Source organism: Tetrao urogallus (assembly GCF_951394365.1).
Source record: "Tetrao urogallus genome assembly, chromosome: 4".
Classification (NCBI taxonomy): Eukaryota; Metazoa; Chordata; class Aves; order Galliformes; family Phasianidae; genus Tetrao; species Tetrao urogallus.
In genome coordinates, this window is record NC_136817.1 from 48,122,111 (window position 1) to 48,194,199 (window position 72,089).

Below are 72,089 nucleotides of genomic sequence, written 5' to 3' on the forward strand. Positions count from 1 at the left end.
TTTCTGAGCGGTTTATCTTTAACAGAAGATCCCAAGATCTGTTTCATCTGTGAGACAGTAGGCAGTTGCCTGGACCAGGAGGTTACTGGAAGGGTCACTTCAGTCCTTGCCTATGCTGTGTGTGCCTTCCATTTCGATTCTGGTAGGCTGCTGCCCCAAGAGCATCAAGGAAGCTCAGAGGTAGCCTAGAGCTATAGAAAAAAATGTGACATCGACACAAAGTCAAAATAAACAACACAGACACAAAATAGGAAAGACAGATGTTTGTACAGCTTCTGAGCAATATACTCTCTAAACAATATCTCTTGAGGCTCCCAAAGCACATCCCTAACTGAGGGTCATGAAGGGTTTTGTTCCATCCAGTGATGCATCTATGAACTCACAGAGGCTTGTATTAAACAGATTCTGCACGTAGAAGGTCATCTTACTAACTGCTGCTGTACTTAACCAGGCCTCTGATTATCATCATTTCTGCTCAGCTTCTCTTCTGTTAGCTCTGAGGTCTTTGTCCCTCAAGGAGTAATGAGGAGTCTTTTCCATACTTGATATGCTCAATCAATTCCAAATTCTCAGTTTCTGAGACAAGCAAAAAAAAAAATATAGATATATATGATACAGATATTGGGGGGGGGAGGGGAGGAGGAATGGAAATAATGTGTTGAAGTGTGTTGTAGTGAAATGTTTGTTGTCCTAGTAAGGTAACATGTAGGATAAACTTTTCACAGATACTGACTTCACCATCTCTGGGAACACATGTATACTTGTCACATCCCAGCTGTTAATCTGGTGGAAAATCTAGGGCATTCAATTACACAGTTACTTAGCATATTTTACACAGCCATTGTGCTAATTCTGAGACAAAGTTGGCAGCATCTGAGGCTGTAGTAAAGCTTCTCAGTAACCTCTGGGTGTTTCCTTTCATGAATATTTTCTCTTTAAGGTAGAGCCCAATTCTGCACAGCACGAGAGACAGCCTCTCCTGAAAACCAAATACAGAACCTTCAGGCTGCAGTAGAGGGAAAGGAACAGTAAGACAAGGAAGTGAAAAGAATTGAGAAAAAAAAACAAAAGTATTGATCATGTATCAGAAAAAAAAAAAATACAGCATAGTAGGTGTTTTAAATACTCTTTACAACTATTGGCTTCTAAGGTTCATATAGGGTGTTCAAATTTGGTCCTGTGTTCCACAGCTGCAGAGCTGACAGACATACTGCAGGACTAATAGACTGATTTCACCAGAGGAACAGGTTCTGTGCTTCAAGGTGTTTAAAGAAAACAATGAACTGGTAATTAGCTATAGACTGCAGGGATCACATTATCACATTCATCCCACAGCACAGGAGGGGTGGGAAAGCAATTTTGTTCTGCACCACATATAAAAAGAAACACGTGGGTTTAGCAGCTCTTAGCAGTCCAGCCCTTTTCTTGGGGAATGACCTCTCTTCACCAGGTTGTATGTACCTACTGAGAAAAGCCAGTACTTAGGCTCAACGATATCCCAGCTGGAAAGTAACTAGCTAGAGTTGAATGTATTTAAGTGTAAAGCTTTGAAACCTTAAAAAAAAAAAAAAAAAAAAAAAAAAAAAAAAAAAAAAAAGCCTAAGGTACAAGCTTTGAGAAAGGAGAGGATTTAGAGCATTATGTTTGATCTGTTAAGGTAGAGGAACAGTTTATTATGTTTTTGTCTCTGTGAAGGTTTGTTTGCAAATCTGTTAATGCTATGTGTAGGTTGCTGTTATGAGTTTATTTTCATTGGTGAAGAAGAGCAATCTGTTAGGTGAAAAATATCTATTCAAGTAAAGTTATTTAGCTGTTTATTCTGCATTTTACCTTGACTTTCTCTTATGTTTCTCTGTTGTTAGTGGGGAAATATTGTTGGTAGATGAGCAGTTGGACTAGATGATCTTGGAGGTTTCTTCCAACTTTGGTGATTCTGTGACTGTCTGTCTTTATATTGTAGGCCTTACCAGACACCTGTGTAGCCTTTACATTCTTGAGGGTTCTCATGCAATCAGTAGAACTGCAGTAATTGCATCTTAAGTTCTAAGACAGGCAGGAACAAACTGGTGTGTTTCTGTCTCCCCAAATTGATGGTAGATCAGACTATTAAAAAAAAAAAAAAAAAAGTAAAAAAGCAGAAGGGGGAAATAAACATAGAATCAATGTAGCTTACAAGCAGTTGATTTGCTGTGTGTAAATAATCGGTGCTAAGGGTTCTAGTTTAAAAATAAATAAATAAATCTATCCCTAAGATGGATATGGGATATAAATGCAGTTCAAAATTAGGCTAAAAATAACAACTATGTTAAAAAAAGAAATTTTGAAACTTACAGGGAAAAATACAATGCAGCTAATCAGAATGTAGAAGCTACAGTACGAGCTGTATCAGGCATGGTTTAAGGAAAAATGGAGATATCAAAGGAGAAAGATACGGGTGGATTTCTGGGTGGTTCCGTGTAGAGCCAGGAGTTGGATGCAATGATCCTTATGGGTCCCTTCTAACTTGAAATACTCTATGATTCTAAGGAAAGTGCAAAGGTGCTAACAGACAATATGTTTTTGTCTTTAATGTTATTTATTTTATGCTTGTACTCCGAAATTCAGAGTGCTTTTACTGATTAGCAGTCAAAGTGTTCGAAATAAGCCTTTATGAGTAGAATACATATTTAAAACTGTGTAGGTGACAGGGACAATGGCAAAAAAGCTGAATAAATTACTAGCATGAGTGGACCAGATAGATATGAGTAAACATTTAAATAAAATATCTAAATAATGTTGCATTGCAGATTTCAAAGGAATAAACTACTTGATATTGTGTTCTTAATAAAATCCCATTAGATCCTATATGATATAGCAGCAAAAAGGGTTAATGGTCATATGATACTTAAATTAGTAATAAAGGTATGGGAAAAGAAACTGATTTCTTTTTAACTGTGCTGAGACTTCCACTTATACTGTGGAAATGTGTACAGTTTAAGAGTCCACACAGTAAAAACACCTTTTGAAAATTCTCTGATGAAAGACAAATGCTCTAAATGCCAGAGAAATTGTGTTTTAGTAAGGGTTTGAAAGCCCAATCTGTTCAGTCCAAACAGAGGGACTTGAGAGGTGACTCTATTACTGCTTGTAAGTACCTCCACAGAAATAAATTCTGTATTAAGAGGATGTTTAATATAGTAGAGATATAATAAGAACATATGGCTAGACCATAACATCATGCCAGAAAAATCTGGCATTTTTCCAGTAACGAAGATGATCGGTCATTACAGGGAACATCTGAGAGAAGTGATGGGTTTGTAACTGTTTCATGCCTTTGTATCAAGATTAAATGTCTCTGCTGGATGTATAAATTTGTGAAATGCAACCCATTTGGCTTTAACTAAGTGAAACAAGATGATTCAAGATCATTTGACATTTATAAACGCTGTGGATATGTACACCCGGACAAGAGCTGTGCTTTGTCTGTGAGGCCCTGTGGGAATACAGGGAAGAGTCCTTTATGCATTGAAAGAGTCATTTCTTTTTTCTTCTGCATGGAAGAAAATCTATGCCTATGTTCCCAACTATTTGGGGATATCTGAAAACACCTGTCTATGTAATCATTTTGTATAACTAGACAAAAGCAACATGCGATTTTATGTAACAATATAGTCCATTTTTCACCTTTACATCACCAACTCTCACTGACTTCCTAAATAGAGTAGTTTCTGTATGTAAATATAAAATAGATTTTTAGTTTGGAGCTTTAATAAGATTTGATCCTTGACAAATAGTGATGGATCATCAAAAATAAAATGTTTTCCTTACTGGTTATGCTAGTTTTATGGGAAGGTAGCAAATTTGACTCAAATTTCCCTTTCATTTTTTTGTGTATGCGCTTTTTGTTTGTGCGTGAACTTCTGTTTCGTAGTGGAGCCTTGCTCTTGCTTTGCTGGAAGACCAGCAGCCATTCTGCTCCCCTGATAACTCTGGCTTCTGTAGATCAAGAAACAGGTGTTGTGCCTATGCATTTTCAAGTCATCCACAGCTCTGGCACAGAATCTTGTTTTTGACAGTGTATTGATTAGTAATCACTCTGCAAATGCTGATATTCATGTCTTGTTAATGCAAAATGTGAGTTATTAAATTCTTTTCCAGTATGGGACTTGTCTTATTGGAGAACATGTTCTGGAGCATTCCAGTCACTCAGCCCATCTTGGAAAAGTATCTTTGTCGTATTTGTGGCAATACATAAGGTTTATGCTGAAAAGAAAAGAAATGATGTCTCATTTAAAGATAATGTAGCTGATACAATTAAATAAAATTAGAATAACCCTCTTTCTTCAGACCACTATCAGCATGAAGTTCAGCTGCACAGCTTGCCTTAGAGAATGGTTAGAAAATACTAGGAGACTATTCTCTGGCAATAAGAAAGAATCTAACTTTTATTTCCTGCCAGCCTAGGCCTTTAAAAGGTACAGTGTTCATCACATTTCTATCCATGTGAAAGCGGTGGGGTTATACAGATAAGCTTGTGTAGGACAGAGAATCTGTGGTCCCTTCACTACAATCTTTAGAGAGCTGAAAGTGTGCTGTGTGTTTGGAGATAGCTGTAGTACAGCTGGTTTTGGTAGATATGAGGTTAGTACAGGAATCCTGGGAAGAAAAGGGAGCAGAAGCACTTAATAAGAGGTCTGAAGTCTTGAAAAGCATGGTCATAAAGCTGTACAGGGTAAGAAGGAATATATTTTGAAAATGGCTTGGGGGTTTTAGGGAAAGTCAGATAAAGCAATGAAATTACATTCTGCCTGGCAGAAGATATTTGAAATCATATATGTGTCCTTTTGAAAGGAAATCATTAAACTGCATAGGGTTATATAAGGGAAACATATATGTGAATATATAGAATAGCTTTTTCTTAAAGCCTTGCTGATATAAAGTGCTGTGTTCCAGTTCTGTTAACTTGGGAGAAAAAGTAAAACTTTGAAAAGTAAACCCAGTTTTCTGGGTGTAGAGAAAAATAAAAGGAAGCAGTAGCCGAAGGGAAAGCCAGTGCATTCCTGGTTCTGCTTGCTGCAAGCAAAGCTGAGTTTGTTAATTGGGCTTTCAAGGATGTGAAAAACACCAGCAGGAAATTACATGGTGACAATCATGTTGTGGGAATGCAGCCAGCCCTGCAACATCTGTCTTTTCCCAAGTTTTGTTGAAGCCAATTAAATTTCCTTATAGCCAGCTGATCTCAATGTGACCATACACTGACTCAGCCAATGCAAGCTGAGCTTTCAGTATGGGGCAAGGAAGTGTTCATTTCTGCCTCCGCTGCCCAGCTTGGGCACAGCAGCATCAATCTTGCTCTGGTGGTCTTCCTTCACTGGACTGCCATTATCTTTAGGGTGAAGCCAAGGCCTTTCTCAAAGTACCTTCAATCTACCTTTGTCTTTTACCCCATGATCCAGGCAACGTAACGTAAACAGACAAAAATACCTAGCTATTATTCTGTAGTAATTGTGGCTGTCATATTGATCTCAGGCTGCCCCAGTAAATGGAAGGTTTTAAGTACTTTCCCAGTGCCAAGAAAACTGCAAAGCTTTATTTTCTAAAGCAGTTCCTAGTATTTGAATGATCCTACCCATGATGGCAAAGGCCAGGCAAGATGTTTGACCCCAGACCAAGCAATCTGTTTTGCTTCAGGTGCCTCTCTGAGACAGCTTCATTTCTCCTGGTTAAATTCACTTGCCCTTTGACTTGCTGTCTTCAGAAAAAAAAGAAAAAAAAGAAAAATATGTGAAATCATTTGTACAAGTTCTACCTCATTTTCTCTCCTAGCAGACTTAATTATTCAGAATAGAGGGCAAAATAATACAGAATCCTGGTTCTATTGTCTTTCTGTTCCTGTGCATCAAGCAATTAAAATTTCATTGAAAAGAAAGGTTTATAGTATGGTAATTTTCATGGAATTCATAGGCATACACTGATGAGGATGTTGACAGAAATGTAAGTGAATAACAACCTGGCAAGGGATGAAGCTATTAGAAGCAAAGTGTCCTCCAAGTCATTCTATAAAGATCAGTGGGTTTTATATCTGGTAGCTTTTCTTTACATAGTGATGTTTCAGTGGGAATTACAGGAGCACAGTTTACCTTATGTTTTTTATTTCACGTGTGAAGACTGTGCATGGTCAGTGCTTGGTAACAAAATAAAAGATGGAAAGTAAAGGAACATGAACAACATGGTTTTGAAATTCAGGATTGATACAGGTTTTATTTCTGTATATAACCCAGCCATATATCTCTACATGCCCTCAGCTGAGTAATTGTTATAAAGTTATTTATCTGATATCAATTTATCATCGCTGCCAAGTAAAAAGATTAGTAGTAGATTTGTTGTTGTAGGAGAAAAGTATAAATTATTGTAAAATATATTTTGCTTCTCTACAGGCATATTGTATTTTACCTTTTCATCTGCAGTTCATAACATTATCAGTGCTCAGTATATTTTCTTGCTTTCTCTTTATGGCTAGAATTATCTTCTACATAGAGACAGTTCAGTCTTGAAAACTTCCTGCATGATCATCATTATATATATTATATTGATTAAATGGATTGATTATATATATAACATTTATATATATGGATTTATCAATATATATAAATGTTATATTATCATTATATTATCATTATAATCCACCACCTCTTCCCAGAATGCAGACAATATCAAGACAACGTTCTAGTTTGTTTCTCTTCCAGACCAAGTCTGGAGATCAAACAATCTGTCTTACAAATCGCGATCAGTCAGTAGGTGCTGGAAGACCTCAGTGAAAAGTGACACCCTTATATGAAAATAATGTTAGTAAATATTTTTATTATATTTTGCAGAAAACATAAGGGATGATTCCAAAGAAACCTAAGAAATGTACACTCTAAATAAAAACATGATGAACAGCCAATGATACAAATCAAAGAATAAAAGGGAAGACTGTAAGCAAGCTCACGCGCTTGTTCATGGTCTGAACATAATTGTTTATATACACATACACATATATACACCATAGCAATAGTATGTACATAGTATTTCTGCATATGTGTGTATGTAATTAACATCTGCAACCTGTTTAAGATATTCTGAGACACAGTTTCATCTCAGAATATCTTATCTGCCTATAATTGCTGTTGTAGACAATAGTATGTTTCTGCTCTTACTTTCCCAAACCTGTTTATATCATTCAAATTATTATGGGAATTTTAAAAATGTATTTTGCAACTCAAAAGCAGTAGTATTTGCATGAATGAGAAGAGGACACACCACAGTGACAATCTGTTCCAGCTGCTGTGGGCTGGAAAAGACTAACTTGCTGAAGATTATTTCTTTGAAGAAAATTCTTTCATGTCCTGTTCTAGAGATACTAGAAAACATAAGTAGCTCCCTTTTGTGTTCACTCACTGCTTGTCCCTTTAATCTCAGCCTGGGTTTTGTGAGTGGCATTGCTCAGATGGCCTCTCATTGTGAGTAAAGGACCTCTGCTTATGCTGGTGTTCACCAGACATCTCCTTGTCCAAAACAGGAACATCATCTCTGTGCTAGGTGAAAGCAACAGCCCTTTTCAATGGGCAACAGAAAATTCTTGTGACAATGCCAATGTGCTCTTCCAGAGCTGGCTGCTGTGCCCTTCCCTTTTAACCTCACCCTGTTCTGAAGGCTTCAAGAGCTCCAATGATTCTGTTTCTTCTTCAAATAGAAATTACTTCTCTCTATGCTTTGTTCTTAGTGATTCATTTGCGATCAAAGTGACACAAACTTCCTGAGCAACAGGAAAAGGAAACAGGGAATTCTGCCTATGGAAAAGCAGCTCTGTCCCTCCTGCATTGCAGTTTATGTTAGAGGGCATTAGTGTTGAGTCCTTAAGAAGCAAGGTCATCCCAGTGGCTCTTTTGCAACTGGGATAAAAGACAGCTGCAGGCTGAGTCTGCCTGCAGAGCTGCATTGCCTGTGATAGAAACAATTACTGAAAATATTTCCAACCAATCTCCAAGTTTAGGCAGCTTCTGGGTGTTTTTGTTTCTTTTGTCAGGAAAGGCAATAATATGGCAATAAACTATTACGATGCCATATAGTGACGTGTCCACTGTATCACTGGTCTCAGTGTGCCTACAAATTTTGCCCAGCCTGCGAACAATGCAGTCATTAAGGAGCTTCCTAGCCATTTTGAATTACTCCTGGTATCCTGTAAAACTGCTGACCATAAAATGCTTTCAGGACAGAATTTCACTGATAATATATTGCATATCCCATGTGGATTTCTACCTACTCTGCTGGGTTCTCATTTACAATGAAAGTAAGAACACTTTTATTTGCTGTGCTCCAGATGCTGGTTCTGTTGTTTTCATCAACACTGTGCTATCACTGTTTCCTAGTATATTGTTCTCTTTGGTGAGATTTCTTCTAATCCCTGCAGCTCATTGGTGGTATTACGAATACCATATATCGCACTTCCAGAAATAGCTGTCACTGTGATGTGACAGTTCAAAACACAAACAAAACACAGCAGCTTTTGGCTGTAATTCTCCCTACCACATTACCATGTGCTTTCCTGATCAGAAATAACTAAGCATTCAGTACTTAGAAGGAGCAGCACAGATACAAAGGAGACATTCGTTTCCATTCTTTCAAAGGCAAGTTCTTTTCCATTTTAATCATAATTCAGAGCAGTTGTAGGAAAACACTTCAGCTATCTTACTCCCTCACTTAGGACCTCTTCTGTGAGTTCCTGACCCCTTTGGGGATTTCAAAAGGCCCTAAAGGCACTCAGTAGGTCTATCCTGGATTTGTCAAGCAAGGCTAAAGAACTGAGAAGGAAATAGAAGCCTGAGCTATGAGGTCTAGAGTTTCTTAGGTAGTTTTTTCTTTCTGCAAGCCTTTCAGCTTACATAATCTATTCCAAATTACAAAAATCTGATTTTATGGAATTTGTGATGGAATACCTACACTGCCTTTTTTTTCTTCTGAACAACCTTCATCTTATAAAAGAGGAAAGGGGAATCCTCATTTTCAGCTAGATTGCCAGTGCTGTGAAAGAACATCATTTTGTATGATGCTGGGCTAACATGACAAGATTCAAAGTTCATAACACCTTTGGCACAAATTCAAAGGTTTTTTGCTTTTTCCTGTGAGATGCAAATTGTTTTCTAAAGATTATCTGAATTCCAAAATCAGTAACACCCACTGAATAAAAGAATAAATAAAAATATAGAAGTTGCTTTCTCTATTTGATCCAAGATTATAGGATGTCATTGGTGAAATGATCTACTATATTTTGTATGCCCCTATTTATTCCACCCATTTATATTATTCCTCGTATCTACAGGGGAAGAAGTAAGTAGACTTTGCTTCAAAAATTGTTGATTGGTATACCAAGTTATTTCTGAGGATTGAAAACAACCAAATTTCCATTACATTCTAAATTGCCCTTGTTCACATCCAGCAATATAATGTGTCAAAGTTGCTGAGATACCAGTATCAGCATTTATTTTTTTGACAGCCATTATTTTATTTGCTTTCCACAGAGATCATGAGTTGCTGATGTGGGAGTTCCAATGTGTGTTGTATTACAGAGACTGCATAGTTCCCTTGTGTCAAATTTCAGATTGATATACTGGGTAACATAATAGGCCAGGGCCTGTTGTCAGTGTAGATGTTATGGCTGCATGTGATATTAGGTGTGAAAGATCTAGGCAGGAAATATTTTCATCCAATAAAAATATATGGATTTAGGTCCAAATGATGTTAATAAATATTTGTGCAGTTTGGGAATCTGAGTTATGGCCTTAGGTCAGGAGGAATTCTCGCAACAAGGATTTCCTCCACCAAATCATTAAAATTCAGTCAACACATCTAATTGATCTCTTATGATATGTGATATGCACTTAAGACATGAGCTCATAGCAGCTTAAACTGGAGAGAGAAATCTCCTTGGAGTAAGAGATGTTCACTAAAAACAGCAACAAATTTTCAACAGGAACATTAAAATCTACAGGAAAACATCATTGTCAAAGCAAGAATGGTTTCTCTACCTGTTTAGACCTGCTCACTATACTTCTCATTCACAACAATCTCTGTATTATTTACATCATTTATATAGATGTATCGTTAAGTGACACTTCACAGCTCTTGGCTGTTTTTTGTTTCTCAAAGGTATTTCTACTCTCCTTAAACTAAATAACACTTCCGTCCCTCTGCTTCTGTTATTGGTTCCTTTGGGGCAGCTCTAAAAGTCCTTCAGTGTCCATTTTGCTGTGCCACGTTTTCTGTTGCATTCAATCAGAAGGACATGTATCCTTAGCATGATTACTATGGGCAGCCTGCCATTTTTCAGCAATATTTTTCAGGATTTCATGACCTTTTCCAATGAATTAAAAATAGAGCCTGAAATGACTATCTCCAGATCAGGTAACTTTGAATACATCTTGGTAATATTTCTGTCTGGTCTTCTGTCTTATCTACAGCTATTAAAGTGGCAAACCTTTTATTTTTTTCTTATAAGTGATCTGTGCTACAAAAAAGTATATGCTAAAAATGCATTAATGAGTTAATTGCTGTAGAGAATCTCATTCAGTGATAAGCAGCAGTGTTTGCAACTTGAAGCATAGTGATGATAACCCTAAACTTCCTATACAAGCTCCCTGAAAAGCCATAATCACTGTTTTTCTCCTAAGGGGCTCTCAGTCTCACTAATGGATTAGGGCTACTTCTCTGTTTGGCCCTTTCGCTCCCTCCCAGAAAACTGATGTCTAAATTATGTTGTATTAAGAAGAAAATTTTTTCTGTAGCTACTAATTTCTTTACATATGGATGTTCCCAGCATTACAAGACAGGGAAAAAAAAATTATAATTTTTCAGCGAGGACCTTCATAGTGCTAGAGTGCAAGGCAGCACATTCTTTCTTTTTTATACAAAACATGAGACAACATCGTCATCCTCGATCTGAATTTCTTAGTGAAATTAAATACAACGCAACTTAAATACAATTTTTAGGGTTTGTATTAGTTTCAATGTACATTTAATATTCTCATTTGATTTTTACTGAGAGGAACTTTTATTTATTAAAATTTGACTGAGAGGAACTTTTATTTATTAGAATTTCCTGCTTTGAAATAAAAAATCAGTTCTAAAGGATAGAAAAAATCTGTTCCTTAATTTCACTAGAAGGTAGCGATTCTAGTAATGTGATGAATTAACATACATTTTTTTGCTATTCTAAATATTAGGAATATAACTATTATATAATGTAATTGCTATGTAGGACAGATTCTTTTTTCTTATTTAATTGTCTTAGCTGGGTTACTGGCACAGTAGAAGCTGGAGATGAATTTAATATACAGAAAAGGGTCTGGTGAACAAGTGAAGAGCTACAATTTAATTCAAGTTGTGTACTTCAAAGGGAAAGTGTTCAGTGTTGCACGATGAGTATTTGCCTGCAGGAATGTGAAAATGTCCAGCAAAAATCAAATTAGACATGATCTCTACATGTGATAAAATTTCTTTTTCATTGAGTAATGAATCTGCACAATTTGGGCTTGAACCACATAGATAGTCATTCCTTTTTATTTAATTTGATAAGGGAAAATTCAGATCTCTTTGAACATCTGAAGGTTCTTCGTTAGAAAGGGAAGAAAATTACTGATATAATGAGTAGTTAAGTTTACATTATGAATAGCAGTAGCATTACCTAAGATCTGTGTGTTTTCCTAGTTGTGTGCACAGTTTTGGCCTGTGCATGGAGGGACACCAGCAGTGATAGCAGTAGGTGCTACTGAGTCCAATATGCTACCATAGCATGACATCCTGCTAGTTCAGGAATGTGGCATAAGGGAACATCCAGAGCCTTTGCTGAAGTGCTGCAGACTTTCACTGTGCCTCATGCAGGACTGAAGGTATTAATGACGAATTTTAACTGGCCTTGTCCAGCAAAGGTCAGGGAAAATCCTAAATCTTGTGCAAAGAATGTCTCTACTGAATGCAGCTCCAGGTCCACCTAAGAGAATTCTGTAACTGAAAAGACAAATGCCACATGGCACCAAGTGACTAGGAAAGCAAATTCATGAGGACAATGGGACAAGAGTTTGTATTATTTTCTTCAGAAACAAAGGAAGGAAAATGGGACTGTAGCTTTGTGTTTAGCTCTGTGGTTTTCTTTCAGCCAACAAGTTATATCACTTCTGGTAAATATTACCTCAGCTTTTCATTATCTCCTTTCAACTGCATTCTGAACAGATTACACATATATAAAGAAGAAAAGTATGTAAGAATAAGAAGTCATTTTTAGCTAATAATCTCAATTTGGTAGATTCATTTAGTAGCAAAATACATGAACTACTTCTTCCAGGAAGGGTGTTGTTTTTACTTCAATTAGATGAAGTACTGAAATTATTTTTGTGTCATCATTGGCTCTTTCTCTTGCAATTAAGGTAGTAGTTGTCCTTTGCGGAGAAGACATTTTCCAATATTATGTCAATAGAGAACAGTGCCTAACAATTCTTATATCTCTGTGCAAAATGGCAAGATAAAATATTTGTGGCCCATTTTGCAGGAGAAAAATCATCACCAAGCAAAATAAGGTTCAGAACTGACAAATTTTTCCAAAAACTTGTGGTGACCTCTCAGTATGAAGCATGAATTCTTACTTCGGTAGATGTGATATGATATTTATGCACTATTGTGTAAAAAAACAAAAACAAACAAACAAACAAAACAAAACCCAAACAAACAAACCTCAATGTCATGAGCATTGAAAACGTTAGAAGCGATAATAAGAATCAAATACCTCTAAAAACAAGAAAATGTGACCAATCTTTCTTCTATCAAGCAGACGTATGTTTCTAATGAGAGTTTCTAATGAGTTTATCTGCTTCTCAGTGTTAACTGGAACTTAAGTGGAACTTAAAGCTTGAATTTTCAATTTACTTTTTAACATATATGATTTTTGCACACAGACAGACTTTAGAAGCTAAATCAGCCATGCTATGAGTATTCTTAACAATTTAATTGTTTCCAGGCATCTTAGCAGTATGAAACGAAGAAGAAAATAAGGAAAGTAAAAAAGTCATAGTTTTTCCAATATGAAGCTTTTGGAAAATAAAATTTTATTCACTTTATAAAAGAAAAAGGAAGAAGGAAGAATGTTCTTCAGAGCATATGTTAGGGTGCATAAAGCTTTTAGTAAATTCCAATTTCTGCCCAGAATTATCTATGTGAACCTACACATCAGCAAAGATTGCTTTTTTGTGGAAATTCAGATCAATTTTATCTGCTTCACTGCTGCTGAGGCAAGCTGGGATGTTAAAATGGGGCTGCTAAATTTGACTCACCATTCAGAACTGCTGTGATGACCTTCAAGGTTTATGAAATTCTTTAAGATCTACTAACAAGAATTCCTTTATTACAAATATTATCTATGTGGAATTCCACGTTGGGGGGGGAAGTCATTTTGAAAGAGTTTTCTAAAACTCTTGAAAAGAAAGCTCACTGTGAAGTTAAGGGGAAAAAAAATAATCACTATCAATAGGCTGTTGCTCTGCAAGTGCACGCTAAATTAATACAAAGCCTGACAGCAGCTGAAAATTTAGTAGGAAAGAGTAGAATAGACTATTTCTACTAAATAGGATGGACAAACTGTCTGAAGGAGAAAAGATGAACTGTGTGAATTCAGGGTCAAACATTAAAAACAAGTTAGGGTATAGCAAAGTATTCTAGACCACAGCAAAGACAGGTAGTAGAAAATCTCCTAGGTAGGGCAACAGGACTTATGGCTAAATCCCAAGTCTATAAATAACATAGTAAGTAGCTGTACTGAGGTATTGAAGGGAACTGTAAAGTGCAGTATGACATATTTGGCACTGAACATCCTATAATCTGCAAGAAGCATAGGCTGAAATAGGACATGCTTATTACTGTAATAGATCAGTTAAAGGTCTGGAAAATAAATGCAGAAGAATATTAAAGAGTTCTTCAAACCGTACTGCTTATGAAAAATGTGCTGTAAGATTGGCTATAAAAACAGGAAAGAATTCTGTTTTTAACTTTTATTTGACACAGAATGTGAACTTTTAGTAGAGAATGTAAGACTGGCAAATTTGGGCTCACTGTGTCCCAGGCTGCTAAAAGAATATGGGACACGGAGAAAGGAGATAGTACATCACTTGTCTGGCTGCAATGTATGCAGTGCCAGCTGATATTACGAGAGGACTCCCTGAATAGCAAAGGTGTCCCAGAACACTAAGCAAGAACGATTACAGCCTGAACTTTCTGTTGTATCTGTACCAATCTTCTCAAGATTTTAATTGATGGATAGAATAACAGCAGGTACATCCTACTTCCGTTTAAAAGTACATTTCTATTGCTAGATGGTATCCACATAATTTTTTTTCCTATCATCATGATGATAGATAAAACTTATCAAATATCAGCCTGCAATTAACATCAGTTTGCATGTAATGTTAAAAGCAATAATTACAGTACCTCAAATACGTGAGTATTTACAATGACTGTTTATTGTTTTTTGTGCTTGTATTTAACACACACATATAAAAAAAGACTTTTACTGAGACCTTTGACATTACAGACTAAGGCACTGATTTTATGCCCTGTCTGCTGACTAGACTCCTGAGGCAGTAAAAAGCACTGGTTGCCAGTGCAGCTCTATTGATGCAAAGGATTTAGCATAAACTTATCATCCCACAGGTTTGGCTGATTTTTTTGAAGTATAACATCTGTTTCCTATGGTGCACTATTCCCAGGTGTCACAGAAGGGAAAATTAATGCACAAATGACCATTGTGACACTCTGTCTTAAAGAAGAAATTCCTCCCGTATCTAACAGACAAGAGATTCATCTACCAGATGTAATACTATAAATTTAATGAGTAAATTCTAAGTGGTAATCTTAGCAATTAAATGGTGGTTTTTTTAAGATTTTTTACTGATCCTCATTTGTTAATTTGAACAGATCATGATCTATAATAAAAATAACAACTGTAGTCAGCTCTTCTATGGGGTCATATATCCCTGTGTGTTATGAGAAATAAAATAAGATTTCATTTTTCTCCACATCAGAATATAGCCCTTTTTTGGCTACTAGAGGATATCATCTTGAAAAATATTTGTATATTTTCAAATTTCAGGACAGTAATCCATAACGTCTTGTGCTTGATGTCAAATTGTTCTCAAAAAAAGAGAATCCTCCTATCAGTGGAAAAAATGAGGCCTCAAAGAGAGACACAAGGAAGGTAGTATATGTCTTATTGCATTGTGGCTCCTCATGAACAGTGAACTTACTGGATTTCATAAATCTTTTGAGCTTATTTTAAAGCCATTTTTCAGAGCAAAGTAGATAAATTAGAAGAAGCTTAAGCTGCAAGGTTTTTTTTTATTTTTTGGGGGGTTTTTTTGTTTGTTTTTTTTTACAGCTCTTTCCTTCTAATGCAATTATTTCCTAATTCATCTCCCCTTAGCAAATTAACACTAGAAGGAAGAGAAACAGGATTAAATATAATAATTTATTTCTAATAACTTCTACTTTTCAAATCATTGTTGGCTTACAATGACCATTACAATAATCTCTAAATTTTTTAAAGTAAGATATGCAGACTAAATTCTTCTCCTTCCTAAATTATTTAGGGCATAAATGTTTCCTGTCAAATGCTTTTGTGGTCAAATAATGTATCTAAGACTAAGTGAAGTGTATAAAATTAAATGTAATACAACACAAAGGCAGTAGATAGAAAAAATAACTAGAGTCCACCATTATAAATATTCTCATGAAAATTGTAAAACACAGCTCAGTAAAATTATTTCCCTGTTTTCATGAATAAAAACCAAAATGTCTCAGGAATTTAATTACTTTTTCATATGACACTGAGGTCAAAACTAGTGTTCCATTGAAATATGAGTTTACTTGTAACAGAACAAATTTCTCGTGTTTCAAGACCTGTCACGTTGTTTTCAATCATAACTATGAGTTCCTGCAAATTAACTCAGAGTGAAAATCTCAAGGCACATTCATTATTTTAAAAGATACAAATATGCTATGCACTATAATAAAGTTAATTTGGTGAGTCAGATATGCACAGTGCTTCATTAGTAAAGACAACATGGGGTAGACCCAATCAAACAAGTGTTTAAGTCAATACAATCATTCTCCTAAATTTGAGAGGAATGTATTTGGAATTAGTAAATGTTAGAAATAGGAAAGAATGTTAGCTCCATGTCTAATACTCTTTTAGATAGGAATTAAAAGCACAATCATGTCCATGCAACGTTGCCACAGAAAATCTTCTAATTGAGAATAAATATAAAATAAGTTGTTAGAGTAGATGGCTGGCAGGTAGAAGTCTATGTATCTTCAGAAATGGTGCATCAAGGAAATAACCAGTGATTGAATGTAAATCGACTCTCAGTAACAGTATTTCTTATCTTAAAATGGATGGATTTTTTCCACAGCAAAAAAATGCTCATTGTGATTTTATTTAAATAGAGAAAAAAGTTTCTCTGCAACATAGTAAAAATACAAATATGTATTAAATATGATATATTAAATAAAATTGGGAATTCCTAGTGCAAGTGTAGTGCAAGTGAGAAATGATCGCTATGAAGCATGTCAACATAAAGAAAATGAAGTGAGGAGATTTTAAATTCTGCTTAAGTGATCCTATCACTTAGAGTGACTAATTTACTTACGCATTACTGTAATTAAATCCATCCTGAGTCTACATAGGATGACATTACATAGAGGTTTGTTCAACGTGCAGTCATCTGTTGAAATTTAAAATATGAATTTCTTCCTCAGTGTGACACGGCCAATGCTTAAAGAACATTCATTCCACTCTTAAAAATTATCAGATCGTTATGATTAATGAGTAAGATAGTAGGTCAAAGCCTGTGGGTGAAAATCTGCGGTTGCAGCCTTGAAGCCCAACGTCAGGCAAATAAGGAGAAAAGTTGAAAGAAGTTCCAAATCACTGTCTGGTCACCAAATTATCACGTAAATTCTCAGACTAATTGTTCACCTCAGACAAGTCAGAATGCTCATGAGTGAATGTGTGTCAACACTGAATAGGCATTGGCAGAGACCTTATGTCACATATGGCTTCAGTTCCTAGTCCCTACCACATCAGCATTAGGTTTTGTTGTAAAAAGTAGTCCAGATATTTCTTTCTTTGATGTCCAATGGACAATTGTTCCCTTTCCACAAATTAGCCAGGTAATGTCATCTATAGCATTCAGTACTTTTTATTTTGTTTGCTCTGTTTTGTTTTCCCTCTCTTTGAAACACCTTTTTTATTTCTTTCTAAGTTTCCTCAGTTTGACTCCGTTTGTTCAAAACTTTGGATGTAACAAAGCTATGCATATTTAAATCAGAACAGAAATGCACTCCTTCTCCAATCTCATACTAGCTTAGAAGTCATGTTTCTGGATGCCAGATGCCTTACAACAGGAAGTGCTATTCCCTTAACTTTTGCTATCAATATTGTTTCTGGCTCCTGGGTTTGCTTTGGTCGTCTTGTTATTCCATTGTATCATGTTCTTCCAGGCTAATTGAAGAAGCCAGACTCAAAACTCTAGGAAAGACAGCAAACCATGAAGTAAAAACATCTTCCTGCAACATTTTTTTTTTTTTTCCCCAGAGTGTTATAATGAAAACACAGCTGAAGAGAAAAGGCCAGTAAAAATTTGTCGTTGGTTTCTTGAAAGATAAAGTGCCTGGGAATTCTCTATTTTTGAACATAATTTGCTCTGTGTTTTTATTATGTTATCTTCTAATTTTCCTTAAAAGTTCTCTGGAGAAAAAAAAATATATATGTGCTTGAACTCTTGATTTTATAGTTTCTTCTTCAAAATAGAAAAATGAGGAGGTTTCACCATAGTAGGAACTTATAGGAGTGAAATATCTCTTCTAGAAGGGCCGTGTCAAGGCTAGGGTAGTTTCTCTATGTTTCTCGCCTGGCCCTTAGCAGTAATTCATGGAATGAACTAGATTTAGTGTATTCATCTAATTCTTAAGAAGATGATTTTTCTTATCACTTAGAACATTGGGAAAACATCTTCAAACCCTTATACCAGATTAATTAAGAACTTGGTTTCACTGAAAATATTTGATATGCTCTGACCAGTTACAGTAATGTTTCCTTGTAATGCTTCAGTGGAAGAACAGTGATATGAGCTATCTCATCATGCAATACGTCTTTTCTGGGGTGGAAACTGGAATTATAGAATTACAAATGCACTGTTATTTTCTTGAAAATTAATTTCAAAAACATGTTTGCTTATGCCACATGAAGTGTAGTATTCACTGCTGAGAATACACTTAGCCATCACAGCCATAGTATATTACTAGCTTAAGAAATAGCTTTCGTGTAACAGAAATGATGATTCTAGACATCACTATTCTGCTTTATGCTACATTTCATTCCTTAGTCACACCATTTTGGGCTGCAATATTAGCCAGAAATTGAAGTTACAGATTGATATTAGAAGGGAATCATATTTTCTGGTTTTTTATTCCTTTCCCATACACTTATAATTTAAACACATCTGCAATTCAGTTTTATCGCTGAGGTGCTTCTAAGATTCGTGGATGTCGTCCATAGAAAATATAATCTCTCTCATGTTATGTAAAAAACCAAGACATTCATTCTGATCCTCACAGTAGAAGCTGTAGGACCAGTAGGATCTTACAGCATTTTCAAGCCTGCACAATTAGTAGCTCATAGAATACATGTTAGTCCTTTATATTCAAATTTTCAAAAACATATGTTAGTCCAACTCTTAGCACCAACAACCACATCTGGTTATAGCAAGTGGTATGAAGGTGGATTTGGAGGGGTCCAGAGCAGCATAAGGAGCTGTTGAGGAAACTGGGATTATTCAGTCTGGACAAGAGGAGGTTCAGGGTAGACCTTATTACTCCCTACAACTACCTGAAGAAAGGTTGGGGCGAGATGGGGATCATCCTCTTCTCCCATGTAACTGGCAAAGGTCAAGAGAAAATGACCTCAAGTTGTGCTGGGGAGGTTGAACATTAGGAAAACTTCCCTGATCTGGTGCTGGAACAGGCTTTCTGGGGGGGTGGTATAGTCACTATCTCTGGAAGTGTTCAAGAAATGTTTAGATGTTGTATTGAGGGACATGTTTTAGTGGGAAATATTCGTCATATGAGGACTGGATGCTCTTGGAGGTCTTTTCCAACCTTGGTGATTCTATGACTCTATGAAAAGTGGAGAAAATTGTTTCGTTCTGCTTTGTTCCTAATTTGTTCCTAATTCTTTTGTGTTCCTGTTGGGGATATCATCCAAAAATGATGAAGTTCTATGCAGTGATAGAGTTGTCTGACCACAGACCCTGTTGGAAAGAACAAGTGCTCTAAAACAGTTGCACTAGACCAGACCTTGATCCATAACTGTTGCTAAGTTGAGTATCAGAAATTTCCATGTGATATATAATGCTATGTTATCTTCTCATTTGTTTGGTGTAGCTGATGATTATCCACAGAAGAAGGGAATACTTCATACTCAAATGTAAGCACAGTAAGTTTGGTAGACAACAAATGTATCTATCAATGTAGAAACAAACACCACAGAGTTCATTATATAGTCAGGCACAGGTTGAAAGTGTTCCAATGACCAAACCAGCAGAAGCATACTATAAATTGGTTTTTATTGACTGAATTAGATAAACAGATAAATTCTTTTTTTAAAAAAAAATCATATTACAAACTGCTGCAGTACAATAAAATTGAGTTGCACATGTGGAGATGCCCTTTTTAACCTGCACAGCTTCTGCAGCGCTGTAGCCCATTCTCATTGCAAGCTGTGCACTTGAGGGCTTTGAATGAGTCCGTAAAGCAGTTTCGAAACACAGACATCTTGCTCCCATGGCACACTGAGCACGGAAGGAAACCGAAGCCCCCACATGAGAGGCACTCGTGAGGATGGACTCTCTGCTCAAGGAAGAAAGTGAGAAAGATCAAAATGTTACTTTGTCAACCATCATAAGCTCTTGGAAAAAGAGGCCTTGGGACAGCTTCTCAGAAACACATTTTTGTTCCCATCTTGAGAAACTTCCATTTCCCCATCCTAAGTTATGCCACCACAGAAGAACAGTATGTCTGCCTTTTCCTTTGTAGAAACATGCATGCAGTAGCTAGAGAGGCTCACTGCAGATCTGTCAGTCACATTATACCTCAGTAACTCATGTTCATAGTTGCCAAAATAGCTAGCAAAATGAAAGAACACATACATTGCTCTCTTGCAGTCATCAATTCTACTAGGTACTGGAATTGATTGGTTTTTATATCAATGTATGTTAACATATTATGACTTTCATCGCCTGTATTCTTATGCTGAGTATGCTCCTATTAAAGTTAGAGCTGATCATACAATAAATAAATAAATAAATAAAAATTAAAAAAAAAATCCTAGCTTTTGACAAGCAGTGCTTTAGGAAATAAGTGGTGTCTTCATGTTTATAGGTTTAGAACACTGAAGCTTTATGTGGAAAAGAGAAAGATCATCATTACTCATGTTATACTTGGAGAAAATTGTTGCACGCAAGTCTTAGGTTTGCTCAGGTGTCCTAATTCATGAGTAAAACAATGTTTTTTCTCATTTCACTTATTTATTTATTTGGCAGAGAACACAGAAAGAGATTTTGAAGGCATGTTTAAGCTATACTTGATGAAAGTATTGCTAATTTAAGTGATTGCTTAGTGGTGGTATATTATTCTGCTCCAAACTCATACTGCAATGTAGAAGTACGTTCCTACTTCACCTGGCAATACTATTGATACAACAGTTCTTTGGCTCATACTCAGCAGCTATTGTGCAAATTTATCTAAAGCAGCGTATTTTGGTCTTACTAGATATGCAAAATACTTACATCATTCTTTCTTGCCATATGTTTTATTGGTCTGTTAGATTATTGTTATAGATAAGGAGAAGTCATAGGAAGACTAATAGATTATGCAATATATACGTCTATTAAGCAAAAATCAGTTATATGGGAATTTTTTTATGGGGGACAAATCAACTAGAAATGCAGTAGCATGGAGTATTGGAAGGGGTTTTTCAGTTAGTTTGTTTGTTTTTTCCTCCATTCTTCTTTACTGGACAAATGACTTGTTTTACTCTAGAAGCAATGCTTAGAAAAATTTAGTGCAAATCTATCAATTACTTTTATCTCAGGTGTGCCCTTGTCTTTCATCATTGCAATTAATTTTAAAATTTTAATACAATATTAGTATTTCAATAATTAAATTCATTATTACTTGTTATGTTTGTAAGTAACAATCTTTCCATGCAGAAAGCTGAATTTGAGAGCTAAGAAAGAAACATTTTATCCTAGTGGCTAAAAAAATCACTATTTCTCTCTGGAACACATTGTTTCTATAACCACTCTCTGTTCTTTCAGTAATGAAGAAACATGACTGTCCCTTGTAACTGTAGCAAAACCATTTTTTGTTATAAAACCCAGCAGGTAACTATGTATTCAACGTAGTTACTGTATTCAGTAAGCAGTTATCATAGCCTGCTGTAGCCTGGCATCTTTTGTCTTTTAATTGTATTCGCTGTGTGAATATTAGGACCTACACTGAGTTTGGAACTAATGTCATAGGGCCTCCCTGTAGACAGCATACAGGGACAATTATTCCAAACTAACAAAAAATGCTGGGGAGAAGTACTAGCTATCCTCTCAGACAACAATAATTCCACATGTATTAATTGTGTGTACACATTTGTTTGAGAGTTTCTGGTTAGCTAATCAATTTCAATTTGGAATCATCAGTTTGTAACAGAAGAAAAGTAATCAGCTGAGAAAAGCATTTTCAATTGTAAATATTCAGTGTATGTTCCCTATGATTAATTGCAGAAATACAATTACCTCAATTTTGGTTAAGAGATCCTGCAGTTCCCCAGATTCATTCATTAGCATAATTTTCTCAGCACCCTATTAGTAAGAAGAAGAAAAAGGTCAGCACGAAAAGCCTGAGATGATTAGAATATTTGGTCTTGAAGATATAAGGAAGTTGAGTACAAATTTGATTCACATTAAGTATATTGTAACTAGGTCAACCTCAGGAAAGCTAGAAGGAGAGAACAACCTAATGGCAGCTGTGGTAGAACTGTCTGAGGTTAGTTACCAAGTGTTGTATTGCATTTCCCCGTCATAAAAAGTGACATAGCTTGGAAATTCTGGTTGTGTTCACTTTACTTTACAGAGTATGCCTCCTGACAGAGTAAAAAATATGTCTAGTTACTACATCAGAAATTACAGTTACTCAAATATACAACATATCAGAGAATACAGATAAATGAGAGGAGAAAATTTTATTTCAAGTATTCTAGCAGCTGAGTATTGAATTAAGATATAATATGTTGAATGCATAACAGGAGAAAAAGTGTAATGAAAATACTGTAGCGACATTAAAGTCAGACACAACAATGAATAATGAATAATAATAATTCAATATGAATACACTCGGCCTCTGAGGGCTCTGTGAGCTGAGCAAAGGCAGTGCTGAGGTAGTTCTTATTTCCTTCTGAAAGTAAATTACGATAAATTTTTAGAGAAAAAAAAATGAAGGTGTTAAAGATGATATAAAACTTTTTTTTCCCCTTTTTTCTTTAATTAATTTAATTTATTTCCCATCTGTAACTAGAGGGCTGTATTTGACTGTTTACACATTAGTTATACAACTAAATACACTGAATTCTGACTACTACCAGTGCTTTCAGATGCTTTCAATCAGTGATTCAGAAGAGAGTGAGAAAAGGTGAGGAAATCTAGTCATGGACAAAAGGAATGGCACAGTCATGAAGCCAGCTAGTAGCAGAGCATAGACGAGGCGAGGCATAGGTTTCCATCTCTTCAGTGTGAATAAGCACAAGTGCTTATTCACAGCTGAGGACAATTGGCCATAAGTGACGTGTTCATGCCATTGCATTTCTTCTCTTTCCTTGTCCCTGAATTTAGCCCAGACTGCTAAAATTCACCTTTGGTGAATCAGTGAGCAGAGAGGTGCAAGGGGATTCTGGGGCAGGCTGCATATGACAGATCAGTCTAGCCATTACTTTGAGTCAACCACAGTCACATCTTCCAAGGAACAGAGCAGGCAGGAAAGAGGCCAGCAGTTCTGCCTGTGGCTGAGAACTATGCACAGCTCAGGCTCAAACATGCTGCACTGGCTTGGAAGAGTTTGCACTGCCTGCACAAGGAAGAAACATTAAAGATTTGCAGCTTTGCAGATATAATTGCAGCACTGCAAATTCTCTAAGCAGGTCAAGCCCTGATTTGCCCTCATGCAGGTGGAGATCATTTCTTGTGAAACCATTCTTGTGACTTCTGCTTAGTGATTCAATGGTACTGCACAGTGACACTGACTGGGTTTGGGAAGCCTGTAATTAAAAGTCTGACAGGTTTCTTATAATAGATTGATATTTCAAAGGATTTATATTTCAGATGACATTCAGTCAGCCAGCTGTGTTATTCCCAAAGTGGAAAGTCTCATTAGTATGTCTTTAAAATTAAAAACCATACTTCCAAATGACTATCAGCATTTTCAAGTGCTTAAGTATGTCCTCTTGATTAATGTCTGCCTCAAGTGAAATTTGAATAAAAGATACTTTGCAGAGGTTAATCTACCCTTTGAATCTGTGAAGCCTAATGTGCAGTGTCTGTAATTAATGGATTAATTAAAGCAGCTGTTAAATAAGTCCAACAGCTGCTTTCTGATCACAGAGTGATGCCTCTTTTTATCAGATTGTGGTCAGTCTGCAATTGACCACAAAGGGATGTGTCACAGTTAAGAGCCTTTCATCTAAAGATGGACATCAAGAACACAAATTAGAAGGGCCACAACATTTAGCCAAGGGAGGAGAGCTTTCAGTTTTGTGAACCAGGGAATTATTCCAAGCTCCAGCCTGCTAATGCCCCATCTCTTAGTTTAAATACCTATCTGCGTGGTCCAGCCCAGGGGCTGCAGTGAGATGATTGCTTTCTTTTTGATAGATAAATGCTATGTGCAGACTTTGCTAAATCGTTCAAATGGTTTTCTATGCCATTTTTATTCTTCAAACTATTTTCTCTGTTTTCCTTCGAGATTATCCAGTATTTAGCATCATATTTCAGGTATGGTCCCACTAATTGCAGAACTAGGACAAGCCCAGTAAATTACCTACTACACCAGATCTGTCTTGTCGTTAAACTAGCCTGACGCTCATCCATCATGAATGTAACCTGTTACCATTGCCATGATGTAATTCTGATATAATTCCTCATCGTGGGATGCATCTTTATTTGTGTATGGGTTTGGCAGAACTAGAATGCCTTCTGACATGGGGAAGTAGACTCTCTTCTGCATCATTCCTTACATACAGGGAAAAATTAGCACAGCACAGAAATAGTAAATGAGGATGGGCATGAAGCCAATCTTGGTCGCTTTGTGGTTTGTAGGGAACAGCTGAATCCAAGTATCTCTTGTGAACATGTATGGAATGAGATTAAACACCTGGAAATCTGCCAATAAACTGAGAAAAGTGTAACTGCAGTGTGATATAAGCACCAGAAATGTTATACTTGAAATGCAAAGAGCTAACAGATTTCTTATTAAGAGGACATACAATTAAATCCCACAGTTCCTGAAATTTCAAAGCAGGAGAAACATGTGAGTGAATGCAACAATCATATCATAGCTTTACTGCCACAGAGCCGTTCACATCTACCCCTCCAAGGAAAAGCCAGGAAATATGTTTACTATAGTAAAACATGAATGCAGTTGAGAGCTACTAATCATAAATAGGCACTGGAAAGAAGCAAAAAGGAAAGTGTTATTATCTGAATAACAAATTATAGTTTACACAGGTATTTTCTAAAAACAATTACAAAAATGGCTTCATCAGTCTTACAAAATAGTAATAAATAATGAAAATATTTTTACTGAAAATCTCACACCATAGTAGATTGATTTCAGCTGAGGAAACTAAGTAGGAAGTTATTTCTTTGCAAAAATAATTATCATAAGTGTACATATTTGAAAACATTTAGAGTAGTTTCAAATGATAGCTAAGTATTGGCATTTAGTCATATATTTAAAGAGAAAAATAAATGAATTAATTATGTTTTAAAATTATGAAGCAGTGAGCAAATATGTTTATTAGGACTGACTCTATTTTCTTTATTTTTGTCCCTTTTCCAGTGGGGGGGGGGGGGGGGGGGGGAGCTTTACATAACATAAATGTTTAGCAATCTTGGGTGCCTTTGTGAAAGAGTAAATGAATGCTCCAGTGGTTTTTTTTTCCGTGTTGCTTTCTGCTTTCTGGAAATCATTTTTCACTCTGCTTTGATATCCCAGCAGATGGCATAATTCCATTTCAGATGGAGACAGACCCTGGTGAAGGGTGTGGGGGGAATTGGATCAGATGGTAAAGAGCGTGCTGCAGAAAGAAAGACCCTGCATTTTGCTGAAACACTGATCTTTAGAGAGCATGTATCAACATATACAATGATTCGATCTTGAGAAAAAAAAAAAAGATTAATAAACCTGCAGTACTGCAGCAAACAGGACTTCCCTTGCTAGGGACTAAATACAGTTTTTATTTTTTTCTACCCAAGAAGCTGGTTTGTTTCATTCTCCTTGTGCAGGCATGATAAATTCCACAGCCCTGTGACGATTTATCCGCACAGCTTGCATTACATCACAGCCCCATCAAGCTTTCTGAGCAACTCAAATACCGTGTTCTTTGTCACATGCTCATAAGCTTTGTTCCAGTGCTTTTGTTACATTTATCTCATTAAAAATAATCTTGTTGCCTTTCAAAACTGTTCATACTTTAATGAGGATGCTTTTTACCCTTATGATTCATTGAAAGGTGCCTAGTTCAATATAGATCCTCTTTTGTATTACTACATACAATCTCCTTCAGGAAAGGATTTATTAGGAAATAAATATTCAAAATTAAAGAGAGAGAGGGTAAAAAAAAAAAAAAAAAAAAAGATTAATTTACAAACACACCAGGCTTCTGGATTTCTGTGTACATTTGTACTGCAGAAGATAATTGTCACAAAAAGGTGTTACAGGAATATCCACAGTCACCAACAAGACTAAATTATGTACTGAGCTCTCAATTACACTTTACTGAAACACAAGGACAGCACAGTGCTGCCCTGCGAATACCCACCCCGCCTACAAGGCAGCAGACAGAATCATGGAATCAAAATCTTTTTGGAAGGGATCCTTAAAGGCCATTTAGTCAAACTCCCCTGGGACAATTGAGGATAGCTAGTGCTAGATCAGGATACCCAGAGCCATGTCCAGCCTGGCCTAGCTGGAGTGACTGCTTCCACATCCTGGAAGAATGGCTAAATAACCGTAACCCTCCCAGCATGCAAACTGGACTGCAAATTATATCTCTTCCTCATTGATTTGATTTTGTCCTCTTTTCTTTTTTATTAGATTAACAGATATTTTTTCTTTCCTTAAACAATATGAATAGAATTTGCATATCCTAATGGATGTTTTCTAAGCCAGAATTCTTTCTTCATTTTTTACTTGCTGGTGCCAGCAGGTAGTTTGACAGCCAGATACATCTCTCGCTTATACAACTGGTTCCCTCATTTACTTTCCTTCATTTCTCATTTCTACACCTATGTAAGATATTCCACAAAATACTTAGTTTGAAAAAAATTATATTGCTTGCTATACTGTTGCTTCTCCATTAAAAACAATTTTCCCTTGCTATTCTAAAAAAAAAAAAAAAAAAAGTGAATTAATGGGCCATCCATCATACAAAAATGACTGTAATCAGGCTGAGCAAATAATTTATTCAGTACATTTCAGTATTTTAAATTATATCTTCTGATGAACGGACCGGAGCAAGATATTCTTGAACTTCGTCATAGCTCATGTGGATTAATTTATTTATATATTTAACATGCCAATTAGATGTGCAAAGCTTAGTCCAAATCCTGATGAATTTTAAGCTCCTCTTGAAAGTAGCAGTGCCATGGAGAGCTGTCTGTCTCAGAACTTGGATAAAAGCAGTCACTACTGTGAACTGAAATTCTCTGTCTGCTGGTGCCCACTTGCACGTTGCCCATTCTGCAGGTTCTGCAGCTGTCTGGAGAAGTGAGCTGCTCATGGAAAGGTAGAGCACTGAGAGTTTGGCGGAAACCCAGTGTCCCAGAAAAAGGAATAAAGGGTGCCTGAGTGTTTTTTGCGTCCTCAACATCAATTATGTGCTGTTTGTTGATTGCATTTTATTTCATTACTTAAATCTTTTATAATACCAACAAACCAGCCTTGCTGTGTTTAAATACAGTTTGCCTCTGCAAATCATAGACTCACTGTTGGTGCTAATTGCTACTTCTTTACCACTTGAGACAAATACCTTTTCTAAGCTCCCGGGCTATTTTTCTTTTTTTGTGTGTGTCACTTTACAGAGTGTTTTTTTGTGTTTTTCTTTTTGCTTTAAAACTCTGATTCTTCTCAGTTTCTGGAAAACATTTCTAAAGAACAGGTCTGAACAAAATGGTGGTTTCCTTGCCACAAAGTACAAATTTTAATTATAGTTTTCTACTCCTGCAACAGAGCAGCCTTGGGCAGTTTTTTTCTCTTTTTAGAGCTAGATTTTAGGTATTAATCAATTCTGTATTTAAAACAATGTTTGGCTGATTATAGTTTCTTGATACACCACATAGTGCATGCTTAAGCTCTTAAGCCCTAAGCCTCTAGACAGGCTCATATTCATTGCAGATATTACTAAATGAAATAATCATGCAATGTGTATTAATTTTCTTGGGTCAGCCATCTTTCTCATGAAGAAAAAAAGTCAATTTCTATAGATTTTCATGGTTTCAATTACAAAATAAGTTTTTTTGTTTTTTTTTAAGAAACACAGGATAGCTCAGATGAAATTACTAGATCTTACTCCCCTCCCTTCCTCTCACCAGCTGTCCTGTCTTTGCATGGAACCTACTAGTGTATACCAGAGTTCCTAACACTCCAACACTGCAAACAATGTCACTAATAACGTAACAATTTACATTTGTTCTTATAGACTTCATTGATTCATGCTTTACTTACCCCAAGGTAATGGCCATCGATAAACACAACTGGGAGGGATGGGGCTTCACACACCCTCCTGCATCTCTCATCAAGTTCTTTTCCATAATCGCTGTTCAGAGCAATATTTTTTTCTTCAAATTTAACTCTGTGGTTTTGAAATATCTTTCTAACCAGTTCGCATCTTTCAAAAGTGGTCCTCACCACACGAAGGCTGGTGGTATAAATTACTATGCGGCCAAATTCTGGCACTGTAGACACCTGGAAAGAAATAAAATTAGTTCCCATTGCAGTTCATGAAACATTAACAGTCTATTTCCCTGACTGCTGTAATAGCATGCGAATATTGAGGAATATCATTACAAATATTATTTAAGCACAAAAAAAATTAAACTGTTTATCAACATGAGGTTGTCAATATTGTCAATAAATAGACATATTTTAGATCCTGATGAGATTCCAGATGTTAATAAGTAATAGCCCTTTTGCTGTTGTGGCATGCACAGATTCACTCACATTCCCCAACCTGAAAGATGCTTTGAGTTAGTTTATTTTCATTTGCAAAAGCACAAATTCTTCAAAGATGCAACAGAAACACTGTTTTTAGAACTGTCTGATTCTGTTAAAACTGTGAGTCCTGTTTGTTTGTACAAACTGATCTGCTAATGCCATGCTAAATCTGAGCTGCTAGTTCAGGTATTAACAGTCTCCTTTAGGCAAGGAAAAGAGCTTGAAGGAGCTAGAAACTTCGTAACAAACTTGAGTCAACACTGACCTATTTTAGGTCTCTCTATGCTGAACTAAATCATAATTGCAGAAGTGACAGATATATCCCTAATTTTTAGTGAGGTATCCAGTCAAAACACTATAAAATCCAACCAGCACTAAAGAAAGTGCTTCTTATGCATATTCAGTGTTCAATTCCATTGGGCATAGTAAGTTACAATGCAGGCTTGACATTTTTCCACAGTTACTTAAAATAATTTTTATAGTTCATTGTTCCTTTCATCAATGAAGATATTTGACGAATGTAAATGCTGCAGGGATATGAATTTTCCAGATCACTTATAGATCACTAGAATTATAACTGCCACCATATGCAATTTAGTGGGCAATTTTGGGAATAGGTGGACAGTTGTACTAGATGATCTTAGAGGTCTTTTCCAACTTTAATAATTCTATGACTCTGTCTGTAGTTTACCTATTTCCCATCTCCCATCTCAAAAAAGAGGCTTGTTATGATAGGTCAGCATTAATTTCCTTTAGGAAAGAAATTTATAAATAGAAAACTACTTTTCACTATCCTATTTTCTAGCTAAAATCTGTTATATCTCTCCTGCAGAACTGACTCTTCTTCAACATATTATTCACACATTCCAAGTGAGAGAATTAGCTTTTCCTCTGCTTAAAGGACAAGTACTCCACATAGAACATCAAAAATTAGTCAGTAGGTCACAGGAATGCACAGTTCATCCTTTTCAGAAGTAACCAAAAGGAGGTCTTACAGTATTCTTTCAAAAGGTATTTTCATATGCTCTCACTCTTTTGAGTAAAAATTCATTTTGGAGTGCAAAGCTATTCAAAGGGTTGGAAATTCATGCTCCTCCATAGCGGTAATCTCTAGTGCTGTTTGTTCCCAGACAGCAGGGCTGACAGGGTAGCTACAGACTGTCATTATCTAGCAAACCATCGGGGCTGTGGTGTCCCTGCAGAATACAAATAAGCAGTTGAAGACATGGAAAAAATGGAAAGTTGTAAAGTGATCTGGAAAGATATCAAGTGGAAGGTGTGTACACAGAGTCACTTTTATGCTTATCCCTTTATTTTTCCCCAGTGTGGAACAGTGAAGAAAAACCCTAGTTTTCACTGCAAAGAAATACAAGGGCATTAAATAAATAATCATTTAGGAAAATTTTAATAAACATCTTGTTTTCTGTGCTATAAACATGCAAAACTTTTCCTAGGCAGGACTTTATCATATCAGGAAAACTCATTCCTGTCACCTTTCCTGAACCACGCTGTAAAAAGAGAGGCAAAGAAAATTAGAGAGATTTACGAGTTACTTTCTTAATGATAATCTATGTTCATTTGTATTTTGTTACCCATTTCAGTAGTTGCAGCCTGTAATATTTATTTGATAGAATATGCTCTTGAAAGTAAATCAGCAGAATGATATTATAACACTCTGCTTTTCATTCCTAGGCTGGAACTGAAGCAAAAATAAACTAAAAAAATGAATGGCATGAATATTTACAATTTATTGTAAAGAATCCAAGTTAAAATAATCCTATATGACTCATACTTGCACAGAAAATTTTAGCTGTATTTAAAAAGAAGATAATTCTCTGGTTAATGACCAGGATAAAACTTTCTTTAGGCTGTGGGAGTTGGACAGATGCATAAACCAAAAGGTTTGGAGTGACATACATACACTGACTGTTTTCTCACACCTGTGAGATTCTCACTGAAACCTGAAGGCTGTGAAAATCCTCTGGTCAGAGGGGGCAACTTTTGTGTCAAATTCAGAAATTTCCAAACACACAAGCCAAAGAACATATTCCAAAGAAGGTATCCATGTAGAAATACTATCAAGGGATTGAAGGCTTCAGAGGGAAAAAAAAATGTTTTATCAACAGTATTCTACATCATTTACAGCTCACAGGTTATCAGCACAGTGCTATCAACTTCCACACAAGCATTCAAAGTCACTGTCTGTTTTATTGTATCAGTATGAACAGCTTGTATTTTGCTTGGGACCATCCAGCAGAAAGCAACAACAGCATTCTTGGCACAGATGCTATTCTCAGTGACTCAGGAAGAGCTGCCCTTTTTCATTAAGAGAGAAAGAGAGAGAGAGAAAGGAAAGAAAGGAAAGAAAGGAAAGAAAGGAAGGAAAGGAAGGAAAGGAAGGGAAGGAAGGGAAGGAAGGGAAGGAAGGGAAGGAAGGAAGGAAGGAACGGAGGGAGGGAGGAAGGAAGGAAGGAAGGAAGGAAGGAAGGAAGGAAGGAAGGAAGGAAGGAAGGAAGGAAGGAAGGAAGGAAGGAAGGAAGGAAGGAAGGAAGGAAGGAAGGAAGGAAGGAAGGAAGGAAGGAAGGAAGGAAGGAAGGAAGGAAGGAAGGAAGGAAGGAAGGAAGGAAGGAAGGAAGGAAGGAAGGAAGGAAGGAAGGAAGGAAGGAAGGAAGGAAGGAAGGAAGGAAGGAAGGAAGGAAGGAAGGAAGGAAGGAAGGAAGGAAGGAAGGAGGGAAGGAAGGAGGGAAGGAAGGAAGGAGGGAAGGAAATTAAAAAACAAAAACAAAAAAAAAACAAAGAAAAGCACAAATTGTCATAATGGGAAAGTAAGAATCATACAACTAAATGTATAAATAATAATATTAAAAATATGACATAAAAGAAAACAGTGAAAAGAAATGTAGTAAATAATAAACCTTTCTAATTCTCCCTCTGGACAGTTCTGAATGCATGTTTTACTCTCATTGGTGTGAAAAGAATATCTATTTACATTCATGCTCATAAAGAATTAATTTCAATGCTGGTGTCACCTGATTTGCACTTTTAATGTACTTGCTTCCAATAACATATGAAAAACAAACTAGCAAACAAACAAGCAAACAACAACAAAAAAAAATTGTGTTTTGCATTATAGGAGCAACTGTATTCTAGCAAAAACAGAATGTTTTTCTGTTAGGATTAATGGACTACAGTAATATTCTGGCAAAAGCTAAATTTCAATGCTAACCTTTATTATATATGAGATTTTTAAAGGCTTTTACTATATTCAAATATAACATTCAACTAACATTATTCATGCTGCAGTGAATTGTTTCTTTGACCTAAATCAATGGCTGATATGCCCTTCTCTGTCTCAGAATATCATCTTTCAACATCTCAGAGTGTTCTACTGAAATATGCACCTCTTGGCTTTGTAATTAGATACTATCAGACTGGCAAAGTATCTCCTATCCATTAAGGTAGTTGAGGAAGAAACCTAGAGTGCATTCTAAACCCTGCTCCAGAGATGTGTCAGTGAATAAATGTAGTATTCAAAGTCTAAAGAAAACACTGTGCAACCAAAAAAGATGTATGCATAAAATTTTGTATGTATGTATGTATGTGCCTACTTATATATTCTGAACATATGCTTGCATATTTACAAGTTTTAAATTAAGTTGCTCAATTCATATTTGGTATTGCGTAATTTATAGCTTGAATTAGAATCACTATCCAACTGGCAAGAAGAATTACAATCTAACAAATTTTCTGATCATTATTTGAACATTTTGTTTTCTCTTTACACTCAGAAATAGAAGGGACTAAATCAGCTATGACTTCATTGTTGATGAAATTCTGAAAAAAAAAAAAAAAAATCATTCTGAGCATTTAATTCCTGCAGGATTGAAAAGCTCTTACTATTGGCTGTTGAAACTATGTATACTGGAAATATGATTTTAAATTCTAAAAATCATCAAAATGTTTCTGTTTTTTATTATACTTCGTTAGAACATCATATCTCGAAATGCATAGTGTTTAATGAAAAGCACACATTTCAGTATGACGTGGTCTAGGTGAATATGTATAACAGTCTTTGAATGAGGTGGCTGGAGACTTAAAGTCAATGTTGCAGAGAAAACTATCCAACGTCACGCTATGCTAATGGAGTGGCGAAGTAGCCTCTTTGGTCTGCTCTTTTTGATTGCCTATTTTGAATACAGGATTTAATGGCATTTTTCAGAAAGAATTGGTTCCCAGACCAGAAGGCCTCTCACAATGAACAAATCTCATGTTCCAAAGTAACATAACTTTCCTTGACAGGTAAGGTTTGTTTACAAATACAGAAAGAATTGCAAACTGCCACAGTGTGCACTACAAAATCACATTCTGTTCCTTTTCATTGTTTGTAGTTCAAGCCCTCCAAAGGCTCTCACATTCCAAAGCACAGAATGCACTTAATTTTAAATTCAAGCACTCTCTAAAGTACTTTATTACATTAAAGCTGTTAGTTCTGTTTGCATTGTCTCCAAGGACCTGGCTCTATATCAACAATTGGGAAAATTCAGAAGCTGAACTTCATTAAGTATAGAAATCTATGCATTTTTGTAGGTCACAATAAAGACTAGTTTTCTGCAGCAGTGCTAAAATCAAACACTCGAGGTCAAAGCATATACTGATCTTTTTTTCAATGCACCACTTTAATAGTGCACTTTTCTTATCTAATTTGATACTTTCATGGACCATAAATGTAGGACTTGGAGTCTGTGAACCTTTTCCATTATGACAATAAAAAAGTTTCTCTCCAGTTACCATCCATAACCGTCAGCAAGATGGTCTGTCAATACAAATTTACAAAATTGTTGAGTGCAACACACCCCTAAACTAGATATATGTAACAGTCCCAGGTTGAGACAGTAGTTTTGTTGTCTCCATGAAAGTTGTCAAATCACAGGTTTTCTCAGCTTTTAAGGTAGCAAAACTACTTTTCTGCCTTTTGCCTGCCTACTTCGTGAAACTCTCCATCCCACAAACAGCAGACCTAGGAACATAACTATTTCCATGAGCTATATTAAAAAAAACCTGTTCTTCCACTTGATTGTGTATTCCAGCACAGGGCATGAATATTTATTTCTGTTTCAGTTTCATGGGATGAGATAACTGAGGATCTGGTCACCGAGAAGGGCAGTGATCCAAAAAGAACACGAACTCTGACTTCCTAGCTCTTGGACAGCTCTTATCTCTCTTACCTATACCTCCATCATATACTGAAGACTGTAAAATAGTACAGCTGGCATATTTAAAATTGTTCATCAGTTGCAAAGTAAAATAGATACAGAATTTCATTACACAGAAGGAACAGTTATTGTTTCTTTATGTATGCATGTAATTAATTTTTACTTCTGAGACTGTGTATTAGTTTTGTGGACATCTGATGAAAACAACGAAACTAGTAATACTGTTAGGTGTCATTTTATGAAAAAAAAAAAAAAAGAAAGTTTTTTTATTAACATTATTATCAGCATTCAAGTCACTTGACTGAGTACTAAGAAAAAAAAAAGGTGGGGGGGAGAGGGGGGATGAGGTAAATCTGTCTATCCTCTAACTCCAAATAAATGAACGTTGTGACACTTTTTGTTCCTCAAGTGATAGAACATAACATTGTGGCTTGTTTGTATCACTGCAAGCTTTCCAAAATGCCCTTCAACCTGGACTGCTGTTCAGGAGATGTCAAAGAATTTTCATTTGGAATCAGAAAAAATTGCAGTACTAAAGCAATGGAATAGAGGACACAACACTGCCAATCCTTGCTCTTTGGAATGCTTCAGATATTCATGGAATTTATGAAGGATTCATGAAGGGTTCATGAAGTACAAAGACTGCAGTTGAGCTCACTATCCAATGTTCCTGTTATCGTTCATCCTGCACACACCCATGAAGCCATGCTGCAAGGTGCTCTCAGTGACCCCACTTTAGATAACAGAACAGGTTATGCCCTTGGGTTCATGGGTTCTACCAAATGCTCTACCGGCAAAGTGCTGGCTTGGGACAGAGCGCAGTCCCTAGATAGCAAAGCATAGTAATGCTAGAGAAGTCAGCCAGGTCAAAGTATGATAGAGTGTTCTGATCAGTAGGAAAAAAGAAAATCAATATCCATCCATGCCTAATTGCATTTTGTTTATCAGACTTTCAGAAGCCTACCAGTATTCTTTTATTAGTGTATTTATTCTTTTCTGCAGAAGAAAAGACGAAATGAAACCTTTAAAATCATAAGCAAAAAAATTAATTTCCATGGGTAACTCTAATCTAGCTTGCAATTTTCGGGGGGGGGGGGGGGGGGGGGCAGTTTAGGGGGAGAGGGCAGAGAGAGGGAAAGGGAAAGGGAAGAAGAAGGCAGGGAACAAACCAACACTGTGATGCAGTGCTGGTTTCTCTCTTTCTCTCTCTTACTTTCTACTTCTCTCTCTTTATAACTACCAACTCAACATCTCTGAGAAATCACTCCTGGGGAAGAAGAGAAGCATTTTGGGAAGACATTTTTGGAAATCACAGAATCAGAATTGTAGGGGCTGGAAGGGACCTCCAACCTCCCTGCAAAGCAGGCACCTAACAACAGGCTGCACTGGTAGGAGTCCAGGCTGGTTTTGAATATCTCCAGAGGAGAATCCACCTAGGCAGCCTGTTCCATCACCCTGACTGTGAAGAAGTTCCTTTACATATTGGTGCAGAACTCCCTGTTCTCCATTTTACTGTCCTTTCTCCTTGTCCTGTCCCCACAGACCACATGTTTCTTTGAATCCCACACTTAAGATATTTATAAGCATTAATAAGATCACCTCTCTGTCTTCTTTTCTCAAGGCTGAATAGACCCAGTTCGCTCAGTCTTCCCTCATAGGGAAGATGCTCCAGGCCCTTTCTCATCTTTGTGGCCATTCGCTGGGCTCTCTCCAGGAGATCTTTGTTTGTTTGTTTGTTTGTTTGTTTGTTTGTTTGTTTGTACCAGGCAGCCCAGAACTGGATATAGTACTCCAGGTGACACCTGACCAGGGCAGAGCAGGGGGGGAGTATCACCTCTCTTGACCTGCTGGTCAGACTCCTTTTCATGCACCCCAGGATCCCATCGGCCTTCTTGGCCACCTGCACACACTGCTGGCTCATCAAACCTTAGATGGGATTACAAGAAAAGAGAAGTGTTGCATTATTGCCCACAAAGGCTGAAGAGAAAGAAGAAAGAGCAGCTGGAGATACCTTTGTCCTCAGCAGTTTGAGGGAAGCACTAGTTGTTTGCAAAAGAGTCTTTGGTAACAATGTTTAACATTCTCATCTAACATCATGCAGTACTTGTTTCCGTTGTTGGAGGAAGAAGACTGAAGCCAGACAAATTGTACCTAGGTTGCCCAGTAACACATTGAACACATTGAAACTATTTTTAAGTATTTTGTCATATGGAAAGTTTTAAGTAGGTAACAGTTGAACTGTTTACTCTAGGTGAGTGTTTCTATCTTTACCTTCTTCCTATACCTTCCAGATTTCATCAAGCTGGTAGACCTCATCTTTATTTATCTTTCCAAAGATGCCCTTACAAAGGCACTGTGAAAATACAACGTTAGAATGCACAAGACAAATAGCAATAAAACATTAGAGCCAGGCATGTTGTCACACAAGTAATCTTTTAACAGTTGGCCTATAGAGACCTAGACTACCAATAACTTTGAAACTTCCACTAGTTAAAAAAAAAAATCTTCATGATTGCATCAACAGGGGGAAAACCTGACAAAAATCATGATGGTGCAATTCTATTAACAGCAGTAGCAAGAAAACATAATTTCAGAAGATTTTCAATTAGCACATTCACTGTGCAAAAACAGCACATAATTACTTTTCAGGGGTAAAGATTCAGTTCTTTGTCATTTTCAGCCTAAAACTCCATGCTCTGTTCTAAGGCAGCTGTCAAGAAAAATCCAAACCAACTTTCAACAAGTTGCAGAAACATACTTCTTTTTTTTGGATTGATTGATCAGGTAATTGAAACCTGACATTCTATCTTCCATCCTTATGATAATCTTACGTGCAAAGTATGTCTCCAGAGCCAAGTGTTTCCTGAATTATGTAGCAGACAATTCAGGATTTGGGTGTTGACCCATTGCTTTAGATAACAGCATATCAACCACTGAAAGTAATAGAAAAGGTGATTATTTTATATCAATCATAAACTGATTTGGAGCACATCTGGAGTTTTTAGATCAATCCACAGGGCTTCTAATTTATAAAGTTAGTGAAACTGCAATATTTCTTAGAACATAATACATAAATGAAAATTATCTGTCACTAAGAATGTTTGGAATGTTGATTTCATAGAATTATATTCTCGCTCTTGGGTTATCATTTTCTTCAGCACACATCCATGAAGATTTACTTGAGTGAAGTTCCATGACAGTTTCTCGGTGTATTTATACTACCAGATATAATGTTAGCTCGTCGGGTTAGAGAAATGGCCTCAATGCACACGGAAGGTACACTTGATTTTCCTGATATTTATCTTCATCTTCACTGAGAGCTTCTCAGTCTTCAATGGCAGGATGAGAGCAATTTCACCTGTGTGTTCAATAACTTAATGTCATGAAATGAACTGATCTGGGAATAGGAGAGTTAAGAAAGTTCAAAATTGCTCTGATACTGCTCATCAAACAGCCTGTTCATCTGTTTTAGTTCTTCTTTACTCTCCTCTTCCTTGATCAATTCATTCTGGAGTACCAAGATTTCCTATACAAGAGGAAGAGTGCTGCGATTATGTTATTTATATAGTATTTGCAAAATATTTTTTAAGATAATGAGCAATACTAATCTCTGAGAGCTTTACCTTGTAGAAAAATTAACTTTCAGTAGGGACATACTGTTTCTGAGAAAATATTTCTTATTTCTCACTGATGTTTTTCAGAATGTTTAACCTGAAGATGCTTGATGTCTACATTAACCTACACAGAACATATGATGCAAGCATCAGCATGGGTCCTAAAAATAATTTTTTTTTGGCAGTGGGACATGTCATGTTCACCTATGTGCCTATTCTACGTTGAAAGATTTACTGCAGTATACTATGAAACCAGCATACAAACAGGGAAACGTTTGCTTTCTGCAGATGCAATGGTGGTAAGAGAGCTATAAGCTAATTTTAGTAACATCTGATTACCTGCTATGTCTGATAAATGGCATTCAGCTGAACAGTCTGAGTGTCATTATAAACAACTCTTTGGTGTAATCACTGGTGGATCAGGAAAACAAAATCTATACTTCTGCAAAACCATGTTGCAGTGTTACAGGAGATATAAACTCTCTGATTTGCTTCTTGGGTCTTTGCATATAAACGTATTACTTAGAAATGCTTATTAAATTTGCATAGCATGTCTTAAGAAGAAGGCTGTGTCAGTCAGACACAAAGGAGAAGAAATTCAGAAAAATTCAAAGGTGGAAAATGGAAAAAAATTGCAAAACTTTGAATTCCCTTGACATCTGGATCGAAGCCCTAGTGAAAAATTATGCTAGAGACTGTTCTTCAGGCTGCAATAGAATTAGGAAGAGAATTAATCGTAAAGGTGTCTGAAATGTGGATATGTTTAAGTTGTAATCCAAAGAATCAAAAGGTTTTTTTTTTTATGTTGGACACCAACAGGTGCTGCTGCAGCACAATGTGAGAATGCCTTATTTCCTCCCATTCATATCTCATTGCCAGACTTTCTCTAACCTCTGACAGAAAACTTGTGTTTTTCCTATTCCTTTCTCTTAACTTCAAAGAATTGATCAGCCTGCATCCAAAGCTTCCCTTCTTTTCCAACAAGCGTAATTGCTCTTTCCCCCTCTTCCAGGTCAAAGCCATCTCTGAGAAGTTTATCATCCCATTTTCTTCAGGCCTGCAGAAGAGATTTGCATTTTCTTCAAGACTGCCAGCACACAGAAGCCTTCTTTTTCCTGCTCCTCACTTTCTGGTTTATTCTCTAGAGATAGTACATCACTGCTACGCTTGACATTTCTGGCAGCTATTGAGGCAGTGATTTAAATGAAGTCCTTATTTTTGCATAAGATTTGCGTAAGGTCAAAATTACAAACCTATGCTGCAGGCTGAAAGAATAACTGACTGCTAGAGATTTCCCTGATGCCAGCTCAGGAGCAGGTAGTGGCTCCTCGTTACCCTTCAGATGGAGCAAATGCTGAATTAGCCAAAGTGTAACAGGAGCCTAGTAGGGAACTCACAACAGAATAAATAGAAGAAATACGTATCTGTCTTAAGACTTGTGTGGGCAACAAAATGGGCAGGCTCAGTTTCTTCAGATATCCCAACAAGAATCTCTAATCTCCCTCTCTAAAACAAGTCCTGTTAACTGTAGCAGAATCCGTCTGTGAATGATCTGTTTGCCTTTCTGGTGCAAACCAATGCCGTAAGCTGGGCTAGAATGAGACAGTCAAAACCCTCAAAGTTTTTTATCAGTCACAGTTTATTCCTGAAATGGGATGAATTCAGAGCATTTCTTCCTTTTCTGGTAGGACTGTTAGGAATTCTCTGAACCCATGCAAATGCATGTACCTAACCATCTTAGCTCTGTCAACATAGGGAATTTAAAACTATTGTAGAGTACCTTCAAAGCCATTCCTGAAAACCTTCCAAACCCTAGCAATCAAACATTCCTCTCCTTTCTATCTGATATATTCTAGCTATATGCATAGCTAGCACCTGAGATTTTTTATGAACTATTTAATTTGTCTGTGGCAGATCACCAGCCCTGATGCTCATCACCACCTTCCTTCCTTCAACTTTCTCCTTTGACCTGTCCTTACAGACAAGTCTTGTACATGTTGACAGTGAGCAACACTGCTGATAACATTCTTTCTAAAACAGATTAACAGCCACAAATCTGCCTCAAATTTGAGGGCTGAAACAATTGATAGCAGACACCTGGTTTGACAGCTGAGGACCAATTAAGCATGCAAAGCAATTATCTTAACCTATAAATAGTGAGCAACCCAAGGCTCCTCTTTGGACTACTGGTGGTCCTGTTTGTGCAGGAGGGTTGAAACCAGATGATCATTGTGGTCCGTTTCAACTCCAGGCTATTCTATAAAGTTCTCTTGTATGGTAGCTGGCTGTATAATAGGATTTTCCCTTAGCAGGAATGCTTTTTGTGGTTATGCCTGCATGAAGATCTTTTACACCTTGATATCAAGGTGCTTTTCTAATTCAGATCCTTGGTAAGTGACTGATTGCTTGTTCTAGACTTTGTTAGCTTCCCTATGATCACCTCTTAGATTAGTAGTTTTAGGCTTTTCTTAGCCTTGCTAAGGTCCCATCTTGTTTGATTTTTGTGCATGTAATTCCTTAAATGTAAAATGTTGACAAAGTCTGGGTCTAGAAGTGAATTCAGCTATACCCAGGCTCAATGATTACAAAACAATGTAATGTTATTTTACTGTATGAACTATGTGTCTGTTTATGGGTCTGAACATTCACTGTATTTAAAGTCACATTAACTCCTGTAGCATGTCTGATCTATGCAGAGCTTTCAAGTGATCTTTCTGAGAATTTGTGTATTACAGTAATAATAAAGCAAAAGATCTGATTTTCTACATTGATCACTTGCAGCAGTTTACCTGCTGCTCTAAAGACAGAATGTGTCTGTGGCAGTTTATGCAGTGTACTTTGTACATGAGAAAAGACACATTTAAGTATCTGGAAAAATGGAAAGCCAAATAAAATAGGCAAACAAAGATGATAGGTTTGTAGCATATAATTCTTCCAAGTTTTCTGTGTCTATTAACACAACAGAGAACAGACAAACTAGAAGATCTTTGCTACTTCTCCAAATTACCTTGCAAATATAACTAACTAATTTAAGAGGGGGGGGGGAGGGGGAAGTCTACTACATGTTACTTGAAGAAATATTGCCATCAGTAAATTAAAAATGTATGACTGGAGCTGCATAGCATCTGCCTACATAAAGCTGCTTCTGTAGGTAGTGAGGGAGGCCAGAGGACTGAAACAACGAACAGCAGATGGATCATGTAAATTGTTCAGACTTGTACATTTAATACTGACATTATTTTCAAGTCCTGGAAATCTAAGAGTGAGGCTTTGTTCTTGATGATATCTCTACTGTTTAATTTCCTATTGCTTAACAGTTCAGTTACTGCTTGGTTATGTGTAGCTGTATGGAGGAGAACTGTTATTAAACATTTGTTCAGCATTTATTTTACCTCTCTCTTTATTGCTGGTAACACTGAGAAACAGGATAAAATGAGAGAGGATATTCAATAGAATAGAATGGATTTTCTCAATCAAGCTTTAATTTTATATACGTTTTTTTCTGGGTCTTTCTGTTTTCTAGTTCAAGCCTAAAAAAGAAGGTGGGTTTCAAATAAAAGAGCATGTAGGTCAACTTGAAAGAGCTCTGACTAGTATTCAGTATCTGGCCAATTACCCAAAAACAGGACTTTATCTATACTTATTTGCTTATGTCTGAATACGTGTATGAAGTACCTAATAAATTACTAATTGCTTTTCTTGCATGCTAAATTACTGTCAGCTCACATACTAGGTTTTATTTTGGTCTTCCTTTCTATTAATATGAGTAGGATTTTTCGAATACTTTTTCTTTTCTGGAGTAGAAACATTGTATCCTAGTACTTGGACTCTGGTAAGAGTCCAATTGACTCCTAATTGACAAGTTCTAAGATTGACTTGTATATAATTTATCATAATGTCACACTGAATTACTACAGAAAAGCACAATACGTTTGTCTTAAACAGCATGCTCAGTTTCAGGGACCAAATCCTATCTTCTTCAGTCATAAGACAGCTCTTACTTGTCCTTATTTACCACACTGTTCAAGATATCTTGAGTTGCCTATCCAGGTAGGATTATTGGAAAGCTTGTGTCCTACTTGAGAATATCTTTTAAGTATGGTTTTAGCCAGTAGTGAAGTAAACCAGGGCTTGCTGAGGGCTGCCAGATAAAGATAAAGCTGTTTGATTCCTCAAATCATGTGAAAAAGTTAGCAAACGGCATGGCTCTGAATGAGAGCTGTTTGAGCATGCTGCTCCCATCTGCCTATAATCACTGCTGCTTCCCTCAGTGGAACACTTCATGCTGCAGGATTGTGTTGATCAGCAGCAAGTGGCTATTATGAAAACTAGTGTCTGCTCTGGCCCATTTCTTTTTAAATTGGCAGCAACTTTGGGAAACTATTTTTGTTTGCAGGCACATGAATTTTAAAGGAAAAGGTTGCTACACTGTCCTTCTTGGTCAGATTGATTTCTGTTTTAAGAAATAATTATTCTTTATACTTTCTCCAGTCTTTCATTAATCCTTCAGTCTTTTCTAAAATATTTCTTGAGTAATCTTATATGTTGAAGAGGCATGTAAATAATAATAATTTATATTGATCTCTGATAGTTATTTTACACTTAAACAGAGTTGCAGTGAGCTCACACATTGATCCCCTCTGCAGTTTCCAAACATCAGCTACAGTTCATCAAGTTAAAAGGTATTGCTGGCCTATGCAGGTGAACTCCAGTCTATTGAGCTGCTTACAGATGGAATTCATCAAGCTGCTCACTGGAGAACAAACTGGTTGGTAGCTGGGATCCCATTCATGATGTGACATACCTCTGTTGTCTTTGCCACAATATGCTTCATAAGATGAATAGAGTTTCTTCACTATACCGCAAAAAAGAAAAGAAAAAAAAAAAAACACATACAAAACAAAAGAATAGGCCATGACCTGTATCTTATTTGTACCAGTGCTGCAACTGGTAAATTTCCTAGTGATAAAGATAATGCACGAGTACAAACTGTCATGAAAGAAAGCTCCTGTCATTTGGATTTAATCAGCTGGAAATTTACATTGTGACTTAATTATGCCTGCGGTCAGTCTGTCTTACAAAACAGAACTATTTCGTCTCTCTCAGACATCAGCAAAAGAACAGAATAGCATAAATGGATTAAGGTACCACTTCTAACCCGCAATTAGCAGCAGGAAAAAACTCAATCATAATCCATTCTTTTTAATTTACCTTTCTGTTCAGTAAAGCATTGAACTTGGTGCTTGAAGGTCTTTTCCAGCCTAAATATAAATCAGAGGAAAGATTTTCAAATGAAGTCTAATTTTGATTTGGAATATGCCCTGGAGTTTTTTAATCTGACAGATATTAAGATTTCTGTCAGAGTTTATTGTTTTATTCTTATGAATGGCAACTAGAAGGAGATGCACTGAGATTCTGAAACTCATAAGAAATATTGAGCAAAACTGGGAGACCATCAGTCTCCTTGTATGCTTCCTTTTCTTTTCCAGACATCTGGCACTTAAGTGGAACATGGTGTGATTTTTATTTTTTTTTTCTTTCCCATGGCTCTATAAAACTTCTACCTGAAAATTCTACTCATCTTGGCTGAGATAAAACAAGCTAACCTTTAACAAGTTGATGTTATCTCTTTTCTGCATGGTTAAGAAAAATGCAATTTTTTTAGATGCATGCAGAGCACTGTACCACCACTGTGTTTTGAGTGAAACAAAGAGCGAAGTTGAGCTGTCCACTGCCTAAGAAAAGCCTTGACAGAGCACTGACTCTGCCTTACCCTAAAGCAATGGAGCCATATCATTCAATATGTGGAAGTGGTGAAAAGGAAACCCTTCATGTTATAGCACTTAATTCTGTATTAGTATTGAGTGATGGGGGTCCTAAATTACTTAACAAAATTGAAACTCTCAGATATCTCATGTTACTTAATATCTAGAGCTTTGATGCTTCAAATTCTGAGTAATTAATTGCTAGTTAAACACCCAAGATCTTACTTTATATTGAAGATACATCTGCATTGCATGTGTGTGGTGCTTTATTCCTTTTCTAATCTGATGGATTCCTAAAAGAAATGTAGAGCTGGAGACCTTCATGCAGACAAAGGAGCAGCTCCTAGATAGCATACATAAACTAGCTCTGCCCTGGAATAACCTGTACTGTCATTGCCAGCTTAGATATACAAAAAGGGACATCATGACTCATCCACCACTACTGTGTGAGCAAAAAAGAATCATCTCAGTAGTGCGCAATTACAGACATTGTTGCTAGAAAAACCGAAGCTGTAGGATTTTTTGGCATTTTTAACCAGATAGATAAAATGTCTGAAAATCAGAATGTGACAGGTTGTATGCTTCCTACTAATTCCTCCACCTGTTAGACAAAATGTCTACTGATATAGTTATAATGTATATGTATCACTTCAGCAGTTGGAATAACTCTTTTTTTTTTCCTATTTAGTAGGGACAATATGAGCAGCTTAATGCTCTGGTCTGAATCAGAACTTGGGCAATGTGTATTTTTTTAAATGTAAGTTGTTATTATTACTCATCTCCTACAGTAATATTCCTTCAATAATAAATGTATTGTGGACAAAGAATATTAATGTAAATGAAGTTGCTGTGATAGTTTACCTTTGGAGCAATGCTTCAATTTTCCCTTTGCATAGCTATTAATCAATCTCCTGCATCAAATCTGTATTGTTAGGGTAGTTTGGTTAGGTCATGGTTGGACTTGATCTTCAAGATCTTTTCCAACCAGAGCGATCTATGATTCTATATCAGTAACAACACTTATTCTAACATCACTGTCTGTTATTACTTCAAAAGGCAAACTGCTAGAGCTACTGTGGATGAAATTATCTGGTGGAAGACACTACATGGCTATACTGTTTCTAGTCAGTGGCAACAAAAAAAAGACATTGTCACCTGTGTGCAGCTGCGAATATTGAGCTGAAATATTTATGAGAAATGTTTATGAGAATAAATATTGAGCATGAATATTTATGAGAACATTATGCACTAAGGAAGTTGTTAAAAGCCTGACCATCCAGCAGATACAAATCCATCACCACCACTGCAAAATCTTGCAGGCATTTGAACAATCTATTTTCTGAACAAATAGTTTAGGAGGTGTCTTTTTTTTTTTAATCATCATGAATGTCTAAGTTTATGACTTGGAGAGGCTGTTGGTTATATTTTTGGACTACTGTAGGATTTAGCAATTGGACTTTTGCCAGTGTGTGTTTGGAGATATTAAGGGCACTGGCCCACACCTGGTAAGGGATGTTCTCCAGAAACAGCCTTTAAGACCTGCTATACATGGAAGGAACTCTACTGCTAATGGTTAAAACTTCTCGTTGTCACTGTCAGTCTGTCTCTTGTGATATTTTGCACTTGAACAAAATGTTTCACAGCTGTCTGTATGGCCAGAAGGGAGAGTCTTTGTCATTTGGGATGTGAGCAGCCAAGCAGGAAAAGAACATCTTATTTTAAAGGCTGTACTGCAGGTGTAGAAACAGACCTCTTTCTTCACCACAGAAGTTGCTCAAGGAAATAGGTATTTACTAAGTAATATTGCATGACTCTTGTCTATTCTTAATGTCTTTAAATCTTGTACCAGTCTTCAACCCTATAAAAGATATTTCTTTGCCAGCATTGAGCGATTTGCCACTGCAAGAGAAAACATTGTACTTAGCTTTAACTTTGTAGGAATATTGGCCAGTAAGTTTTCCCATTTTAATTTGTGATGAGGGGACAGTGAGCAAGTTTGCATGCAGTGTTACTGTGGGGGGTTACAGAAGACGTACTGTTTTGACATTACTGATGGATGCTGTCTCTAGATATCCTTACAAAGAAAAATTGTACTAGGTTTGTTAAAATTATTTTCCAAAATCTGTACTAGCAATGCAGATGGCTTTTCTGTCATCTTTCTTGTCATGTGTGAAATGAGTCTCTACCTCACTGACTCCAGCTGCTCATCTGTGACCATTTCTGTTGCTTTATATCATGGAAGGCATGAAGACATGCTGTGACAGGCTCTCCAGAATACAAGTGTGCAGAGGTCTGCCACTTTGGCTGAAAAGCTGTATTTTTTTTCTCCTACCTGTTTTCCAAATTACCAGCCTGAGGATGCTGCCCTAATTACTGTTTACATTATAAGGTTTAGGAGATTTTTAGTAAGATTTTACTTTTGTGCTTTTTACAATTTAGTTTGATGTTTCTTCATGCATGAAAGTAATATTCTTCTCTCTGACAAATTACATTCTAAAGCACATTTTATTGCACTTAAGCTAAAAATTTATGGGTTGTCAAACTTAGCAGTCACATATTAAAACTCCAGGCAGAAAAAGCAGCATCTCTTTAACCATTTAGTTTTTCCAGACCTCTAATAGTGTACCTTGTGCTGGTGAAGTGTATAATGAACTGTCAGCAGTACCAGACTAATGTCAGAGCAGGCTGTTGACATACTAGAACTGTCCAGCAAACATTGTATTTAAATAATGCATGACTTCATTTCTTCTCCCTTAAGGAAGAAGGTGGTCATTAATGACACCTACATGACAATTGAATCAGCAGCAGGTGACTCCTGAAATGTCTTTTAGGGCAACTGTTAAAATGCTGTTTTTCTGTGTCACTGTAACAGAGCATTTATATGGCACACATTTGTTTGTCTAACTAGATTTTGCAAATATCACTTTTGCAAACCTTAATGAAAAACTGAAGCAATTCTAGGTTCACTGAACTACAGGGAATTGTAGTATAATTAATTTGCTAATAAGTGCAATGCTTTTTGTGGCATAAAATGGAATCTTTAGTATGTGATTGCAGAACCACACCACCAAAGTAAATAAAATTCCTCACTCTTTAAAACTAATATTTCTGGGAAAAAAAAAGATTAGTTCTGTCCTCTTTATCATATTTTTGCAGTTGCACAGCTGTGTGATTGTATAAACTAGTGACAAATTGGGCCAATGTAGCAAAATATTTCCTTCCTTGATTGCAAATATAACTAAAATATACCTCACCTGAGATACTTAGGTGCAATGGAGACCCTTAAGTATCTGATTGTGAGGTAATTAATTTGCACTCAACCATCAGCAGTGAATGTACAAAACTGATACTGGTAATTAAGCATAATAGGATCACTCAGGTAACTAAAATCAAGAGGATGGGAAGCATATATGGCGTTTTCACCTTAAGTGTATCAGCTTATGACTCTTCATTTCAGAGAATTTCCCAAGGCCAGCATGCTTAGGAATCTTGCACAGTACAGTCAGGAGGCATCACATTCCGTTTGGCATTCATGTTCACTGCCAGAGAGCAAGCACACTGGTTTGTTCTCTCAAAAAGAAGGCATACAGAGAAGTGGCAGAACATTTGTTTTTGCAGTCTTTGGAATCATGTCTACATACATTCGATCTCATCTCTGCCTCTGGTCCCTAACAAGCTACAGGCTCTTCTGCTTCCATGTTAAACAAATGTCATCACAGTATAATGCTTAAGTGGGAAGAATAAAGAAATGGGAATTAAGCATGATGCTGAACTATAGTATTTGGGGTGGCAAGATGAGAGTCAGCATGCCTGCCCCCCACTCCTGTCCTACTAACTTATTCATGCTGCCTGTCTTGTGACAGCCTTGCTTGGAGCTGCCTCCCACCACTGCCTCCTGCAGACATATTCCATAACAAAGCAGCATCTGCTTATGTGCATTTTTGTGTAGGATCAGATTCACTGCGCATGCTCAGAGGACACCTACTGCATGGAGACCTGCAGGTGAGCCAGGCAAGGGAAAGCCTGTTTTGTGGTTCACACAGGGTGTGTAGGAGGGAGCTGTCAGGTCCTGTCAATGATGAGATGCAGAGGCATGGCCAAGGCAGATCATTAGTCAAATTTTCATTTAATAAAAGACTTCTACTGCCTTTCAGAGAAGGTGGTTTGGAAAATCAATTTTGGATGAGGTCTTTCTTCATAAGCCTTTTTTTTTTTTTTTTTTTTTTCATTTTGGAGTTTTTTAATCTATACTTGAAGTCATAATTTGCTCTAGTATTACATATACGTATCCCATCAATACATTTTTCACTGCAGAGCATAAGCTTAACTTCTTTGCTCTTTCCTTTAAGAAAAAGGCCAGGGGATGAGGCTTATTAATAAATCGCTCTGGGAAAGTAGCCACGTGGCGTATGCTTCACACAGCAGTACCTCTAGCTTTTTGCAGTGGGCTGCACAATCTGCTGGGGCTGTGGGCCCTCAGACTGGGGTCAGCCTGTGGTAACTCTGTTTGGTATCCATCCATTGTTAGAAGCTGCTTTCTCAAAAACAAGTTGCAGAGTGCAGAACGATCTTCTCACTGCTGTCTGCATCCTGTTCCTGGAAGAACCTGGTTATGCTTGAGACCCAAACATCAAGGTTGTTCACAGATTGTGCTGGGGAGTGTCATTCAATCTGTCTCAGGGAAGGATCACAACGCTTCAGAGCAAGGGTAATTTTGAGATCTCACAGTGTGCTGGCAGGTCAGATTGACATCTGGGATGAGCTAATCAGACTGTTAGCATAAAAGCCTAGCTATTTTTTTTTTTTTTTTTTTCAGTTACTGAGTCTGTCTTGAAGGGGTGACAAATATAACTACGGATTTTTTGCTTAGCTTCCTAATACTGAGTATATTGGAAAATCAAGACTCCTCTTACCTACATTTTTTTCTAAAAACAGTCAGCTTAATCTTTTTGGACTCACAGCCTATACATCACTTCCAGAGGTTTATGTAGTTTATAGTCTGATTACTCATCATTCTAAATCTTAAGTCAAATATGCATTTTTCAAGTCCAATAATAGCAAATACTAAAATATCATTAACAGCCTACTAAGTTTTATCTGAGTTCAGTGTTTTATTACTGATTTAAAGGAGAACATGACAAAAATAAATACTAGTATTGTAAGTACTGACCAATTCCAGGCTCCAGTTAGAAATGCTCAGGCCTGAACATCTAGTAATGGCCTTAAGTTGCACCGGGGAAGGTTCAAGTTGGATTTTAGGAAAGATTTCTTCTCAGAAGGAGTAGTAATACACTGAAACAGGCTGCCAGGGAAGTAGTGGAGTCATCATCTCTGGAGGTGTTCAAGAAACATGAAGATGTGTGGCACTGAGGGACATGGTTAGTGGGCATGGTGGAGATGTGTTGATAGTTGGGCTAGATGATCTTAATGGACTTTTCTTTATTATTCTGCTATTCTGACACTTTTTAGACAGTGGCTGTGCAGAAACCAGCTCTTGTAATCACTTTTTTTTTAAACGTAACTTTCTCAACTGTAGCAATTTTGCAACATCTGCCTTCTTTGGAAGATTGTTGCATTTGCTGCTGTCTTTCATTTTATTTTGTCTGTGATTCGGTGTTAGGCAGCCCTTCTAGTTTTGTAAGTTATGCGTGTCCTGCAGTGTATTCATTGTTCCAGGTCACTAACAAGTAAAGAGAGAGGATTACAAGTCTAACCAATTCAGAAGCTCTCATTCTCATTACAAACTTCCACCTGATTCTTAACTCTTTCCAATTTCTTTCTCCAAGTATTAGTGAGTTTTATCTCACTGAATATATTGACTTGCACTTTGAAACCTTAAATATTAGCTCTGCCTGAGATACTGCACTGGAAAATATCTAGTGCAAACTTAACCAAAGTTCCAGTGCAACTTAACCAAACACATTATGTCTCTCTTCTCCCACATCCCTTCTGATGCAGTATTCACAAAGGCATTAATCAGGTTTGTTAACTAGGCCTGCCCTTTCATAATAGACATCAGCAGCCCAGCCTGAGCATGAGATCTGTAGCTAATTTAGCAGAAAGAAACCTTTCAGAGTATGCTGGAAGGCCAGTGAAGTGTATAAGCATGAGATTAGAGAAAGAGACCCATGCTGAAACGTGAAAATGAGGGGGACCTGTGTGAAGACTTTGGCTGAGTTCCATCACTACACACACTGGGTGGGAAAACAGCTCTGGCATGAAATGATCATTGCCTACTTAGTAGTGCCAGGGAACTCAAGGATTTTTGCTTGCCATTTATTTCAAGGAAACAAGAATAATTTGTTCTACTTTTCTACAGGATAACACAGGATTCATCCGTCATGCACCATATTTTATGTTCTCAGAAGTAAGTTAAATATTTAAAAAAAAAAAAAAAAAAGTAATGTGTTGATGTATGACAATTGTTTTAGATATGCAGAGAAGAGGAGCTACTAGCAGGTCAGACCCCCAGCTCCAGAGCTGCGGGAGCTGTCAGTTTTAATGTTTCAGCAGGAGATAATTTCACTTATTTTGAGAGTGTGTGTGTGTGACCAGGGAGGCCAAGAGCTCTTGTTCCTTTCCATTACTCAGTTTTTTGAACTGTGTGTGTTTCTTGTGGGTAAAATGTTTCCAACTGTTCAATCACAGCAGCCTGTGAGAATGAGCTGCCCCTCAGGTCCCACATGAGGTGTATGTAGATGACACATGGGCATGACTGTGGAATGGTATGGGCTGGACTTGGTGTTGGGATGGGCTGAGCTGTGGATAAGATAGGATGTATACTGGGGAGCTGCAGTGACCTTGCACATTTGAAAGATGGCTGCCACAGGAATGTTCTCCTTGTAGCATCTGCCCCTGCACTGAAAAAGCTGGAGAGATTGCCGCAAAAACTGTGCTTCCCAGAAGGTGATTTGGGCTGGTTTCTTCTCACCTTTCTGCTCTTAGTATGGCCTGCCTTGGAACTGAGTTGACAACCCACATGCATGCTGTTCTGCCTTGTACCATGGAGACATCTCACTGACAAGGACACAAGACAGTTGTTGGACCTTGTTTGTCATCTTATGGTACAGCAGAAATCAGGTCCCTGGTTGTGCTGGTGATGGAAGTGCTCAGCACGTGGTTGCAGAAATACATAGCTGAGGATGCACATCTACTTGGCAGTAGACATTCTTACTGAGAACAGAGTTGTATCAAAAAATAATAACAAAATTTCTTCCTATAAATATTTCCTGTATTACATATTTCATACTACTCACATTCCCAAGAACTCCAGAAGATACGAATCTTTTTGGATAAGACTGTTGTGGGGAAGTGATGTCTGAGCTAATTCTGTAGAAAGAGCGTGGTTAGCAATTGTGGGAAAAAATATTGTAAAATACAACTATTCCATGGAATATTAAAAATACACAAGTGCTTTTATCACAGATATGCTATAATTTTTTCTGAATATCAGACATCTAAGGTCTTGACTGAATGACTTAACAAAGCTCAGTTAATCTAGGGATAAAAAGGAATTTGTTGTCTGAAGTGCTTTTCCACTACAACATAAATACTTGGGGATTTTGGATAATAGGATAGTGGAGGGACTTCCAGATGTAATTTGAAGGATCATAATAATGATGCTGCAGAAAAGCTCCATAAAAACCCACTACTTCATGGTCACAGAACACTCATGTTCAGTATTTGCCTTCTTCCATGCACATTTTAGTTAATAAATCATCCATTAAATACTAAGTGCTTGTATTCAAGAAATTATCAGTACTTGGGGTTCTGGACTGTCAAGATGAGTATACCATGAGATTCCAAGTATCTGCTTTGACTCTGAGACATGTATAATGAGATGATCTACTGCTGAATCAACAGAGGGGCAGAGACAAATTTTTCACATGGTTAAGAAATTCCATATACATCTTACCTACTTTTACATGTTAAGTGCTGCTTGCCCAAGAGAAGTGGAATGTAACAGATGGCCTCACAATCAAGAAAAAATGTATGAAAGTGCCCAGATTAAGAGGGTTTTGTTTGTTTGTTTGTTTATATCTTCTAACATAGATGTTTCTATCTTATTGAATCTTTGGATGGAGAACTCCTGTTGCTCTTTATGTGGTATTACTGGAAAATCAATTGTCTGGAACATACTTGCAGAAAATGAAAAGTTATCCTACAACATCATCCTAAAAGTTGTACTCATTTGAAATTAGATGGAGTATGATCTTATTTCACATCAAAATCAGGTCATTTTCAACCAGCGCCAAAGACAAACTTTGTTTTGCTCTTCTCTGTGCTTACCACGTAGCACAGAAAATTAGTTCACAATATAACTTAAAAGATATGCAAACAATCATTTTCAGTACACTTTAAAATTTATCTGTAGGGAAACAGGAACTTGTTTGTGACAAAGCCTTAAATCTTGATGCTCTCTGCATCATTGAATATATCTCTTTGATCCAGCAGGTGCTTGAGGTAAGATTACACAGTTCTAGGAATCAGGCACCTAGATCTGCCTAAGCAAGAAGCTGTACTTCTCATACATTGTCCTCATTTGCTTTACAATAGTAATCTGTATTATTATTGCTTTTGCAGTGCTTCTAGCACAGATTTCTTAAATCTATTTAACTGCTGTATGAAGAACAGTTGTTAATTTCCATCTAGGTTAATTTTCCCAGTTTCTTATATTGTAAAATACTACAAATTAAAAATCCTTATCATTTTTTAAGTTATTATTTTACCAGTTCTTATTATGGACAGCTATGGTTGACTTTACTATGTATCATTTTCTGAAGCTATCAGATAGCTATGACTACTTTAAAGCCTTCCTTTCTTCTGGCAAAATATCTCATAGAAATAGTGCTGATTTCCTAGGAGTAAAACTTTATTGCTATCCAAATATATTAACTTCAGTCCCAAAACCTCTGAGTCTAGAACTGGAGATAGAAACAGCAAGACAAGAGAGATGCTAATTGAGATGTAAATGCCTACAGATGATTCTATTTGTTTGTTTTGTTGATTCAAATTTCTTAGCTTGGTGTTAGTGATGCAGTAGAAGGAAGAATTTATGTGGTAATGAGGCTGGTAGTGAGGTGAGATAGTATACTTTGTAGCAAAACAACATGGAATGGGATTTAGAATCAGGGCTGGAAAAGAGACATGCACCAGTTAAGACTTCTTAACTCAGACTTAATTAGAGAAGTCCTCATTGAGTTTGTTAAAATTCTGTAAGAGTAGGGAAAGTCTCCAATGAATATGTATAGGGAAAGCAAGCTATGTGACTGCTCTGTGATAAACACAGGCATTACAGCTATTCCATCCTTGAAACAGCCATCTCTCAAAGAAACATCATCATGGACAAAAATACTAAGTACAGCACAGGGGGTAAGTTCATATACAGTAGCAAGACAGTGTCAGTCAGCAGCCATTCCTAAAGTATTATGAAATGAGAATTTCAAAGTAACAAAGAACTTTTAGAATGTTTCATTTTAACACTAAAGAGCAATAATTACTATTATCAAACTCTTTGTGTTTTAAAACTGCATACTTTTTTTAAGAATGATGCACTGAAGTAAACTACAGGCAATTCAAATCAAGCAGTGTAATCCTGGGTTATAACAAACTTTAGAGTTTGTTTCCATACCTGTTGTTTTCCTGACTGAATATTAAAGACTTAAAGACCTGAATATTATATCTACATAGTTTATATATGTGAAGTTACATTTTCAGAACTTTATCTCAAACTTTTTTTTATGAGATCTGTCTTTCTCTAGCTATGGGGTCAATGTTGCATATACCGTTTCAAATACAAATATTCTTCAGTGGAAAGCAGACGTAAATGAAAGAGACCTCCAACTAAGATTTCATTCCTCTGAAATTTTCATGTGGGAAAACAGTCATTGCTGCCATCCTGCATCTAATTGGATCTACTTTGCAGATTAAACACAATGGAATTTACAAGTATACATATTTATATTGCAAACTCATTACAATTAATATAACAGGAGTGGAAACACAACGCGTCTCCATACAGATCAGCTGTGCAGATCTCTTGTTAATTCTTCCATTTCTTATCTGATTCTGACATGGGAAACACAGCATACCCAGTACTAGTCATCACATTTTAGGTCAGTTTTGAAAGAAAAACTTCACAGAGCAATGAGCCTTTGCATGCAAGAGCAGCCAGTGGACTGCAAGGGAGATGAGGCAGAACTGAATTCAGAGTCTGAAAAATCATCAATGAGAGAGCTCTGGACAAAGGAAAATAATCATGTGAGGAGCTGAAAAAGACAGATACTGGGCTTGCAGCCAGCTGAACTGCATCACTTACCTGAAATATTTTTGACAAGTTGTCAAAGAGGGCTTGTCCAGCACTGACTTTGTGCTTAACACCTCTGACTGTGCCATTTTTGCTGAGAATGTTGACTCGCTTTGTACCAAAACCCTTCTCTTTCGTGGCTCGGACTAAAATGAGTAAGTCATCCTGCTCATTTTCATTTTCATCGCACTCAGAGCCACCATGCCCATTCTGCTGGCCCTCCACCTCACTCAGCCGGCTGGTCTGGTCAGTCTCTGAGCTGCTGGTGTATTCAGAGTCCAGTGAGTCGGTGGCTTCCCCATCAGCATAGACCTCCTTCAGCACCCGGCCACTGTGTGAGGATGCCACACGGAACCGCACTTTCCTTGACAGCCTCTCATTTTCCGCCTTCATCTCACCCTTAAACATGGTCTCTTCCACTGATATAAGCAGTTTGCATTGTTCCAGCGTGGTGTCCATTGGGTCTGCCAGTTTGTCACGCTTAACAACAATACCAGTGCTGTTTTCTTCTGATGAGGATTCTCATATTAAGCCAGAGAGGATTCCCAAGAACCTACACTGCTATTCAGCACTTAATAATGAATGTGTTTGTGCTATGGTTACCTTTAAACTAAAACCTGTAAAATGATATCATCAATTAAATATTAAAGAGCCATTGTGTAGTTTTTAGCACTAAGGAAGAAAGGGAGAAATTGTATTATTTGAATAAAAAGTCAGAACTGTACATGACGAACCCAGACAAAGACATTCCAGGAATTTGTGTAAATGCAATTTTTGTTTGCTGAAGAAAGCAAAAAGGAAGAGTTTTCCACAAGATCTGTAGATGCATGGCTGTTCATGCACATTACACCTGAAGTGAAAATTGTCATCCTCAACACTGAAGAGGAGTTGGTGATGGGAACACCTTTCATTGCTACGCTTGATTCACCTACCAGCCATACCTCAGTCACCAAAATTTTCTTTTTGTGTAAGTTTACAGCAATTAGGAAGAGAGCCATGACTCAGTGTTCTGTGATGCTGGCCTTCTCACAGGCTAACAGAGCAGAAGAGAATTAGTCACAATTTTCTACAGAATAACACAGTGATATTAAATGGAACTAAGCCACTGCTGTTATCACACGGTTACCATGGCTCTATTTTCTTGTTTTTCTCAAAGGGCTTCACCAAGGGAACGTGAACAAACGAATAGGAGAAAACTAATTAATTGGGGCAACAAGCGGCAAACAAAGAAATGAAGGACCACAGTAAGGTGAGCAAATTCTGTCACCACAACAAGTCATAAGCAGAGCTTGGAGCAATATTGAGCACCCTACTACAGGTATATATATGTAGTATAAATGCTATAGAAACTTCAAGTTTCTGGATGTCTATTCAATATAATGTAGTAAAACATATGAACACAAAGCATGGAGATCCATAAATGTAGTAAAATATATGAACACAAAGCATGGAGATCCATACTTACAGTGCTTTACTTTCATTTTCTCCATCTGAAGTAAAATGCATATAATCACCTAGAGCAGCATCAAAAATAACACTCCTTTCCCAGTTTCCTGGCAAATGCTCCCTATGCACTCTCTAAGCTTCATTTTCTCTCTAGCCTCATGAATAATGAATGGCATCCTGAAGCCTGAGCCCCTCAGACAGGTATAGGCAAGAAATGAGTCCCTAGATGCTCAGCTATTCCAGAATGATAATACATGAGCAGCTGCAGAGCTTCAGGCATCTGAGGAGGCTTTCTGGACAAGATTTTGGAAATGTGAGCTCCAATCATTCAGCAATTAGATGGCAGTTATTGCAGCTTTCTTTTGAACAAGAGACATTACATGCTGCACTTCTGCCCAAAATCACATTTCTTCAGAAGAAAATATGAAATTTCTTATTTTTCACCTGTGAAACAGGAACACAATTTATTAGTGGCACTTTCTAGCATTAGTAGTTGCCATATTTCTTTCAAAAAGGAAATGTCACTATATTAACAGCTGTACCTATTTCGCTGTATTATCAACTGTGCTATCAACTACATTAGTTTGCTACATTATCAACTAATACTACTAACACAGAAAAAAAATAAGTAAAAATAATAAGTTATTGAAGTTAAAACTAACTTTTATTCATCTTTCAGAGAATAAAAATGGTCAGTACTAATATTGCATGCAGATACCTTCTGAAATTCATTTTAGGGGGTGGATTGATACTCATTGTAATATAGCTGCTTGCCCACAGGAGATTTGATAGCAAATATTGTCCGTTATTACTAAAAACTGACTTCGAATTATTAGTATTTCGTAGCAGAATGGCTGTTTCAAAATATCTTTTATGTAATTACCCAAATAGGGCCAGAAGGTACCTAAATAAGACATTGAGCCTGTTGCCTATGCCAAAACAGGCTGTATCATGGTATTATATGATTACCAGTGTAATCTCCTCTTAGAAATCTGCTGAAATTATCTTCTTCTTACTATTCTTTTTTTTTTTTAATTAAATAAAATATAAGTGCTTTGCAATGAATTGCCACAAGTAAAGAAATCTGAGCTTCTACAACAGAAACATTTCGCAAAATATATTTATAATATTTTTAATCTCCTCTAAATGATGCTGTATATTTTTTAACATTGAAACCACTTTATTCTAATTCCAGACAAAGAAAAAGTGGAAGATTTGATAATATCTAAGTGATTTAAAAAGTTAATGTAGCATTGAAGAAATATAGAATTAATTTGTACAACATTTTAAAAATACTTCAAATACTGTTAATAACTTGTTCTCTGCTAGTAGGAAATTGGCTTGTCACTTAGTTTCATGGCAATCCAATTATTCACTGGAAAACATGTTTGTGTCTGGTTATGAGAACAAAAACCAACTGTATGCAGGATTTTCTCTACAAGAAAGCAGGAAAGCACAGTGGAGAATGCCCCTTGACAGAGGTATGTACACACAAGGTTTCATCTTGACATTCCAAGCTGTGTATCTTCTCTGAGTAAATGTGACTTTTCAGGGCAAGTACACATAGCCAGCAGGAAACAGATTACAGACTCTAAAGTGATTATATTCGTGACACAAGACATCTGAGAGTTCAAAGAACTGAAATGCACATTTGTACCATCTGTGGAACAAGATATCAACAAATAAAAAGGATAGAATTTGACTAAGCATCTGTCCCTCCTGTATAATTAAATTTGTTCACTCCTGTAATGAATGCTGACACTAACCCTGCTTATCCACTGGTGATGCATTCTGACAATTTATATATTTGTGCTTCTCATTTCCTAGCTTCTCTCAACAAAGTTACCTTCATTCAGTTATTTCTTTAAAAAAAAAAATTAATAAAGTCACAAGATTTGACACTAATGATATATTTCCTTCTCGTAACAATGAATCTTCTTGAAACATTTGGCTATTGTTTGTTTTTTTTCTTCTTGGTTTGATTTTAATATTTGGGCATTGGGGTGGGATGGTCAGTATATGTAAACACAAAACATATGGAGAAAATTAGAGATTTATCCTGAACAGAGAATCACTGTGTAGTGGAAATGCTAAGTCAGGGCTTGAAACAGTCATGGAACACCTGTTAGGAAGACAGGACCAAGCCAGGGGAGCTCAGGTGCATGCAATTCACCTGTGTCACCAGAAGGGGTGAAGCCAGGATACATCCCTTCCCAGACCTTATTTAAGAGTAGGCAGTGGAGCCAAGGATATCTTGTTGGAAATCCCTGCATCCCTGAGGCCTTTTGAAGGTAAGCAGATTATGTCCTTGGTTTGGTTTGGTTTGGTTTTTTTCTGTGCCAACAGATGTTGCTTTTGAAAAAGTCCACATTTGCTGCAGTCTATGACCTTGCTGCTTTATTGTTACTGCTGTTCTATCCATTGTCTTAGAGGTTTACATACTATAGGTACTACAGTTGTGTACACACTGCATCCATTCTTGGGCTCCAGAGAAGGAATGAGTGACAAGGAACCAGACCAGTCCGTTAGCTTGATGTTGGTACTAAGTAACATCATTTCCAGTAAAATCCTCAATCTTAACCACTTACAATTTTATCAGTAAGTTGAAAGGAATAAAGAACATGGTGGTTTTGTTAATTATTGACATACTTCTTAACATACAGTTCAGGAAATTGCCCCCAAGGAAGCCCAGTGGAGAGGTGCTAAACAGTTCAGCCTAAAAGACTGATATCTGCTCCCAGACAGACTTCTGAGAATCTTCCATGCTCTTATAGGCAGCATGCAATCCTCTGCATCTTTCCTACATGAGAGTAGCAAAACGCTATCTTACTAATTTAACCTAAGTACATACCCTTTAAATTACTGCAATTAGGTCAGGTGAGCCAAATTATTCAAGAATGAATCACATTATGCAAAAAGTTAGACTTACAACTGTGTGGAGAAAAGAGCGGTTGTATTTTTTCCTTATGTATTATTATTTTTTTTACAATCCATAAGTTAAAGAGAGTCTAGAAGCATGTGAAATAAGAGGTAGTTGTTCTGTCATGTTGTTCCCTAGTATAATCAATATTATAGCTTCACGGTCATTTCCATTCTCAGAGCTCCATGTGAAACAGCCTCACCAGCATCAGAAATACTGGAACCCTGTCCTGAGATGCCTCATAATTTTATACATTTATTTCTCTTAGCTTCCAGTAGGAACATGAACTATGCACTGGGTCTGTTGCAGAAAAATGAATGTAACACAAGTATTGGAACTATGAATCCAGTGTTCAGTTATGTTAGAGTAAAATGGGAGTAAATAACTAACGCTAGTAAAACTCAGTTTAGAACTACTCCTCCTGAAACTACGGTTTGTTAAGTAGCCTAAGTAAGCTTTTCAGGGTTGCTTTGTTCGCAGACAGTATCTCTGGGTAATATCAGCTATAAATTTTAAATATAATTCTAGCACACTTCTATCATCTTTTGACTCTTAAATACTTACATGCATATGTATACCAGATACAAGACCTTTTAGCCGTTTTTATAAAGTAGGCACCTGTGCTTTCAGTATTTTGTACAAATTCCAGCTAAGTTGTTGCATTCTGCATCAATAACTTTCCCTGTGATCCTAATTGGACATGGTGGTCTTCTCCTCACGTTGCTACGTTCTTCTAAACAGCTACTGAGTTCTACCTTGATCTGTCAGCATTTCATTAGTGAGTGACCTTACTTAAATGCTCTCTTAAAAGGTCCTTGGAGACAATAAAGATTTAATTACATAGTTTTGCTGGTTTTACTCTGAGATGCTTTTAAAGAAATGAAAGGGACTTACAAGTACTGAGAGTAGGCTTCAGGTTTTTAAAATTTTATTCTTGCGTTGTGAAAATGTTTTTCAAGTTGGTTTATACCAATTGGCTTTAAACTGGTAATATGTGGGTTTGGACTCTACCTTGGAGAGAACCAGTGCTATCAACTCTCTCTTAACCAGATTTATTCTTCTGCAGTGATATGTAATATGCTACTGCTTGCAGACTGTATGGAAATTGTTGCTGAGCAGGCAAGTATCTGCCAAAATCCTATATCTGAGATACCTGAGGCATGCCTCCCTCAGAATTTCCATTAGGTAGCATTTATGAGATTTCATGTTTTTGGCTCAAAAAATACAACTATTAATTTAGAGTCTTTGTTTTCATCTCTGGCTTTCAGAGGAGAAAATCCTCTTCAGTGTTTTCCTCCTATCGTTGGTTGTTTTTTTTTTCTCCTTAGAAAATTACATCATTATTGTGATTGTAGACAGCAGATAGTCCAGAGGTAATAACATATAACAATGCAGCTTAGCTTTTACTTTGCATGTGGGAGTAGAAGTGATGAAAATAAGATAAAGGACTTTCATTTAGGTACATTATTACTAGCAAATGGTATCACTAGAATCTTTCTGTGGACTTCTTTTATTCAAAATTTGATAAATCCTTACATGTTGTTTGCTATCCATTTCTCCACATCATTGTTGGGGGTTGGGGAGGAGGGAGTGGAAGAGACTCCAAAATCTCTTGAAGCTATGTTTTTTATCTTCAGCTGAGTACACTACTGTTTACATATGTAACAGCAAACTAACTCTGTATGAGAAAGATGATCTGCCTACTCTGTGATTTTTCTCTCTGGCTTCTAGTTGATAAGCTCAGTGCCTGGACTGTTGTGCTGTCCTTAATTGAAGATGTGGTCACTATCAATATCAGTGAAGGAAACATTTATGTATGTACAAATGTACTGAAACCTGGATGGAAAACAAATAATAGTGTTTCATATGGTCAGCATAGCAGTATCACATCAGCTTCATCGTGTTTAGCCCGGAGGAGATTTATTAGCTGTGATTTCCCAAAGGTGATTCCTTATAAGGCCAGGACGCAGAAGGACCATACCTTACCCAGATTGGACTGGTGTGATTTCTCCACCTCACTAAGCAATGAATGTGCCTGGAGGTGAGCAGAGAGAGGCAGTAAAGGATGTGAGTATTGGATTGCTTAATGGCTAGGCAAATCATAAGAGGCATGAGTCACTGAATCATTCAGGCTCTGCACATCTCAGCCACCAAACTGGGATCATCTCACCCAGTATGACCCAGGCTAAAAGGAAATAACATCTACAAGTGCTCCTCTGTGGCAACTAGTGAAATCATGCTTCTGCAGAACGAAATTGCTGCTTTACGCTGACGAAGGAGGAGCTTAGCCTGTGTAAATGAGGGACAGGAGGTGGTTTGCACACGGTCACAGGAATGCTTGGGGGGAGCTACAGGACCCTAACATGTGTAGGACTGGCAGAGGGCAGCCCAAGGAGGTGTATATAGGATCAGGAACACTGTCAGAAGGGGGGGCCCTTCCTTTTCTGTTTGCTAACATTAAAACAGGTACTTCTGGATATACAGAGGAAAGAAAAGCTTGGGAGGACAGATGGCTTTTTCAGCTTTGATAACTTCAAAACCCCTTGCTAATAAATCATATAGTGTTACCCATTCTTTCCCCGAAGTTCAGTACACTGCTGAAACCGTGTAAATCCAGTTCTTCACAATTCTACTTTGCAGCCTTTTCTTTGGGCCCCTTATCTGATATTAAAAAAAAAAAATTAAAAAAAAAGTTGTCAAGCCTTATTAGAAGGTTATGCATGTAGTATGGTACTGAGGGGAGGGAGAGGGGAAAGAAAAATAAGATGCCTCCTTTAGTTACCCTGAATCTCCTTAGAACCAGCAAAACACCAACTTCTGAGTTGAGCACCCAGCATTCTGATATCTGAACAGTTTAATGCAGAGGTTTGATAATGGTTGATAGTGGTTTTATAATGAATCACACATCCTCAGTCACATATGCTTTTGTCCTGTTATTATCATTATATTTGTCTTGTTGCATTCCTCAGGAAACTAGTGGCACCAAAACAAGTATGCTATTCTAATCTTGGTTTTTTTTTTTCACTTCAGCTAAGATTTTCAGTGCTTAGATTGAGCTAATTCAATTTACAGGCTCATTAACCAGACTGCAAAGGAAAGGCGGAGACTGTGTGTCTCCACAGGAACCCTCAATGCCAAAACAGTCCCTGGGTTTTACAGCCTCGGGAATTCCTGGCACAGCATCCATCTGCTTTCTCTCACCTGAAATCCAAAATAAGATCCAACAGGTAGAGGTTGTGGCAAAGAAACCAATAGCAAAATTGTAATGCTTTCTTCTCCAGTAAATGTTAAATTATATGTGAATTTATCTATAGGTTTCCTGGTGAAATCTCTACAAAGAAATCAGGATTTCATTTTACTTGTTGTTGTTTTTGTTTTTTTTAAATTTAAATTATAACTGTTTGGAAATGAAAGTAAATGTTTATTTCTATCTATAACTGTCTCTACCTTTATCTCTGCCAGGACTGAGGGGCAGTAATAGCATTCAGCACTGCGACAGCAGGAGGTATCATTGTCCAAGCATGGAGACAGCTGTGCACAGTGCATCCACCAGAGCCTTTCTGTGCATCCAGCACACAACGTTATTATTAACCATGTGGCAGTGTCACCTTTTAGTTACAAGATTATTCATGTGAGTGTTAGATTCTTTAATCTATAAATTGTTTTCCTAATTAGAAGATCTTATGGTTTGATTTGACTTTCTGTAACTGTTTTCTATTTCTTATTTCTTTCCTCCATGGAGTTGAGAAGAATGCTGAATTACAACAGTTCCCAAAGGATGAATCCTTCAGCTGAGCACTCGTATATAAGTGACTTTTATTTCCTTTGTGGTCTATATTCATCAGAGGTAAATTCAAATGCATGCACACTTTATTACAGTCTTACATTTGAACAATGTATTCACAAATGCAAGATTTCAAATCAAGTCTTTGCCAAGGTTCAGTGACAGTCTAAATAAGCTCAGTGGATTTCAGACCAGTCTGACATCAAGCCCAAGATACTGACTGCACTGCTGTAAAATTCGTTTAGAAGTTCACCTATAGTCTCCAGTTAATAACACAACAGGCACACGCTTTTGAACATAAATAGTGGCCTTTATGCCAGGCAGCTAAATGCCTAGTGACTAAATATCACATCTTTGAATGCAAAGATATTTCATTGTCCAGAACCACTCCTGGAACACTGAGCAGCATAATGATCCCTGATAAAACAGGCACCTGGGATGGCTGATACCACAGAGAATTTTCACAGTCATGCACAAATTCTAGAATCCCATTGTTAGGTAATCTCCAAAGACCTGCATTTGTTGGATTCAAAATGCCTTTTCTACTGTTCTGCTGTCATTTCTTCTTCAGGACAGATAATCTGTGGTGTTTCCTCCACAATTTTTTCTGCTTCTTATATTTTTGGGGTCAGATTATTTTCTTTATTTTCAGCAACAAAGCCTGGATAAGAGTGATACCTGGGAGGTGAGCTTTCCTTCTAAATAAGTGAAGCATTTTAGTAGTTTAAGTATAGCACAGATATCAGATTATTTTTTTTTTTTTTAAGCTCACTTAGATCTCAGTCACAAACCATACTCCCTAAACATTCAAAAATTCATGAGTCAGGGTCTCTAAAATCTTTATAGTAGGTAATTATTTTACTATTTCAACATGCGTACATTTCTTTTCCTCTCTGATCTTGATCCTGTTATTGCATCCTTTGATGTTTTCCAACCTTGCCCTGCATCAACATGGAGAGAAATCTCATTTTTCATGGAAGCTGAAATCTTCATGCAATTCTTCTATATTAGTAGTTGTGCCCAGGATTGTGTCCAGTCATGTTTTAAATATCTTTTTTACACTCCTTTGCTTAAGAACACCAATCACTGTCACATTCAAAGAAAATGTGGAAATATGCAAGGGTTGCTGAGCCTGTCCATCGGGGCATTGCACCGAGAGGCATACAAGACTTGTCAACCCTCTTGAGAATATGGAGTACATCTGCTTAGGCAAGCTGGTGACTAAATCTGGTTTAAAAAAAAAAAAAAAAAAAAAAAAAAAAAAAAGTTATGCACTTTAGTAAGAAGAGATGCCATAATCTCGTATCCGCTAATTCAGATTACAAGGATTTCCACTGACAGTTTTCTCTGTATTCCTGTTACAGTAGTATGTGAGTGTCTTGGTAATATTTTGTAAATTAACTTAATGTTTCTGTGAGATGATTGTTTTCCATCAGTTATCCCCTTTGCCTACTCCTTGTTAGAGCTGTAAAAAGCCAGCCAAAAAGTCAGCGCTTGAAGCATTTGGGCTTTGAGTGTTCTTAACAGACATTGGGCACTGCAGCACCTATAGTCTGCAGGGGCTGAACTATCCTACCTGGCATTTTGATGACAGCAATTTTATATTTCATTATGGACCAGTTCAATACAGATCATTCTCAGAATTCTCATGGTGCCTGATACAGTGGCAGACGGGATTTATGAAGTGGTTATAAATACAATATGGATATCTACAGGCAAGAGAAGAAACACTCTGATCTTCAGTAAAGCAACCACATGTGCTGTGCCATGCCCTAGACCTAACATAATGTTGAGGCTCTTGACTCCTACTGAGGGAAGTAAGTCTTATTGATAGGAAGCAGAGTATTTCAAAGCCAGTAAGTCTGGGATCACATACAGCTTTGACTAGAAATGGTGCCTGCTGTTAACTTTCAAATCACCATCCCATTCTTTCCTGACGAAAGCAATTGAGCTCTAGACCTCCTACCAAATTTTATTTTTGCTGTTTCAATCCTTTTCTCCTTTAAAAATAGCAGCAGCCTACCGGATTGAAGTACACAGTGGCAAGAAGTGGCAGAAGGAGGCCTTTTCTACTCCCTCCCTCAAGCAGCTTGACACCGAAGTGCAACAGGGGTTCATACAGGGTGCAGGACAGAAATGAGTTACCATTTACGTGAACAGATGGGATAAGGTTCGTGTCAGGAATTCTAAGAGTATTTTTTGAACTTAATATATTAACTTTTGACAACTATCAATCTGTCAAATTTGAAGCAAAGAAAAAAAAAAAAGCAAATAATCAAAGAATGCCTTTCTAAGTTTTTATTAGCTCTGCATTACCATGATTTGCACATTTAATTCAGGTTCTTTTACTTTTCTGAGACCTATAAATTTTCTGATACCTGTGTATTCTCTGGATGTCACTTCTCATGAAAACTAAACCCATGACTATAGAGAATATTTTAAGAAAGCATTAAAGGTGAAAAAGATTACAAATTGGTGTATGTCTGATTACACTTCTATTCAGTCACTGCATAATATGGTGCACGTGAAAATGAACCACAATGATTGTTTTCAGACTTATGAAATTTGGAATATAGTAAGTTGATATAGTTTACATAAAAATCATGACCATATTACTGAAAATGCATGTGCAATGTAAAATTCAGTGATGCCAGTAATACCTTAGAGCATGTGGTATTAACATGTTTCATGTGTATATCACAACTTCTTTGGCTTTTGTTCAAATATTTGACAATATTTGCATATATGTTAGTGCTGCTGACTTAGTACCATATTTGCTGTCCTTGCACCTCTCTTTCTCTGTCAAACCTCACCCAGCTTAAAAATTTTCCTCTAGCTTTTGAATAACGCCGACTAGAAAATAAATGAGAAAAATTAGCTATATATGAAATTAAAGGAAACTATTATGTAAATGATTCTATTAAGAGAAAACAGTAATAACCAGTTTTCTAAATACTTTTTGGTTCAATTCAACATTGATAGCAAATGGAGTAGTCAGGATGGAAACATTTGCATATTGAGCAAAGCTCCTTCAGTATTGATTTTGATTTTATTTATTTATTTATTTTCTATTTCTCTGAGCCACTACTGGTTTTGCTTCCTGTCCTAGGCTCCCCACTTTGCTAACTTTCCTTCCCTGCTCCGATTCCTTGGTGGATTTTACACTAGTTGTTCTTTTATAGCAAAATAAAAATAAATTTTCTAGCTTGTAATCTTTCAGTGATTGTTGTTTCTGTTCAGTAAAGTCCTTGTTTGTTAACTACATATGAAAAGTACTGAGTTCCTCTGACTGGAACAAAGTAGATCACAGACTTACTGTTTCCTAACATCCTTTCAAGTTATGCAATCTGCTGTTTCACGATCAATGGATTGCATAACGCAAATAAATGATTTCACACCTCTCTGATTCTCATAATGATATAATTTTATTATACTAGAATTATATACTCAAACTGACAGCACAGCTGAATGTGTTATCTTGAGAAACACAGATATTCCTGAAGTGAATTTACTGAAAACAGTGTCTCTTTTGCAGTTTGTTGAGTTAAGAAAGTAATCTGCCTTCAGCGTTTCCAAGATGCCAGTACTTATGGGGAAGAAGGATTGTATTTCATTTGATCAGGGTTTTTTCACTGTTATTTCCTTTGCTGGAATTAAGCAAAGACCAAAATTTATGCAGGGATGAGAAATTACAGGATATTTTCAAATTTTTTTTTTTTTTTTAACTGAAGTAATGACTGCAATTCATACTGTTTAAATATTTAAAAGAGAAGTTAATTTAATCAGTCTAACGGTGCAGACAGGTATATTTGTACCTAGGGCCAACACTGGAAATAGCAGTTGGTATTTATGTTTTGCTAATTTGTTTTCCTTTGGACGTTGTTACTTCATATGTCTAATTCACCCCTCAAGCCTGCAGTTCTGAAATACAATTGTTGTAAAACTGAAGCACTTAAGTATTTACTGATTATATAATATATTTCAAAGAAAATAGTTACCTAATCATTAATATAATTAAGCTAATAAGCATTTTACTACTACTGATTTAGTTATGATTTTGCATAATTTTTACCTACAATTATAAAGCTATTAGTTAACACTAGTTAACACTAACTATAAATTTCACACAGTTACTATTTTTTCTACCTTTTCCTTCCCTGGGCTGCAAGTTCATCAGTCTTGCCAATTTCTTTTGGACACAAACCTAAGTTCAGCGTTTTGCTGGGGAGCTCCATATGGCATCTCAGTGGGTGGATCAGCATCCCAGTCCACCAGTCATCTTCATTACTGACTGTAGATTGTCTACACTACCTGTGTCAGAAGAGTTACACTCCTTTTTGTTTCTAAATTGATTTTATACCTTATTCTCAATTTACTTTATTTCCAGATCCTTCTTTCTGTCATTCTTGCGCTTTATTTTCTCTGTTAGGACTTTTTTCTCTGAGCCAGAGATGGACAAGATAATTTGGTTGAAGGCACTTTTGACTCCTTTTCAGCTTGGAGGGCAGTGCACTTGTTCTGTAGCTGCAAGCTTTAGGCAGGGCCAGAGCCTTCCTCTTGCTGCCAGAAGTAGCCAGCTTCCATCCTTCCCCTCTCCGTAGGTTGCACTTACCTTAATTCCATGGGTGGGTATGGCTTGCTTCACTTGGTGTTACTGATGATCTTGGATCCTGTCCCCAAAAGCTCCACAGGCTCCTAATGCAGAATGCACAGGCTGCTGAGCAAGTTGTCCCCTCTACTGTTTGCCTCTGTTGAACTTGTAGGATTACCCTTAAGAGTGATTACCTAAACCCAACCTGCTACCCAAAGGATTTTTCCTAGCACCAAAAACATCTGGTCTTGTATTTTTTCTGTTTTTTCTTTTTCCCCCAGTGGTAAAATTTATAGTTTATTTATATTCACTATAGAATATCAAAACCTGGAGTTGATCTATTTATTTTTCTCTTGGGCTGTATAACAAAAGATTTTGCAGAGACCTGACTAACCTATTGATCTCTGAAAAAGAAAACAGTGTCAACGGTTTATGGGCTGGTCCGGCCCAGTTCCGTGACCAGCAGGGCGGAGGGATCTGCGGATCCGCGCCTCTGGGAAAGGGGAAGCAGGGGACCCCAAAATACTTGAAAACAACAGCACTAATCTGAGGTGGAACAAATGATTTTACTAAATATAGTATTAGTAAAATACAATGAGAGAGAGAGAGAGAATCTGTTTGAATTGTATAGACCTCACCACAATGCTGGGGTGAGAAGTGCAGTCCAGTTGAGTGACTGAAGTACAGACGGCAAAGTGCAGATGGCGAAGCGCAGGCAGCGAAGCGCAGATAGCGAAGCGCAGACAGCGAAGCGCAGGCGAAGAAGAAGGATCAGGTGACCTTGCATGGAGTTATATCCCCTTGCTGACCGCAAAGCCTCCTTGGGAAATGCAGTTCTTCTCCGTCGGACGAACATTCGGCAGATATCAAACCCCACCCCCAGTGCATTACATGATGTTATGGTGTGGAATACTGATGACCAAAAATCATAAAACCATGACATTCCACCCCTTATTCTACATCACTACATCATGCTTAACACATGGGATTACAGACTGCACTCCCCCAACATCAAATTCCCTTGTGGTACACACTGAACATCCCCGTTTTTCTGCATCACCCACCAGGTGGACCCAGGTCCCTGGGCAAAGACAGTTCCGCGAAGAGGTTTGCCCTTCCCAGAAGCAGGAAAAACCCAAACTGCTTTTCCTAACATGTTCTTTACATGTACTACAGGGACCTTATCTCCCTCTACAATATGTAGGGAACTGGATTGGGTAGGACCATCTCGACTGATTGATCCTCTGGTGTTAACCAGCCAGGTGGCTTCTGCCAAATGCTTCTCCCAGTGCTTAAATGTTCCGCCACCCATTGCTTTCAACATGGTTTTTAACAACCCGTTGTAGCGTTCGATCTTACCAGAGGCTGGTGCATGATAGGGGATATGATAAATCCACTCGATGCCATGTTCTCTGGCCCAAGTATCCACAAGTGAATTTTTAAAATGAGTCCCATTATCTGACTCAATTCTTTCCGGGGTGCCATGTCGCCACAGGATTTGCCTCTCCAGACCTAATATGGTGTTTCGGGCGGTAGCATGGGGTACTGCATATGTTTCGAGCCACCCGGTTGTTGCCTCCACCATGGTGAGCACATAATGCTTACCATTGCGAGATCGTGGCAAAGTGATATAATCAACCTGCCATGCCTCCCCATATTTGTACTTTTGCCATCGCCCTTCCTCCCAGAGAGGTTTCATCCTCTTAGCTTGTTTAATTGTGGCGCATGTATCACAGTCATGAATGATTTGTACAATGGCATCCATAGTTAAGTCCACCCCTCGGTTTCTGGCCCATTTGTATGTTGCGTCTCTCCCTTGATGACCTGAGGTCTCATGGGCCCACCGAGCTAAAAATAACTCACCCTTGTTCTGCCAGTCCAGGTCTATTTGAGCCACCTCAATTCTGGCAGCTTGGTCTACCTGATGGTTATTTCGCTGATCTTCTGTAGCTCTACTCTTGGGCACATGAGCATCTACATGACGCACCTTTATAACCATATTTTTTGTTCGGGTAGCAATATCTTTCCATAGGTCAGCAGCCCAAATAGGCTTGCCCTTTCTTTGCCAATTATTTTGCTCCCACTGCTGTAACCACCCCCATAAGGCATTTGCTACCATCCATGAATCAGTGTAGAGATAGAGCATTGGCCACCTCTCCCGTTCAGCGACATCTAAGGCCAGTTGGACAGCCTTTACCTCTGCAAATTGGCTTGATTCTCCTTTCCCTTCGGTGGCCTCCTCAGAACTGCCCAAGCCGCAACATTCCTGCCTTAAATAGCTGTTTAGACTCTCGGGGTCTTTCAGGTGTTCTGGAGTAAAGTTCCATGAGACTGAAGATTTCCATCTGTCTAAAGTCTTTCCCAGACCTCTCCACACTCCCTGCCACTCAGTATTCTCTGGTTTTGGGGAGGACATGCTCAAAATATAATAAATACTAATACTGAGCGAAATGATGAGCAATACATTCAGGGAGATTAGTAATGCGACTAGGTGTTCATTCAAAAACTGCATTACAGGCTGAAAGGTGAGACTGGAAACCTTAAAAAATCCCAGTCCTGTAAAATTGACAGCTGTCTCCGGAATTGTAAGCCACATTGTACGAACGTGCCAGGTCCATATTTCCACCCATGTTTTCAATTGATTGTATATGCCGATTGCTCCATAGAGCAAGGTGGCCAGCTTAATTAATGCCCAGTATGTTTTGAGCATTAGGAAAGAAGAGGCAGCAGCGTGCAGCCCTTTAAGAGTCAGTTTCACTACAGAAAGCATTTTTTTTTTTTTTTTTTTTTCTTTTTTTTACAGAGGCAAGATAGTAAAGCTCAGAGTTTACAAATATCCTACGATACTGGCAGTCCGCCTGGAGTTCCCAAGGTCACGTTTTCAGAGAGTAGTGGCAAAACAGATAAGCTTTCCCAACGGAACTCTCCGAGAGCAGAGAGTCTAAACAGCTAGAAAGCAACTGTTGCCCGCATTCTCCACCAAAAATGTCAACGGTTTATGGGCTGGTCCGGCCCAGTTCCGTGACCAGCAGGGCAGAGGGATCTGCGGATCCGCGCCTCTGGGAAAGGGGAAGCAGGGGACCCCAAAATACTTGAAAACAACAGCACTAATCTGAGGTGGAACAAATGATTTTACTAAATATAGTATTAGTAAAATACAATGAGAGAGAGAGAGAGAATCTGTTTGAATTGTATAGACCTCACCACAATGCTGGGGTGAGAAGTGCAGTCCAGTTGAGTGACTGAAGTACAGACGGCAAAGTGCAGATGGCGAAGCGCAGGCAGCGAAGCGCAGATAGCGAAGCGCAGACAGCGAAGCGCAGGCGAAGAAGAAGGATCAGGTGACCTTGCATGGAGTTATATCCCCTTGCTGACCGCAAAGCCTCCTTGGGAAATGCAGTTCTTCTCCGTCGGACGAACATTCGGCAGATATCAAACCCCACCCCCAGTGCATTACATGATGTTATGGTGTGGAATACTGATGACCAAAAATCATAAAACCATGACAAACAGCAACAGGAATACAAGAAAGCCTTGTCTATAAGACAGAGTAGTCTTAGTCTTTGCTGTCCTTAAGCTTTGCAGTTGTTTTTTTTTAACCCAAATTATTTATGGAGCATCCTGTATGTCAAGCTTTAAGTCCTATGTTTATCAACATTATTCTGTAGGCCGTCCCCATTAATCACAAAGTGGTGATTTTCTAGCACAAAGTGAAACCCAGGGTGTTGACAACATTTACAATTTCTCTTACAGCTTATTTGTAGTGCAGACAGGATCAGACATCTTTCTATCCATCACATCTAAGGGATGACCATGATACAAAATACAAAAATTTCTGGTATACAGCAGAAGTAGCATTTGCATTTAATGTGTCCAGCAGCAGAGGGTTTTTTTAAACTCTTATGTTTGCAGTTCGTTCATTAGGATCTTTGCACAGATGGGAGAGAATTAAACAATAGACTGAAGAATGTAAATATGTTGAGGGCAAATAGAAATCTGTGGAGACCTATAAAAGGAAATCACTGCGTTCTCATTCTTCATTTTATCAATGTTTTGTTTACTATGCAAACATAGGAGAGGCAGAGGTGATAGGGCATTTGCTCAGGAATTATTCATCACCATCTGGCATCTTGAAGTAATTAGTCTGCACTGTACCTCCTTTAGAAACCATAGCAACTCTACAATAACTTAATTGCATTCTCTGATTATGGCATCATAAATAATAAGCACCACTGCTGTAATATACTAATTAGTGCGTTCTTAACTGCCCAACTACTGTATACAAATGCACTATCTGTAATTGGTTTGCAAAGTGTTTGCAAAACAGAAAAAGATTCAAAAAGAGCATAATTTTGAATGACATCAGTCCTGGATGAAATCATGGAAAAGGTAGTGTGAGATTCAACTAATTAAATGTTATAGAAATCTAACTAATGTCAACATGGCTTTATGGGAAACTAATAAGTTTTGTCAAGCAAGTCTAATTGCATCCTTGAAGACCATAAGTTTTGATTAAAGTAACTAATCCAATATAATTCCCACAGTTCTGTAAGGTATCTGACATACTGTCACATGGCAAAGGATGACTACAAATCAGAATTAGAGTATAAAATCTATTGTAAAAAGATTATGAAACAGCTAACAAATCTTATGAAGCAACAAAACTCATCAAACAAATAATTTAAAAGAAAAAAATCCTCAAAAGTCAGTTTTTACACAGTCAAAGGTAGGTTTTCACATCTAGAAACAACAAATATGAACTATTCAGCCAGGCTAGATGAGTTAGAAAACAGCAAATCTAGAAAATGTTTTTGAGTAATCCTAGGTTCAGGAATTCATCTTATTTGCTGGAAGACTAATACAAGCTGTGGAATCTGGTACTGATAAACCAAGTGTTAAGGAATGATAATAAAATTCAGGTGAAAGCTTGCTTGCAGGGAAAGATCTGATTCAAGACAGGAAGACATGCTCTACAGCAGAAAAATATGGATGATCTGCAGCACTGGACAGAATAGCAGTGTTTCCTAAACTAGCTCTTCAAAGTCATACAACTGCACAATGCAAAACACGCCCAGAGCCCAGTTGAGAGGCAAGGGTTATTTTCTCCCTGTGTCTTCCTATCTGTGGCTTGTGCAAGAAATTCAGAGAAGGTTGCCCTACAACATAAGCATATGCCAGTTTGCTCAAAGATAGCCCAGGGAGCACTACCCAGGTGCAGCTTCACATTATTTTAACTTGACAGTACTCTGTTGAAAATAAGATTGGGAGGTAGCTTGCTAAAAGACACCATGGGATATGAGTAACTGAAGCCCAATGGTCATTTAGGTCCTAAAATCAAGATGAAAACCTCTCAGGAGGGGTTGGTATCAGTACAGGAGGAGATAAAAGAAACAATGGCCTGAACAGCCTGTGATGTGTGTGATATGTCAAAAGAGAGGAACCCAAACAGAGAAGATGGACTATGATTTCATAAAATCTTAGTCACCTTAATACCAGCCTGTGATTGCCATCATTATATCATCATTCTGTGGAAAAACAGGGCACTGTGGTCAGTGAGTCCTGGAACAGCACAAAAGCTGAAATTGTTCTGTTCTTACTGAGTATTAATTTAAGGTAAGGAGTAATTAATTTAAGTTTTCAGACATATTTCGAAGTCATATATTAGTAATGTTGTAAACAGCAAAATCTGAATTCTTCAATAACGGGAAGCTGAATTTTGAAATTTATAGAGGAAGTAGAAGAAATTTATCCAGTGAAGCGTTATTCCTTGAGAGTTAAATGAAAATGCCATTGCCATGCTTTAAGAATGCCAAGACAAAGCTTTCTTCACTGACAACTATATTAATTTTGCAAAACA

At 37.2% G+C, this 72,089-nt stretch overlaps 1 protein-coding gene across 1 annotated transcript; it reads right to left on the minus strand.

Moving 5' to 3' along the window:
- Nucleotides 1–19,788: 19,788 nt before the first annotated feature.
- Nucleotides 19,789–53,950, minus strand: GRXCR1 (glutaredoxin and cysteine rich domain containing 1; the record flags this gene model as incomplete). The annotated part of the gene is made up of 4 exons (XM_079534242.1): nt 19,789–19,965; nt 21,906–21,971; nt 28,105–28,344; nt 53,504–53,950. The coding sequence occupies 4 exons, from the start codon at nt 53,948–53,950 to the stop codon at nt 19,789–19,791; spliced, it is 930 nt and encodes a 309-aa protein (XP_079390368.1).
- Nucleotides 53,951–72,089: the final 18,139 nt, after the last annotated feature.